The following is a 56,253-nucleotide window of genomic DNA, read 5'->3' as shown; positions in this document are numbered from 1 at the left end:
TTAATTTAGGTGAACATCGGGTCAAAGTCGTTTCGCGTTTTTCCTTGATCCTCATTGTTAGCTGCCACGGTTAAAGTTGACCTTGAAAAAAACTTCTAGAAACCATATAGAGTAATGTATCTCATGAAAGGGGACAGAGAAAGCTGTACACACACGTGTAATTTTTTTCAATACGAAGCCCTACAGTGTTACAATTACAGCAGAAAGCTTTGCAAAATCACATGCTGCATGAATATATCTTAAAATCTGATGTTGTAACAGCTTATAAAAGCCAACGATTTCAGGGAATTCTCCTCCAGTTGTATGTGTAAAGATAAAAAATTACTATGTAATGCTTCAAGGTCATAGGTCATAGGTTTGACATCAGGAAATTGTTATAAAAACAGGCTGACGTCAGCATGTTGTCATAAAAACATCCTAAAACATCAGAGTTTCAGTATAACCCTTGCCGTTAGGGGGGAGTTGCATTCTCTGAGTGCTCTTGTTTATGCTAAGGAAACTATTTTTGAAGTGATGACATAAATTTGCCAACTTCTGGGAAATGTTAATAATCAAAGATTTCAAAACATCCAAAATCTATGGGTAATGTCTGTTACCTCAATGTTTGTATTTTATACAGTCCATGGTGTTTTTCTACATAATTTTGGTAAAAGGAACACGTCAGTTATTCCAGACACGATGACTAACACTTTAACAAATGCGTGTGTTTTATGTTTTATGTATGCGTGTGGGAACAGCTCACACGCGTACACAAAACAGGTGCTGTGCATGTCTCTGTATTGTCACTGCTATCAGCAACTGAGATAGACAGAACCAACCTTCCTTCCTTCCTCTGTATCCTCATAATACTCCCACAATCTGTTGCACTTTTCCTGCCCAACTCCCTTGTGATTCCTTGGAAAATTGTTCTTGTGAGCATGGCTGGTAATGGATGAGCTCACTGAGCATGTTCTGTGTTAGAGGCTAGTCAAGGCTTAGATGGAAGTTCAAATAAACTTTTGCCACATTCTACACAGTAAAGGTAGAACCAAATGAGAAAATTGCCAAATTATAAGGAAGTTTTTAATATATCTATATCAATATCCATCTACATGCAAGTTTCAGGTTTCCGTTCCCTGTCTTGTCACTCAGCTCACACACAGAGACAGCTTCTTTGGCTGGTGCTCTCAAAGGGCATCTCCAAGGCCTGACATCATTCTCTCCACAGTCACACCAATCACATTAATTTCATCCTCTATGGAGTAACTACTGGCCAGGAGCACAAATGGCTCCAGTGATTCTGCACAGCAAATTCTGCTTTACTTAAGTTGGAAGCTTGCACATGTTACTGTCTGTTGAGTCTTGGCAGTCATAGTCATCCTTCAGCGATGTGGAATTCTCCCAGACAGACCACAGCATCCATTCTCCAAAATCTGCTGGATCATGCGGCATACTCAGCAGCACCTGCAGTGTTTACGACTGGAAATGTTTCTCTACTCAGTGTTGTTTTCTTTAAATGATCATAGTTTAAATTCAATTTTTGTTTAAATTACAGTTCAATATAAACTAAATATATATGTATAAAAAATGTTGAAGGTAGACTTTGTTTTCTGAGAGGAAGGATGATAATTATTTTCATACATAAAGTATCACAGGGCTGGGTATTTCATGTTTGGCCTTATATTCTTGGGAACACGAAAAACATTTCTCTTCTAGATGCTTTAGAAGACTCAGTTTTTACTCTTCTATATTTGTTTGCACCATTATAAATTTTCACAATCAAAAAGATTCCTGATGATCTGTTTGCACAGTGTACAGTACAGATGTACTGTATGCATTTTATACTTCTTTGCTATTCACGTGTAATATGGCAACCTTATACAGATCCAATGTTATGACATTTCATATCTCCTCTACTGCCAAATTATGATGTTTATGCTATAAAAGTGAAGACATTTCCTTTTGATGTTTTCTTAATTTATATTTTTCAAGTTCTGGTTTGACTCCTCATTTGTTAAAGATACCACCTGCAAACAATTTACTTTAATGTAGCATATTAGTCTTTGTATGTAATATGCAACAGCAGAAAGAAATCGCATAGTATGATTAGTAGCAGTGACATATTTGGAGTCATTTGTAAATGCTAGATGTCACAGTACATTAATCTTAAAGTGAATCCTGGATGCCACTTTGCTGTTTGTCTCTGCAGACTATCCTTGAGTTCCATAAATTTTAGATCTGCAGCTATGGTCAGCTGGTTTTAATTTAGAGTTGGAGCATCAACAGCAGAGCTGTCTGGCATTGATGGGGAAGAGTGTACGGATCCTTTGGGTCAGAGCCCAGGAGATATAGCGCAGTTTCAGTACATAAAAATTTGGCCAGAATGTGTCTACATGATGGAAGTAAGTGTACAGGGATCAATGCAGGGAGCAGTGCATGTGGCACAATAGTAATAACGATGATATATCTTTGCTAATCAAGCAATTAAAAAAAATACATTTTGGGGCTGATTTATTATGGATGATGAATTAACATAAGAACCAGATTTAAGAGAGCCTCATTAAATTATTAAATTAAATAATCAGTTTTATTACTTTGCAATAATTCAGGGCTGATTTTGTTTTTTGTTAATTTATTATGCTCCTTTGTGTATGCAAAGTTTGATCTTTCTCCATCTAACTTTCAATATTAAATGTGTTACACTGAATCATAACAAATGCAATGAAAAATACTGGAGATATGTTCATTTTGTACAACATAAAAAACTGTAGTTAAGATAGCTGGAGCTCAAAGTTCAATATTTGATTGATAATGTTATCTGTGTACTATATATATATATTTTATATATAAATATCCATCCATCTTCTTCCGCTTAGCCCAGACCTCCCTCTCCCCAACCACTTCCTCCAGCTTGTTCGGGGAAACACCAAGACGTTCTCAAGCCAGCCGAGAGATATAATCTCTCCATGATGTCCTGGGTCTCCCCTGGGGCCTCCGCCCGATGGGACATGCCCGAAAAACCTCACACAGGAAACGCTCAGGAGGCATGCCGGAGCCACCTCAACTGGTTCGATGTGGAGGAGCAGTGGCTCTACTCTGAGCCCCTCCCGGATGGCCTAACTTCTTACCCTATCTAAGGGAGAAGCCAGCCACCCTTTCGAGGTAGCCCATTTCCGCTGCTTGTATCCACGACTTGTTCTTTCAGTCACTACCCACAGCTCGTGACCATAGGTGAGGGTAAGGACGTAGATCGTGTGGTAAATCGATCGTAAACTTTGCTTTTACACTCAGTTCTCTCTTCACCTCAATGGACCAGTACAGCGTCCGCATCACCAATCCATCTGTCAATCTCCCGCTTCTTTCTCCCATCACTTGTGGACAAGACCTCAAGATACTTAAACTTCACCACTTGGGGTAGGAACTCGTCCCTGACCTGGAGTGGGCACTCCACCACCACTCCAGGTGCTGAATCTCATTCCCACCACTTCACACTCAGCTGCGAACTGTTCCAGTGTGAGCTGTAGGCCATCACCTGATGAAGCTACAGAACCACATCATCTGCAAAAAGCAGAGATGAGATTCTGAGACCACCCACCTGAAAGCCTTCCACCACTTGGCTACGGCTAGAAATTCTGTCCATTAAAATTACAAACAGAATCGGTGACAAAGGGCAGCCCTCGCTGAGTCCACCACCCAGCGAACCCACGGAACGAGTCCGATATATTGCCAGCTATTTGGACCAAGCTCTTTCAACGGTTGTATAATGATCGAATGGCCCGTAGCAATGGGCCAGACACCCCATACTCCCAAAGCACCTCCCACAGGACACTCTGAGGGACACGGTCGAATGCCTTCTCCAAGTCCACAAACCACATGTAGACTGGGTGGGGAAACTCCCATGCACCCTCAAGTATCCTTGAGAGGAGAAAGAGCTGGTCCAGTGTTCCACAGCCTGGACAAAAACCGCATTGTTCCTCCTGTATCCGAGGTTCAACTAACGGAGAGACTCTCCTTTCCAGTACCCTGGCATAGACTTTCCCACCACGACAGGCACCAACCACCTTGTGGCCGCAGCTCAGTGCAGCGGCTGCAGCAACAAAGGTGACTCAATGTCCCAAGTCTCCCCTGGAATGCTGTTGAAACTCTTCTGGAGGTGTGCATTGAAGATCTTGCGGGTCGGGGCCTCTGCCAGGCTTTCCAAGCACACCCTCACCATATGTTTAAGTGGGCCAGGTCTGTTTTGTAATAACAACAACAACAACAACAACAACAACAATAATAATAATAGTAATAATGATAATAATAATTATTTAATCCTAAATAATAATGTATTTAGGATTAAATTATCCCCAATTAATTAATTAATTATATATCCTCTGTTACTATCACACGTAATTATCCTCATAATAACACAGATATTCAGTATTTTTCTGTCTGTGAATGAAAGAAGAGAACACAAACATGCTGAAAACACAGAGTGAGCTGCAATGTGTTTTATCAGGGCCTTGTGATGTTAAGCAACCATTCCTTGTGCAAACTTTTCAGAGGCAAGTTGCCACCAGTCATTTAAATGATATTACTAAAGAGCTACACCATGGACAGAGGCTTCTTGCGTAATGTAAAAGTAAGCCAGAAAAACATGAGGTCAATCAGTGCATGTGCATGTGCTGCAGTTAAAATATTTCGCTGTAAAGTTGTGTAATTCCTCAAATCACATTCTAATCAGACACTCCTTGGTTGAAATCCAAAAGTGAAATTGGTCCAAAATTTTGCTTTCAAAATATTTTGAACAATTCAGTCAGATAAAGATTGTAAGATATGACAGCAAAGTCATCAGACCTCAACAGGTAGCTGCCAGGGCTACTGTCAGATTTGCAGATGAAGCGTGCTTGATACTACATTTCTTGAAGATGTTACCTGTACATTAGTAGACACAATCAGGACTAAGTACACAATAATAACTGTGTAAAACTTTCTTTTGTTTTGTTCATTTTAACCTGCATGTTATACTCATATTAACATATTAACAATACACTGTAAGTGATAATACTTTGGGTGATGTAATAATATACATGAGATATAATTGTGAACATTTCTCATTTAAACTATTTAAAAAATAGCAAAAAAGTTATTCAGTGTTACATTTGATTTCAGGTCTATGGATTCTTATGAAAATTAAACTTAGGTTATAGACATCTGTCTGAGGATGTGATTGCTCATCTGATTTAGTGTTAATACTCTCGAAAACATTTTGATTGCTTTATGTTTTTTAGGGGTTTTTTTGACCAGCAGTTTACTTTCAGTATATAGATATACACTATGTAGCTCTACAGACAGATTAGCCATGTTAGATAATGGAAAAGTAGATGAAAGGAATTTCTTAAGTCATAATCTGCATTGTATTTACACATTTATTAGTCACTTGTTTGTGAGATACAAACATAGGATTCTAAAGTCTGATTGTGTATAGACATACACGAGTCAAGTTCCCAATCAAAAGTATGAAACATCTGTCGATCTAACACAGTCATGAGAACTGAAAAAAACCCCATCGTGGCATTTTAAAATGATCATGCCATAATTTACAGAGGTACAGTAGAAGATCTACCGGTTGCAAAACACTATTTAAAACAGCACCATATGACCAAAAAAACAACAAACAACAAACAAAAAGAATACAAAACTCTTTCCAACTAATCTGTTTGCAAAGTGATATTGAAAAAAAAATCCTCGTAGAATATATCTCACCTTTCACCCTATTTTGCCCCACATTAAAAATCACTATTCCTTACACACCAACATTATGGAAATATAGAGTTTAATCGTATGGCTATTACACCAACCGCGCTTCAAATGGAGTAACAAACAAACGTAACGATTCTCTGGATTAAGAAATGGCTAAATTAATTTAATCTCAGTCTGCAGTTTTTCAATCCACCACTGCTCGACCAGGAGCGCTGGAGATGCATACAATCCTTGTGGTGAGCCCTAAGCGTTTATCTTTCTGCAAGATTCACTCCCTTCGCTTATGGTGACGCCTGACCAGCCTTGCCCGCCTCTTCATTCCAGCTGAAAAAGACGAAGCAGAGGGAACAAAGTTTATTAAGAAGATAAAGACTGTGAATCAGCAAGTAATTATACTGTTACCTGGAGCTTTCCTGGCAGCAGCAAATCTACCTCCTTCTGTGAAATTAAGAGATAATATGGTTAGCTGGTATATTTGGGATATACAGACAAGTATGTCACAAAATTAAAGTCAAAACACTTACCTTTGATGATTCTGCTAATTCTCTCAGACTCCTCATCGATCAGACTTGGGTCTCCGTGGATTGTAGTGATCCTGGAAAAGTCTGGGCCTGAACGTTCGAAACAAAACCATTACATCTAAAATCCTAAATCATGTTCTGAGTCAAATCAGTTTTAAAAAGGCTTCATAATTACTTTCCCACCTTGAGGTATCCACTTGCACTGAATATAGATTCATAATCATGATCATTTTAAGGAACAAAGGAAATTAAACGTTTGAAATAAACCTATTTGGTATGAAGTGTTTATGGGAGGACACATTACCCTCAATGATCTGAGGCTCGTTCGCCGTGGTGTGTCTGGCTCCACCTTCAGACCGGCAGTGGAGAAGGGTGTTGAAAGTCATTTAACGACTTAGCAACTGTACAAGTACTGACTGACAAATGGACAGACTGACAGGGACCTACACCCCATGAAACACCTCCTCCGGCACCACCAACACAGAGTCAAGCACACATGGGTAAGCTTATGAACATACACAAATCGCACACAGATGCACAGTACCATTAGCCCAGGAAACAAGCTGCAAGACACCAGAAAAGCAGCTGAAACATCACCTGCCCCTGTACCCAAAAAGACAATGGCCCAGTGGTCTGATAATACAATAATATAATTTGCACACTCCACAATTCTCACACATACATATCACAACATAGAGGATGTGCAACCTCCCCTAAGAAACAATCACATTTATACTAGGATGGAATTCCAATGAACCCATGTTCTCTGCATGCTTGCCAAAGATTGTCGTCATATTCTGTGCAATCCCATGAACCAGGCTGCTAAACAGTGCTCTCCGTGCAGTACATATCTAGCTGTCCCGGACACAAACAAACACAAAAACAATAAAGAGCAGTTTGGTGTATCCAGTCCGAAATGAATACTAAATCATTTTCGGGTAAATCTTGCTCCAATCAACACTAATCCGTCTTTTGGGTACCTCAGTCATGAGCCTCACTGCTGAGAGTGCTTTATCAAGCAGTGCAGTATAATTGCTAACTCCTCTCTCTTTAGTGTTTTGCTTGTATGTTTGATCTCTAGTTCCAACCTCAAATTATGATCCAGCCATCTGAACCTTCATCAAACAACACCTCCCACCTGTCTGTTTACTCTGTTGATTATGTTGATTAGTCTGTTGAAGGATCACATTTCCTTCCACCACTACAAGACACTTTTTGAAAGTGTCTTGTAGAACCTTGCAGCTCAGTTCCTGTGATCTCTGTCAGGATTTGAGTCTGCCATTGTTCACCCCGTCAAACACAGCAGTCGTGGATGCTTTCACAAATCTGACAAACTGAGATGACAGGTTCAAGCAGCAATGGAGGCTTTGGCTGCCACTTAGCCAGCCAGAGAAGGACTGGATGTAAACAATCCACATCACTGGTTTGCTTCTACCGGCAGTCAAAATCCAAACTTTAGGCCTTACAATAAAAGAAATTGATGAAGACCATGGCTGAACAACTGTGCTCAAAAGAGCCAAGTCACTGCATGTGCTTTACAATGCCTTCTCTCTTCTTCTGGTCATCATTATTTCTAAGAAATACTGTATACACCACAGAGGAAGTGAGAGTAGTTACTGAATTGAGCCTGACATGAGTCATTCACAAAAGGATTAACTCAAGACAAAGAATGGTACAAACCAGGAAAACAGTATCTGACTTAGTAGCTGATCACCACATAAAAATGAGATGGAAGGTGAAATTAAATCTGCATTAGATGACAATGGCACACAGTGGCTAATATCATCATGCAGATCTGTTAGAAGGTGCATGAACGCTCTAAGATTAATGCTATTACAGTCTTCAAATCAGTAAACATGCAAAGGAAACTCACCTGTGCTGCCTTCTCCACCAACATTGGCACCTGTGATTCAAGGCAACATCATCAAATCTGTTCCAAAAACTTTGTGAGCTTCAAATTTGATCATCTAGGATGGAAAATGAATGATATAAGCATTTTTGAAGAAAATTACCATCAATAACTCTTGTAACTTTGGTAATGGGAGGCTGTCCTTCAATGACCCTGGTGACTTTGGTCTGTGTAGGCTTCCCTTCAATGACCCTGGTGACTTTGGTCTGTGCAGGCTTCCCTTCAATGACCCTGGTGACTTTGGTCTGTGCAGGCTTCCCTTCAATGACCCTGGTGACTTTGGTCTGTGCAGGCTTCCCTTTGATGACCCTGGTGACTTTGGAAACTGCAGAGTCCTGTTCTATGACTCTGGTGACTTCGGTAAGTGAAGGGTCCCCTTCGATGATCTGGGTAGTAATTGAAAAGTTCCTTTTGATGTCTTCCAAAAGTGAAGGGTCCCCTTCGATGACTCTTTTTACGGTAGTGATAGATGGTTCCACTGAAATAACCCTGGTAACGTTGCGGATCACCGTTGACTGAGGAACTGTAGAGAGGGAAATGTAATTTCAGTATCGCTCAAGAATGTGGGGAATAAGGGTATAACTCCCTCAAATTCTTTATTATGGAGGAGTCTGAAGGCACATTATGTGTAGTTTTCCAAGCAGATAAGAACATGCATTCAAACCAAGACGATGGCATGAGCATGGTAAGTGATTGCAGCACTGAAAGAAAGGAGGCCTTAATCAATCCTGCTCTTACACACTTAGAGAAATAATCTGGTCTGTATGGAAATTTTTCATTTTCTTCTTTAGTTGGTTTTAAGTGCACACTTTTCAGTTTTAAAAACTACTGATTTAAATGTGAGCAACTGGCAAAAGATCCCCATCTAACCCCAGAACCTTTCCCCAGAAACATTTGCCAAAAATATCACTTTACTTTCTTTCTGGTTTCTGCTTCTCAGTAATGATTTTGTCTCTCTCTCTATGTTAGTGTGTGTGTGTGTGACAGTATATGTACAAGAGCCAGCTGAAAGCTGAAAGATTTCCATTTTTATCACAAGGCTGATCTTTGGCCTGAGGTTGCTTGATAAGTGCCCTTTTTAGTAATCAGAGTCAAGATTGTGTCTGTCAAACAAATCAAATCAAGAGATTTTGCTAATTTATGCGTAAAACTCGAGGAGCTTTCCCATGTGGTTTTATAAATACTTCAAGAATGATAAAGTATTTAGTTTATGTAGCTTAGTATGAGGAATAGTAAGTATTCTCTACCCAGATGAGTAATCGCACATCAATTGTGTAACCACTATAAAGTTGTATTTTTAGATTTAGTCATTGTAGCCCTTAAATCTTATGAAAATGGCTTCTTAAAAAGTGTTCGAAAAGCACATTGAGATCTAGAAAACCCTTTGTTTTCTGAAACCCACCCAGCAAAGCAATGGCCTCTACATAAGCATTACCACAAAGGATCCAAACAAAGGCTGAGTTTGCCTTCTTATATTCATTTGTTTGATTAAAAGACATACAAATATAACGACAAATAAAATGTCTTATGACCTACAATGCCTGTCTAATAAACGGGTGAGTGTGTCCAGACTTTTAACTGGTACGTACTTACTCGTCTGAGAAACTTCCTATGAGATAGCCATGAATCAATAATGTGGTTGCAAGACAGATTTCACTTTATGCATATTTGTATTGTTGAGCAAGAATATGCATCTGTTTTAAAGGAATGTCTGTTATTCATGATCAATGCAGATTGTAAATCAAATAAGTGCAGATTCAAGTCCTTTGTGTAGTTAGCCGTAGGTCTTACCTTCAACATAATGAGTAGTTGTTGTGATAGTCCTTTCTGTGAAGTAATAAAATTAGTTTTAGGTTCCTGCTCAGGCAAAAATATCTAAACATCATACAGTGATAGTGATATTATGGGAACTTACTGATGAAGGTGAGTGGGATCTCAGTGTAAGAAAATCCAGAGACAAACTAAAAAACAAAAAGCATAACAGAATGAAAACTTCAAAAGTCAACCAGTGAAACCTCTACACAAATACACAGACAGGGTTTCCCCTTCACTACCTTTATCTGAATGTACTTAATCAGCTTCCTCAGGAGGATCAGGAGGTCCTGACGGCCCACAGGAAGGTCTGTAAGTGATACACATCACATTTAATATATATCAAACAAACAGAATGCAACCAGGCATACAGGTGAACACACAGCATACGTTCTTACCCCCAGGATAAAGAACATTCTTCACTATATGGATCACACCGTTTGTTGCCATCAAGTCACTGTTTGGCACACCCACAGAGTTGACAAGGATAGAGTTGTTTACCTGGTAAAACCAAACACAATTAAACGTTACCTTCACACAAATTTAAGAAGATTTAAGTCATTTAAGAAGAATGCAGTGTGAGAGCTGGGAATTCCATTTATTAACGTTACTAATATCCTACAATTGTCCAACATGCAAAACTGAGGCAAATCACACTTTGAGCTGAGTTTGAAAAGTTTTTCTGCCCTTGGGCTGAATTTTAAACATTAATCTAAGAATAATTTCATGAGTTTCATTAGCTGATACGTCTGAAATTACCGCTCTATGACTGTCCCAGAAGGATTTAGAAACTCGGTGCTGGCTTTTTTATTTAAAAAAAAAAAACTCTAAAAGATGACATACAGATTTAACTTGCAGGTTCTTGCCCTGGAAGGTTTTGAGCAGATTGGTAACTCCTCCCTCTAATCCTCCATTGATGAAGGTACCATTACTGAAGTGGTACAGCAGGATGTTTCTCAGAACAGTTAGATCACCTGTCGATGTCAATACGAAGCAATCATAATTCATATTTTACACAATGTTAAACAATGTTTTTTCTCATTTCTGCATCAAATAGTTCCCTATTAGATGAAGCTACCTTGACAGCATTGCTGGGTTTTTCAAAAGACAAGTGCATGTGTGCTCACTGCAGTGGGGTACTCACTTCTGAGCAGAGCCATGTCTTCCTTGCTGAGGTCGACAAAGGCATCGTCCGTTGGTGCAAAGACGGTGTAAGAGCCTTCCTGCTTTAACAGATCATACAGACCTGCTGTTTCCATTAACGACAGGAATTTCCTACATTTATTCAAATAACAGAAAGAAAAGAAGAAAATCAGGGATGCAGAAATAAAATAGAAATCAGGTGATTTTAATGATCCACTGGAAGTACTTTTTTACCACAGCCTTAGTGTTGTGGTTCAGACAGAAAAAAAAATTCCCCAAAGAAATTTATATTCTATATTTGTATATTTGCACAAGCAAAATGGCTCTAACTGCAATAACACAATGAATATCAGAACAGATTAAAAAAAAAGGTTTTTCTTTTAAGCCGGGAGGATTATAGTGTTAGCAGTGAAGTTCAGACAGAGGGTTTGAATGAGATTTGCATTCTTGTGTGGTCCCACTGAGTCACAGATTTGTTTTCCTCAGTTATTCATCACCAACCTTTACTGGTGCCTTTAATTACACAGTGAGAAATGTTCTGCTGAAAGTGCATCATCAACAGCATTGTTTTATTACACACACAAGCAATGTGCGATCACTGTTTCCATCCCCACTACTGGAGATAAAAATCTCACTTTACTCAAAGAGAAATCATTTTCAGCAACAAGTATTTTAGAATAACACTTTGCTCTTACTTGAAACGTCCGTCAGCAATCAGGAGCTCATAGATAGTTTTCTCAGGTGGTTTGATTAGAGACCTCACAGAATGGAGCATCCCATTGCTCCCCTCCTTACTGCCACGCACCATACATGTGTTTTCTATGCACACAGCCTGTCAAAAGAGGAGCATTCATAAAGTTAAGCCACAGGTTTAAAATTCACTGTACAAATCTGGTAACTATTTGCTTGTGTGGAGGAGGGCTGTAAGCCTTTCTTTTTTGATTGTCATCAATCAGAATAAGACAATGTTTCTGTGGAGAAATTAAACCCAGCTGACTCTAATATGTTATCTAGTGGAGCAGAAACACACTTCATCTGCCAAAAGCTGGAGTAATTAGATGTTTACAGATTTTTAAAGTCAGCAACAATATACCCCACGCTTGGTAAGACTCATATAAATCAGACTTCTAGTTTGAAAGTTACTACATTCTGTGGTTTTTCTCTTTTTCTTTCAGATTTCACTTGGTTAATGTAACAATACACACACACACACACACACACACACACACACACACACACAGAATTCTCACAGTGCGGTAAATGAAGACTCGTAGCAGTTTGCCAGCGATTGTTTCCACCGTCTGTTCGTTGTACAGCTCACTCAGTTTCATTTTTATCTTCAAGATGTGGTTTTCCAAAATGAGTCTCAGCATGTTTGTGTCCATTGACGTCATTTCACCTGACAGAGAGAAATGGCAGAGATTTAAAAAAGATGGATAGTTTTAGATCCTGATCAAATAAGGCAAAATGCCTTGCAATTAAAACGTGTGGCATACGTTGTAATATTTTTGGTTTGTAAAAGACAAAATATTATAACCACAAAAAAGTGCTACTTTTCTATAGATAAGAACATGTTTCAACTCACTAGTGAAGGCACTGTTGAAAGGAGCTAGGAGGGTGTACTCTGTCTTTGGACCCAGGGATTCAGCTAAGCCCAGTTCAGACAACTTCCTGCTGAAAGTGCTCTGGGAGGTTTCTAGTAACGATTTCACTTCCTTGGCTGACATGAACAATACAAAAAAGACATGCCTGTGACCCATTAAAAGGAACACGCCAAACGATTTAAACAACTTCAAAATGTGTTTGTACCTGAGTCTGGGATCAGCATCTGGTCTATCAGGTGGATGACGCCATTGGTCGCTACAATGTCCTTCTTCAGCACCATCTTGATGCCGTTCACAGTCAGACTGTCGCCGTCACAGCCAATCTCTATGTTGCTGCCTTCTGCCGTCTCATAGATCGATCCTACCATGATTGCTTCTGCACACTGGACACTCTTTAACAGGTGGTAGTTCACCAGGGCTGACAAGATTGGTCAAAGTGTGAGAAAGGCAAAATAAATTACATTTAATAGAGTAATTAAATAAACATAAACACAAGTTGAACATAGTTGTGCAACTCAAATATCTAATTCTTATGTGAAGCTTGTGCTGTGATGTGTTATTCAGGAATTACAGGTACGCAGATGAATCAAACACCTATGTTCTCTCTGCTCATTATTCACATTAGGCATTTATTTATGCGATTGCACCCACAGCTGAGCCCGACTATCAAGTTAAGCCAACAAATTTAGCCTGCAAAAGCAATGCATTAGAAACACAAGCAAAATTTCAAATTAAGTCACCTTTATTATGCAGGTCAAATTACTCATTGGCTCTAATATAATCTTGTCTTTGGAAGCTGGCCTTGTGTCATTAGTCTGCAAAGCCTGTTTGTGTCGGAAGTCTCTGATAATTTATTGGAATTTATTCCAAGAAGAAGCCTCTCACTAAGGACTTCATTATATGTGGGACTTGAATAGGTACCTATATTTACACATTATTTTGCAGAAAGGGCCTAAACGATGATTACATTGGTTAACTTTTAACTTGGCAAGCTCAATCAAGATCAAAGTCCACTTCATATCAATTTGTCTGCGGGCCTACTATCAGCTGTGTGAAGCTGCCGCACACAGCTCATAGTAGCTCGTAGTAGTAGTAGTGGTCCTTTTTTAGCATATTAACCAGGCTGCAGGATCAATGCCAATATGTGAAAATGTTAAGGTTGTACTTTATGCTCTCTTTAGTACATCACATTTTTACTGTACCTTTAACAACAGCCGGGTCTTCCATGATATTCTCCAAGTAGTCTGGGTTCATTTTGTCAAAGGCGTCATTAGTTGGAGCAAACAAAGTGTACTGGCCAGGCTCACCCAGCTTGTCCATCACATCGGAAGCTAATGCCATAGCCTGGGGAAAAAGACGTGACGTAAACATTTTTCTAAGAATCAGATGCTAAACTGAGTTGAATAGAAGTTGCTGTTTGTTAATGGCGAACTGTACAACTGTAAACATTTTTGAGAATAGTTACATACACTAAAAGAGGAAAGGTCTTCATTGAACTCCAAGTGATCCTTGATGGTGTTCCCCACGGCCTTGATTACCCGATCGATGACGTGCACCACACCATTTGTGGCCAGCTGGTTAGCATGGAGAATCCTGGCACAGTTCACTGTAACAACCTTAGGAAGTAAATATTTTATGAAGATAAAACAATCAATGGCTTAATTGGCTCTTATAGATATAATTGTAATAATCATGCAGCGTTGCGCTTGTCTACACCGTTCATAAACTGACCCCATTTGGGTAGTGGTTGAAGTGCAGCCCCTCTTCATTGTACATGGAACTGACAGTCATGCCATTCTTCATGTCTTTGGTGAGGACACGGTGGTTTACCATGTGGTAATGCAGAGCGTTGTAGAGTTCAATGTTCACATTGTTCTCTAGTGCAGATCGTTGAGCCTTTAAAAATCACAGTGTTAGTTTCATCAAAGCATAACTGTGTGTGAGCAGACATTATTGTAAATGCATTTCTCTAGTAAGGTTTTAAACACAGGTTTACTCACAGGGTCCAGCTCATCCCAGGCATCATTGCTAGGTGCAAACAAGGTGAAGGCGCCTTTTCCCTCAATTTCATTTCTCAGTTTAGAGACTTCAGCATATTGCTGTGTGGTTGTAGCCTTGACAAAGCCCAGTGTACCATACACATGGTCAATGGGAGCCACTGGTGGTGAGGTTGAGAGTTGTGAGAAACCAGAGGAAATATTCATATTGAATATATTGTAATTTTTAGTTGATTTTGAATGAAGCTGTTGAGCCAGCCACCTACCTGCAGTGCATCCTTTCGTACCCTCCAGTTTCATATAACCTGGACAGCATTCATATACAACCATACTGTCAAAAAAAATTAAAAGAGCAGTGAGTTATTCAATAAGTAGATAATCATTAAAAACATAAATTAATTTCATCCAGATATAAAAATAATAATTTAATTGTTCAGGGTTGTGCATCTTTATCATATAAATTTCAAACAGAGCAAGAGTCTACATGACTCTAACACAAAGTGATGAACCGAAACAAAACTATACCATCTCAACAAACTAAAATAAATGAGTCATTAAAAAAAAACCCAAAAACCCTGTGCAGCTGTGAGATAATGAGGAGCCCTGGGAATGAGGATGTTGAAAACAACAAATGAGGAAGTAACTCTTGACACTGGCTCACCTGAACACCACGTAGTAAACTTATAAAAAAAAGTTTGAAATGAATTAAACATAAAAATACTGTCAAGAAAACAACAAGTTAAGCAGACTGGAAAGGAGAAAAAAAACATTTACATGGTTCATATTTCCACAAGAAACGTGACAAAGAGCTCAAAAATTCCCAACAGGAGATTAATCGAGAAAAACTAGGTGACTGGGAAGATCTCCAGTAACTTATTTTCTGTCTTAAAAAAAGAAGGAAAGAAATTACAGGATCATGTGTGAGCATTATTATCAAAAACAGACCGTTATCTGTTACATTAATATGTAAAACTCTAAGTTGATTAGTTTCTGTGCAGTAGACTGCTATCAGATGTCTCACTTGTCAAGTCGAATCCTGTAGTCTGGAAATTTTCTGGAAAACATTCTTCACAGATTTTCATTCTTTAATTTCATTCCTTTTCATTCTAAAAAAACAGACAGGGGTGTCTGCTGCACTGCTGGCTTTTTCTTGGTCATTTATCTAATTCCCAAGGAAGTCTTCAAAAAAGCAAAAAGCTGATATAAAGCCAATGTCTTGTGTCGACTTCATTTTTTTTTAGGTGGAAATAAAGGCTTATCGAAACTTGTAAAAGTGTAACTCAAAGAAATATGTCATGGACCTGGGTCTGGTAACCCAGTGTTCAGGGGTGTTTGTGGACTGGTTTTTATTTGGTGGGTTTGTCTTATTGTCTTGTTTATGTGTGGTGCTTGCCCGTCAATGCTGGATCGCTGCAAGACTTCCCTTCAGTTTCCCAGCAAGTCAGTTGAATAGGTGAGTCTGCCGCAATTGTGGACTTTCTAACGGCTGCCTCTGTGATTTTTCCAGAAGGATTGCAGAGATGAGAGGGCAGTGAGCACATTTGACAGAAGCACAGAGGGTGCGGAGACACAGAGCACGGGGACTAATTGTCGTGTCATATTACTGCAGTGTAAATAAACGCACTGTCTGCATCAAAGAGTCCTGTGTTTGGGTCCTACTTTCCCCGTTCCATGACAAAATGCAAGATAAGCACCAGATAAGCTGTGGAGCTGACTGGCACTCTTCTGCATTGGCATGAATGAAAGAATGAGGTGTGACAAGGCTAATATAATGAGACACAAGACAGTAGCGTAGCTCTAATGTGAGAAGTTTTACTCGGAGCAAACAAACCATAGACAGTATTTGAGTAGAATTAGTCCCCAGTTAACAAACATCTTCTAAGACAAACTAGGAAGTGAATAACCAGTACTGGGGTTTAATTTGAAACACTTCTTGAGTTTTCAGTCCCAGGAATTAGTAATGAAAGTGTAATGAGCTCAAAGAGTTTTCTTTTGAGCTCATTACACTTTCATTACATTTTGCAGAACTTGAGGTTTTTCTGCCTTTTTCTAATGGAAACATTGTGTTTCCACATGATCACATTAGTTTTTCATGATTTACACTAAATCAGACTATCAATCAATAAAGTTTGATTTCTACTTTTTTTTTTTAAAAAGCATACTGTAAGTACACCAACCTCAACCATAGCTGCTAATTGCATAAAAGTTAATATGTTCTGAGCATAAAAATGTAATTCTTACAAACAAACAAGCAAGAAACACAACCATAGTCAGTATGCAAGTAGATTCAAGTCCCCTCAACTGAAAACCTCATTCACACACACACAAGCACACATGTGCATGTACACACACACTTTCTACAAAGATTCATGCTTGGCAAAGCTAATCCATTTAATTAGTATTTGTGTGTTTATAGAAAAACGTCTCTGTGTGTGTTTGATTCTGCTGAATGTGTTGAATTAGTCATCTTGTGCAAAGAGGCATGTTGCTTATAGAGCAATCCCTCTTTGCTTTGACACTAATTTCGGTAATATAAAATACATAAATACCCCTCCACGACTGGCCGTCAGGAAGGTATGAAGTCATTGCTCCCCAGCTACGCTCTGACAGGATAATAGATTCAACAGAGAACTGAAACAGAATTAGCCAGTGCACTGTAGCCAGGCCCCTGGTTGTATCACAGCATGAAACAAATCAATGTGGCTTCCAGATGAGCAGATGTGCAAATATGGGGCTTTGGTGCACGCACACACGCACGCACACACACAAACACACACTCACTGTACTCACACAAAGACTTAAGGTGGGGTTTTCTGGCACCAGATAAAGACATTGGAGTGTTTCTTTATCCTCTGTAATCACTAATGAACAGTCTCTGTTCCATCCTCATCCGTCTGGTCTTAATATTGTGTAGAAAGGCTTTTTTTGTATAGATGGGTGTGGACTTCCTCTAAATTAATACATCTTTAAGAATCTGACTCTTACAGTGGTTTATTATAAAGTCCACTTAATTTTAATCACTCGTCCTGTGCTTCCTGCAAATAGTTTTCTTTAACAGAAAAAACACTTCTTTCATCCAACAGCTCAATTCAAATGAAACCCTCAAAAGATCCTATGGTACCATTATATCAAGAGAAACATGAGCAATTCCCAAACTATGTTAGGTTAATAGTTAATACTTTTAGGTTGGTATAGTGACCTGAAACTACACATGCATTTAATCAGCAGTGTAAGATCAAAGTTTAGTTTTGGAAACATGTTCAGGATACTCAACAGCAACAAAACCATTTGAAAAAGATTAAACGTGAAAGTGTGTGACTAACCCACCAGCACTGGAAAAGAACAAAACAACTAACCACAGCAAAACAGGGTATCTCTCTGGGTGATCCAATCTATCGCCAGTGGTGTACTGGTGAGGCAGATAAGAGGAGAATATACTGAACACTTCCAGCTGTTTAGCAAAGTGTTTTCTGTGGGAAAAACTTACTTATCTTTGGTGTAGATTTTGCTGTTTGTAGCACTACAAACTTTTCGCATGCACTAAGAAATTAAATTATAAAGTGGAAAAAAGTTAAATGCATTGAAATATATTTTTTCAGTTGCTTTCAGCTAACAAAATCCTATTATAGAAATTGTTTCATTTAAACGTTTTGAATAGGCCATATTCACATTACACAAAGAGCTGACAAAATAATTTGTAAACAGCCTAATGGGACTTGGTAGTGATGTAACGATGAGGCCAAGCAATTGTGTTTCTTATCGTAGAAACCCCTATTAGCTTCTCGTAATCTACATGTTTTGACCAGTAATTCCTGGTTGTTTTCATGTCTACTGCTGTACTGTTTTGGGAGAAAATGACTCACCCCTGAGCTCACATCCCATTTTCAGCCTTATCGATACCACAACAGGTGCTCCAGTTGACTGCATGACTGAAAACAGACGGGTGTATGTCTACATGTGTGTTCTTGTGTGTGCATGTGGGCTAAAGACAGAGAGTAAGTGTGTATATTATTTTCTGCTGCTACTGCACTTAAGTATACCAGAACAGCTCCAACTAAGCCTTACACTCCTTTAGGTGCGTTTCATGTAATATTTTATGAAATCATTCTGCAGGAAATAACCTAAATAAATAAATCCACCACAAGCACCCTAAAGTTTGGTTTCTTATTATTTTCATCCATGCACAAAGACTAAATTAAATTTAAGCATAAATCCTGGGACAAGACAAATAAACAAAAAACTCTTTCAAAATAAAGGAAAAATCATTTAAAAAACTAGTCCAACTCACATATGGACTATGGCACAAATTAAGTACAATTACCCACTCTACAGACTCTCTATGCAGACACTAAAAGCATATGCAATACACTGATTTTTACAAACATCTGAAACATGCTGTAGGGGAAGTCCCATACCAATTATTGCTAAGCTACTACATCAGCAAGTCTACAACTGAGTAAACCACCGGCTACAAAGCATGCCCTGACTTGAGAGTAAGGGAGGGCTGGATGAGAATAAAGACAGCAGTACATGCATATAGAGATTCACTGTGCAGAAAACTGTGTGGTGTTCACTTGCAAAGTCTAAGATAAACATTTTAGTGATGAAAACTGACATTACCAGTTTGAACCATGCGACTTCATTTTAAAGCGAAGGCTAAGAGGAGAAAGCGAGATGCCTATAGGTTCAGATAAACTGAGGTACAAGTCTGAGGGTGCAGAAAGGGTTTGGTCAAACATATTGGGCCTCTGCTGATTGATGGGTGACAAAGCTGGGTGTGGTTTGCACTTTTGATCGGACCAGTCTATTTCAGTGCAAATAATAATAAAAATATGCACTAATTAGATCCATTCAGTCTTTCAGTAAATACTTACGTATTCTTGCCACAGATGCTGCGTTTGTACCAATTCCTGCATGTGCTGAAGTACTTCTTCTTGGTCCCCGTGACTTGCTGCAAAGCACACACATTGGGTCTGTAAGACAGGAGAGGGAGGAGAGGGTGAGGTGGGAGTAACAAAAGAACATAAGAAGCAGGATCAGGAGGAAGGTCAGGATATGGGACTGTACGAGCGTAGCAGGGGGAAGGAAGGCGATAAGGATAGACAAGTTGACAAAAAAGACCATGAGAAGATGTGGGGAGGTGTGTATGTATGAAATGGAAAAGAATGCATGGCAGAAAAAAGCAATTTACACATATCAAATATGCAATATTTATGTTAATAATACATTATTTGGACAAAAGTACTGGATCACCGACAAATGACAAGCACAGGAGCGGCTCACTCATGGAAACTGATAAGCATGAAGCTCCTTGAGTACACTTTCTGTGCTGATGTTAATGTCAGAGGAGGTTTAGAGCTCTGCAGTCATCAGAGTGTTGGCAGCTTTTACACACTAAGAGCTGCAGGTCAGGAACCACATCAACTCTGCCACTTCATGGCTGAGTTGATGTGGTTCCTAATTGCTTCCACTTTACAAATATAGCACTTACAGTTCATTGTGGAATTTCTAGGATGGAAGAAACTTCATGAACTGACTTGTTGCAATGCTGTCATCTTAACACAGTACATGGATTCAGTGAGTTCTTAACAACAACCCATTCCCATTCACAAATGTTTGTGAGGACAGGTTGTCTGAGTAGCTGCTTGATTTTATACCCCCAAAAACAATTGAATTTAAAGATAAAGGGGTGTGGCCCAGCACTTCTGTCCATATAGTGTATTACGTAAAACCAAAATTTGATGCATGTGCATTTTTTGTCTGTTTTGTGGGGTTTTTTTCAAGTTAGCAGACATTTATTTCAGCAAATAATAATGGCGCTTTATTAATCAAGCAGAAAAAACACTAATGTACAGTATCTACTACTGTAATGTGCACTGCAAGTGTACTGTACTTGCAGTATGGTCAAAACCACCCAAGAGACTGAACTACTTATTTGGTTCATTTTCAGTCTTAATCCAAAATATCATTTTAAAGAAGATTCATCTTATTCAATTTAAATGTGAATTTTAAATTACATTAATTACATAATTATTAAATACGTGATTCATAATATTTGGAATATTTCAATAAGAATCACACTAGAAAAACATTAGAAAGTAAGGGTTATTTCTTACAGTATTTGGATTTCTCTGGACTTCAGTTGTTGATTTTTGCATGTTAAATATGTTGACGATCAAGCGCTATTTCCTATTTTTCATCAATATGACTGATCTGTCCATGAAAATGTAATGCTCAGTAACATTTAAAACCACATTAAAAATTGACGCAGTATCAGCTTGTTACAAATGTTACAGTTTATTGCCAGATCATACAATTTATGTTCTTACACCTGCAAACAAGGTGATAAGAAAAATACTAAGTCTACCTACCCTTGATCCCTGGCCCGTATGCGGCTATGGGTGACTATCTTGTCATATGCTGAAAAAGCTGTGGTCTCCAGACTGCAGAAGGCCACCAACAGTAAGGTCACCACCAGAAGCTGATGCATCCTGTGAAGTTATCAGTCCTCAGTGCTGCAAGGGCTCAAACACACACTGCTCTTGTCTTTCAAGTGCACACATACACACACACGCACACACACGCAGGAGTCCCAAGAAACACACAGGATATGTGGGAACACACATGAGAGAGGGAGCTTTTATATCAACAAGCTTCTCTCTAACACACCCACTCCCTTTTTAGTCCCTCACTGTCTGTTCCATACCATTATATCCTTCTCCCACCCGCATACACCCTTCTGTTCAGTCGAAATCCTTCCTCCACCACTAACTCTCCTCCTCCCTCATGTTCTTATGAATTTTGCATGAATTTGCTGACCACCGTCACATCCCAGAGCACCAAGGGCACCCTGTACTTCAAACTTTACGTTGCTGTACAAGCTGCAGTGCCCGCCTGTCTCCAAACTGTGAATTGTGTTTAAAGTATGTAAACCGGTGATGATTTGATCATTGTATGTAAAATATTAGAGGATTAGGTTTTTTCTGAGGCTAACACCCACAGAATTTGCACTGCAATGAAAAAAGATGCCAATAAAGATCCATAAAGAAAAGCAGATTTTAAGATACAGATCAAAACACTTGTAGTTTCACAATAATACCTAAACACGGGCTCTAAGCATACCTCTCATCTCTCTTCATGAGACTTCTGGCAACAAAATGTAAATTAAATTGATATAAAAATGCTATAAAATAAAGGCGTAAATCATGCATGAAGACCCACTGTGGTGAATCTGCACAGTTCGGTATTTTACTCTTGACACGCTTGAAAGAAACCTGACTGTATTTTTATCACACCTCCCCTGGGACCCCACCGTTCTCCCCTTTAACTTTTATCATATTGATTCATCGTTTCCATCAACCTCCCGTGAACTCCCTTTTGCGCTCCTCTTCTCCCATCATCCTCCCTGCTGTCATGTTCATCGATATCAGCTCAACTTTTGCTTACTCCTACCTTTCCCCTTCAGCTGTCTCTGTCTCCAACATTGAAGCCATATCTGATACAGCTTCAAAGAATAAATTAATCATGAATACAGGCTTTCCGGACATCCTCGTGTACAGTCTTGACTTTTCGACAGGTGTGCTTCACACTTTACACATGCAGGTCGAGACAATTCAGACAAGGTTGATTTATTGGACCAAGAGCCATTTCTTTCATCGCTGTTGTTTGAGAACGAATACGCCAAGAGTGCATGTTTTATTCTTTTACAGTAAATATAGTAAAGTAAGAGGTTAGGGGTTAGGGGGTTAGGGTTTGGGATGAGGACTATGTTTTAAAAACAAAGGTTAAGACAGCTTTGCGCTAAACTGAAAATATGTGCTCACTCTTATGAACTCACACGACCTCTGTCTTTCCACAAATGACAGATGAACAGTCTCCAAGAGTCTGACTTTGGAAACATCTTTCTGTCTTTGAGTCCACTGTTTTTGAAATTTTGCTCTAATTGTAACTGTATTTTAATATTAACAAGTTATCCTCTAATCCTCTAAAATCCATGAATAGAGCTTATGTGTATTTATAGCGGTTCTTTATACTGTAAGTATAGTGTCTTGGATTTGTCACTCTACCTTCTTCAGGAATCACAGCAGGAAATTTGTGCTATGTATGACGTCTCCCCCTACTGGGAATTATTTGTCAGTACAGTCATATGTAAGGACAGGGACTTAACACATAAAACCTTTCACAACGTCATACATTTTTATTAGTAAGTTTTGATTAGGTAGTAAATGTTAGGCTTTGAGTGTTGCAGAGCAGGCCGCAATTTACAAGGAGCCAGCACAGCCTTTAATCTAATAAATCTAACACAACCCTGAATGTGTGAACTTTTATAAAGACTAGTAAGCTTTGCAGTTTTGATCCTTGAACACATTTTTTTGTGGGTTAGGTAAATTACTTTTATTATATATATATATTTAATTTTAATTAAATAAAGCGGTCAAAATGTTACTATTTTATGTATTCTATATCAATTATTTCCTTCAGAAAACAAATCACACTCAATTTTAAATGTAAAAGACATTTCAGGTTGTTTTAGTCACATTTAAAAGTCACATCAGTGCTCTTAACCGAGATTATGCTACTGTATAAGACTTCAGCAGTTAAAACACGTAATTGTGAGCATTTAAATATGCAATGTTAGGAGATATCTATTCATGTGTTTCTGTGTCTGTGACAGCCTGGTTCAATCAAGTTGTCATAAGCCCAGGAGCATTTCAGTACAGCCTTTTGATCCCACATGGAGCAGAATTTCATCAGCTGCTGAATATTTCATTTCCTTTTCACTTGCTCGGTCACTTGTTCACTGAAATTAGAAATTAGAGGCCAAGCAGCACAAATAGGAAAGCAACAGAAAGTTCAGAAAAAACAAAAAATATCCAGTCTGTGGGGAAACATATGCGGCAGCTGATGAAATTTTAAACAATTTTATAGTTTTACAGAAATTGTAAAAGTTTTGAACTGTGTTTTTATGATGCAGACAGGACCACAGTGCACACTATAGTTACTGTTACATTGTGTAGATCACAGGTTTTCTATTAATCACAGTGCTTAAACCCCATTTCTCCACTTTTTTGTACTACTGTATAATCACTGTAATACATTTTCACACTCATGATGTTCTTGGGAGCAAAAGAGATGTTAAAGTGGTGCAAAAATGTTGGCAAATTAGCCCTTGCAGTGTGTGGTTTTGGGAAACTGATTGTGAACTAATGGAAATGACATTTCACGACAACTGTTGCTGAGGCAAAAAGAAAAAAGAATGAAAGGAGCTCTGTGCAGTACTTTCACTCACCTTATGTGACATCTGTTCCAGGAAGTCATATGTTTTAACCACCAGTGCATGACAATAACGCAGTAGTGTTTGGTCTGTTCACGCTGTTAACAGGGTGATAAACTTAATAAACGTAATCACATTAAGAATAACTACTACTCTGCAGGTAAACAAGTTAGCTGCCAATGCACTGCCGAGGTGCTATCAGCTTTGAAAATTATTTCAGCGGATATAAGCACAAAAACATCTTAGGTAGTATTTCACTTGGAAACTTTAAGTAAGAGTATAACTTAACAGTTTAGCACTTTAGGTTAACAATACCTAAAGTTGTCTTGTTTTTGTGTGTGCCAGGGAACCACTTCAAATTTGATATTAAGATCACAACCAAGTAAAGAGAGGGCCAGTAGTACTGATATCAATACATTTAACTTCTGTGTGTCACGACTTATGAGATGAATCATCACTAATTTGGAATTTCTGAAGACATTTTAATGGCCACTAAATCACTGTGATTTTTGTTTTCCAAAATAATCAGTTTACACAACAAATTACAACTTTTTACAGCTTTTCATGTATTTTGAAACTAGGTTTTGTTCTTCTTGGAGACCTGTAATGTAAATGTGTGTGTCTCTAAAGAGCCTCTCTTAAGGTTCATCTTCTGCTGTTCAAATGTGTTATAGGCTATAAAATAGACGTGACACCCAACACAAAGAGGCAGATAGACATTTTTCATAGTACATGTTTGAAGTATATTTTTTCATTTCCACAAAAAAAGAAAAAAAATCAATTTAACACAGTGGATTAGATATTCAACTTAGAGGATAGAAACAACATATCAATCCTATCATGCTAGTACTGATCCGATACCAATACCAGCATTGGTATTGATACTAATGATATTTGGATCAATGTGCTCACGCTTACAAAGGAAAAGGCATGGTATTGCTAATACCAGTGATATCACAATAGTTTTATATGAATTTATACTAGTATTATCACTGATGGTATGATATGGCAAAGCACTACTTGAAACCCACCTCTACTCTGCAAACAGTATATGGTCAGCTGAAGGCCCACATGCATTTCTCTGGTCCTGTGTCAGGTCTGCTAAATTTCTTAAGAAACTGATTTTCAGATAGTGTTTATCTGAATGTAGGTAGTAAGGAGATACATGATAAGCAAATTTTTTGGCTAATAGCTCTTTGAAAGTAGCAAAAATACTACTTCATGGCTGCCAAACTATATTATCTTTGCCATTTGTCAAAAATTCTCCACAAAAAATGACAAAAATTATGTTTTTTTTTTAAAAAACAGGCTGCTAGTAACAAAGTAACAAAGCCTAAAGACACGACTCAAAATTGGTTCTCAGCTACGTTGTTTGTTATCTGTAGACACAACACTGGTTCATGCCTTGAAGCTGGTGCATTTTTAAGCTTGACTGAACACTGAAAGCTCAGGGTAAAGCGGCTTAACGAAGAAAAGACATTCTTCTGAAAATAATCAAGCACAAGGCCTGAAAACGAGTGAAAAAGCAGTCATTATCAGAAACAAAGACAAACTTTAAAAGACCTTCAGAAAACCTGGAGAACCACTGTCCCAAATCACTAAAATATACCAGAAAGTCAGGCTCCTTGAAAGCATAGAGAAATGATGGGTAAAACGAGACTTTTACAGAGTACTATAATTCCCCTTCTCCAGTAATTAATCTAGCTGCTCTGTTATGAGCCTCAAGAGTAAAATAGACCATTTGGTGATGCTTGGCTGACTTGTTTAAATAGAAAGGTACTGTGTGACCCAATTAAAAGAATATCAGTTTGCATAACAACTATTAACCATTACATTATTTTTATACATATGCATTAGTTTTTGTGGGTACCTGCATGCATAACCTTATAATCAGGTCATAGTGTTGTGTTGCTGTGGGTTCATGGCTTTTAAATGTGTTTTTCATTAAATAAATAAACAGCTATAAGGAAAGATTGTCTTTCTTTTATTTTTAAAGTAATTTTTAATAACTGTCAAATTTTTCTTTAGATTTAACACATCACTACAAAAGACTCCAAACATCATTAATGTTTAAGTGTAAACATCCATCCATCCATGCAAAAGGTTAACTATTAAGATATACAGTTAACAGTATCAGTTATTGTGTTCATGCCTGTCAGGAATTTGCAATGAACAAAAGAGGAGACAGGAAATTAAGAGTGTATTTCTATATTTATTCTTGATTTATGTTTCAGTTTCTATAATGCCATTCATTCAAACTAACATGACATCTTAAACTAACAGTTAAAAACAGCAGATCTGTTCAGAATAATGAGTTTATTCTTGAGTGACAAAACTTGAATAATACGTTGCTTTAAATAATTTATCGGCTGTGTTCATAATGTATATCTCAGATAGTTTGGCCACGCCCTACTTTACAGAGAATACTTGGGTTGAACTGTCAGCGCTGAATTTACAGTCGGCCTCATCAGTGTGATGAGAATCATGATCCACAGTTCTTGCATAGAAAACTTTGACAGAATTGCTGTTGCAATGATCAGAGTTTGAGCGATCTTTGAAAAAACTGTATGCCATTTTAAAGTGTGTAAAGTGCAGAAACAGACAGAGTAAGGCAGAAAGTCACGTCTAAAACAGAACACATCTATTGCTCTAATAAGATAATGATGGGGAGCGTTAAATGTTTAAGGGTAGAGGGAAAAAAAAGAGGTAGAGAGAGACGGTTATATGGTAACCAACAGGACAATTTCAACTGAAATGCACATATCAGATGGGAGAAAAAGCTTTTTTCTTTCAGGAAATCCTTATTGTCCAATCACCTCTAGGGTCAAAAAACGAAATATACTAATCCTTAAATTTGATTCCTCGTGATGCTTACACGGAGCTTCGAACAATGTTGCTGCATTTCCACTGCTAATATAACAGCGTTTAAAACAGTTAAACCAGAGGCCTCCCTGAGTCTCCAAAGATCAAAGCTGATCATAAGTTTAGTAATAACTGGAAAAGTTCGACTCATGTTCACAATTCTCACTCGAGGCTCACGTTGATTGTCAGTCTCTGTGTGTTCAATCCAGCATTACTGGACCTGTAGTTCTGATCACATCTCATCATATCTTAGGCATCGTCTTTGTATGAGCTAGACATACATTCATCAGCTACTGAGTCAGTACAGGTTAAGTCCTTTTCTCTTTCTTCGGTTTCTCTTTCTTCACACTGGTCCAAGCATTTTTTGCTGTTCGACTCCTCCTTAATTTCCTCGACTTCTTCCTTCTTTTTTGTTTCCAGGAGTTTCCTCTCACTCTTTTCTCCAGCGATATGTTCCTCTAAGTCTGTGTCCCCAGACTCTCCTGCTTCTTCTGACAAAGAGTACATCTCCCTCGAGATTTCTGCTGCACTTGATGAGGCTTCGTTGTTGCCCCTTTGGTGTTTCTGGAACAAACCGAAGTCAGATACATCTTTGGGGTTGCTTCTCCTCTGGCTTGACGTTTCACCAGAGCTCTCATCAGAGACCAGGGACATGAATCCATTAGGTAGACCATTGGAGGCTTCAGGTGGCCTGGGTGCAGCTGTTGAACTGCCCTGCTTGAGGATGGATGTAGTGATTTTGAATCGATTAAATTTGCTTTTCACCTGGGTGCTCTGTGGGCAAGCAGAGACCTTGAGTGAGGAATTAGGGTACGCAAGGCTGGATTCCACTGAGCTGCCACTGGCCTTTGCCACATTTAAAGCTGACTTTCCTGTCTTCATCATTCCCATCACCTCGTAACGGAAACTGGAGATATCTTGTTTCAGCTCCTAAAAAACAAAGAGCAGCTTGACTGTGAAATTTATAACTACTAGCTCCCACTGTTGGTATCAGCAAAACACTGAGCTGTATTGATCTGGCTAAAAAAGATAGCTAGCAAAGGTTAAAATATCAATACTAACTAGCTAGCTTAGTTAGCTAGTTAGCTAGCTAGCTTTGACTCAAAAACAGTTATGAGACAAAGCAACACTATGTCTCTAAATGCCTGTAGTCTAGACTATGAATTTATGTATTATTTATCTCTGTATGATCATGGTTGAATTTTATGTCTGTTAAACTAGGAAAAAAACAGTCACAATGCAAACACCTCTGAGCTATGTTGAAAATCTGGATTAGTCAGCACTTAAACCACCTCCTCATATATCCACTTATATATTATCTCATCATCATTATCTTGTCAGTGGATGACTGTGATTAGTTTGTCTGATGACTTCCAGGCATGTACTTAAAGCATATGCATTAACAGTCAACGCATAACATTAATGGGAAAAAAAAGATTAAATATAACCAAAATGCAAAAAAAGAAAAATATGCAAACATGATGATAAATAACTCTCAAACATAATCATTTCATATTCATTCAAGAAGGAAGACTACCTTGAAGTTGTCTTCAGTCAAGCCTTCCTCTGTCTTGGCATCTCGAATCATGGCGGCCACGTAACGTTTCACCAGGTTCCTCAGTACCTCCTACAACAATTAAAAAAAATCTTGAACACAAAAGATCTGAAAGTTTCTTCAATACAAACTTCAAATGAATGAGACAGGAAACAGACAAATGTGTTCCTCTACAACGAAAAGTGATGTAAATCCTACTGAGTTTTTTTGGCTGATTTTGTGAAACATCATAAAAGCTTTTTATGAAACGTCCGCTTCAGGGTGTCAGCCCTCCGTTGAACCTGCCCTGTGTGTATGCACCTCTCACCCTTTGACCCCCACCTCCCCTCCCCCCCTTTGTAAAAGTAATTAAGAAAATGAATGGATGAAAACTGAGAGCTGGAAACCTAAAGAGGCCAATTTGTGTTTGCCGCACACCCATACACAGACAGTGGTGAGAGACTGTAATTATTTTCAGCTTGCTTTCAAAGAGACTGCACTTACCTGGTACTGATGGTTTATCCTCAGGTTCTCTGCGGCTCGCCTCTACACAGACATCAGATGCCAGAGGTTGGTTAGAGAAAGAGTGGGAGATGAGTTAAAAAAAAACAACCTAAAACATATTTTGTTTTTCTTCACAGTATCACACTTTTCTGTAAACTCTGCTATCTGTGAGGCTCGATATGTGTGTCTCCTGAGTGCTGCGCCATCAAACAGTAAAAAGTTTCCCTCTAAAATTAGGCTGCAATAAAGTGAAAATTCTACTTTCTACAGAAACTAACACTTTTTTCACTGGGTTACTTCGTTCAGTGTCATACAAGACAAAGCAGAGCAGCAAATCGTGACTCTCTCTTATAAGTAAAGTTGCCTGATTATTTTTAAAATAAAATTCAGCTCAAGTGATGGAAATTCAGCTCTCAATCATCGCTATTACTCCAACAAAATGCCTAGTCATATCAGGAAGCACTCTTGAAGCCATTCCTATACAACTCCAAACTTCAACATTATGAGTTCAAACAACTTTGTTTGTATGTAAGTACAAGTTGTTTGGTCTTGGTCTTCTTCCACATCTTTGCCAAGATGTGGAAGAAGACCAAGTCTCCACAGTAAAGCACGTTTCACATCCATGGACTGAGAGGGTCCAAGAAAGATGTCCCTGCTCCAAAACTAACACTTTCACCTTTGCCAGAAATTTGCAGCTGCCCACACGGATAAACCAAAGTTTTATGGTCAGGTGAGACAAATATTGAGCACTGTGACCAAACAGGTCACAGTGACAAGAGGTACAGTATGTCTGGAGGAGTAAAGGTGAGGTAATTGTACAAAGTGGGCGGAACAATGAAGGCGGAGAACCTCCAAATTTTACAATTTCACGTAAAATCAACAACTAGAATGTTGAAACTTGTACAACTGGGTCTTCCAACCAGACAATGATCCCAAACACATCAGAACTGGTTTTGGAGTGGATAAAACCTTGAATGGCCGTTGTAAAGTCATAAACCTCTGACCACAACTAATTTACAAACTATGAATTAGTATGCATTTCTCAGTTAGTAGTTAAAAAGATAACAGCAATAAAATCTTTCAGCCTATTATTCCTTAAGTTCATTCTTCAAACAAACCAACCCCCCTTCTCTCTCTCTGTATGTGAAAACCATACAAACATATTTGACACCAGCCTTACCCCAAGGGTACCAATGGTGTCAGGGCGTTTGGAGCTTGTCCTCCACACCTGCTTCTTGATCCAGCACATGAGGTACCAGAATGATTTGGGGCTTGGGATGATGTTGAAAGGGGCTGGCAGAGTGCCCCCTTCTTCAAAATAACTCATCCACAGTTTTGTCCTTGCAAATTTCCACTCAATGTCTGCATGGTCCTGAAATCAGATTGAGGTATATTTGATAAGAATGAATGTCTTGGTTGAACTGTTACACTTACATGACTGTATGCAGTGTTTTTGTTTTTCTGCTCACAGCAATGTGCTGGTAGGAGTTGTTCATCATGGCTATGAGCATGTTGAGGAGCACCACCAACGAAATGATGTTGTAGGCCCCGAACATGTTGGCACCGACAAATTCAGTGAACTGGTGGTCAGCATCCACATTGGTCACATACAGGCTGATCAAACCAAAGATAGACCAGAAAAGAGACTGCAGGGTCTCAAATAATCTGCAAGAGAACGTATGCGATGTAAGCCAAATTTGCTAAACAGTACAGATACATGCAGTAAATAAAATCTGTCCTTGCTAGTTGAAAATGTATTCAGTTGCAGGATGGTTTAAAAAAACCCTGAAGGAACCTCTTCACTTGGTGTTAATGAGATTCTGCTAATACACCAGCTTTTCTTAGCAACTGAAAATTTGACTGAGTTCCCACATTTTGTAACAAGTAACAGCGATATACACGAACGCACAGCTCTCTCCTTCTTTGACACTCTCTCTCTCTCTCACAAGATCACACATTCACACTACACGAGCAAGCAAGACAGGATTCATGCAAACTCACGTGGAGAAAGCGTTATTCTGATGCACACATCGGATGCCCTTACACTTTCCTTTCTCATCTGAAGCCTTAGTGTCATAGTAAAAGTACAGCTGGTTCAGGCCATTAGCAAAGGCGAGCAGAACCTGAAAAGAAATGCAGAGCGTGGGTGAAATTATATAACTTCATTCACTTCTTCTGTCACATATAATTTACTGTTCCACTTCTTGTCTTTGTTCTGCTCGTGCGCAAACATTTACCAGGCAGTAGATGAAGAGGAACTTCAGGATGTCGAGCAGCATTCGCCCCAGAGAAATCTGCAGTGGCCCCAGGTGAGAGTTGGCCGTGAACAGTGAAATGAGGCGCAGGGAACTGAAAATGTTTGCAATGGCAAACACTGCTTCAGCAACTAGTGTCGGGTGCCACATTTCCCACTGGTTTCTGGGTTTACTTCCACTGTACTGGATGAGCAAAAAAAAAAAAAAAAAAGACAGATAACTTGAGCATACAGAAAGGTCACAGCCTGCATACTCTATTGTCAGCACTAGTGGTTACCTTAGTGTAGGCTACAATCTTCAGGGAGATAGTGGCCAAGTACAGAGAGTTCATGACAAAATCCATCAGGTTCCACCAGTCATGAACATAGTCTTGAAAACCACCATCCCACATTTGCTTGATCTCTGCCCAGATGAATCCTAGAAATTAGATTATAGAAAAAGAGAGCACGTGTCCAGTATTAGCATTTTATATGATTGCGTATTATTTTAAAACATTGAGGACTGTAAAGATAAAAAGACTCCTTATTTTCTCTTCAATCTGCAACTACTGTAGCACCCCTGACTCAGGCTGGCTATTTTATTGACATGCCCTTTGAGGAAATGTGAGCTACTGTACATTAGCAAACAAACATGCCTACCAAATTTCATTATCACAGTTTTCAATGTTCCCATGTTGACATTTACAGGCTGGCACAAATACATGATGAAAGAGAGTTAAGGCTGCAGTAAATGCCATTCAAGTTTGTATTTGATTATAAACCAAAGTACTGAACAGATTAGATAAAAAATCAGAAAAAGCATTTTCACAATTCAACTTGAGGGACACCCACAGTCTCCTGATATTTCAATGGATGCAACTGTCATTATTTTATCTGGATAAATAGAGGATGGAAGTCCCACTGAGATAATCAGTCATAATAATACATTATGCCTGAACTACAAACAGTTGATCAAAAAGCTACGTTCAGCTACTTCCTTATTCAGAAGCGGTTGCCACATGTTTGACTTGGCAGATTTTTTTATGCTGGACACCCTTTCTGATGCAACCCCCATGGGATTTGTTGGCCATTGTTGAAGAGATTATTTTGGACCAAAGGTGATGGAAGGACTAAAGTCAATGCCTGAAGTCACGTTGGTAGCATGGCTAAAAAGTAAATAGTAAAAATTGTGGAGGGCAGAAAAGCATGTCAACAAGAAGCACTTAGTCACTGAGCTTAAAATCTGCTGGGATGCCCGAGGCAGGATGAAAAGATAACACTTTTTATAGGCTTAATGTTCATTCAGCACTTTGATCCAGTTCTACTTTGTGTAGTTTTTGGATTCAATCAGCAACTAAAGCAAAATCACTTGTTCCCATTAACAAGTGTAAAGTTTGGAAAGTTTGGATTTGACTTTTCCATAGGGACATCAGCTGAGGTGTGTGGTTGTCATAGCAAGAGTAATTTAAACCCAATATTTAAAGATTTAGTGACAGTAACTGACCACAAATAAGCTCTCTACTTCAGCAATTCACCAGTACATTCACCATCAGTACACTATCAAAGAGTATAATCATCCTAATGCAGAGTACAAAACCACTCTACTCACCCAGCACCCAGGGCAGGATCATCCACTCCACAGCGGTCGGTGGAGGGCCCTGCCTGTCCTGCCTGTCCTGCTCTGTGATAACAATATGCTGGGAGGCGAGGAGCAGCAGGAACAGAAAGGTCAGGTAGGACGCCGTGTGGCAGATGAACTTGATGAAGGGCTTGCGGATGAAGAGGCCATAGCGACTCTTGGGAGCGATGAGGTAGCAGAGAGCAAACACAGGGTAGAGGAGACCTATGAAGACACAGGTGACGAACTTTCCCGCCCAGTGACGCCGCCTCCAGCCAGGGAACTCATCATACCAGCGTGATGCCAAAAGCTGCTGACAGTTGGGCTGAGCTACAAACTTAAAGGGGGGATATAAGAAGGGAGGGGGAAAGGTTTGATCTATGCTGTTTGATTTTTTTGTTTTTAAATGGCTCAAAATAACTTTCATTACCTTAGCTGTGTATAGCAGGCATATAGGCCTGCTTGGAAAACTCATCCTCAGCCTAAGACTATATAAAGGTTTTACACCGACCATCATGCCCTTGTGTCAGTATCCTGGAATTAGTACCTGCAGCAAGCTTCAGTTAACGGAGTACAAAAGACTGAGTAGGATGTGTTGGTGGTGTAGAAAATTGAAGGGTTATCATGTACACACATGAGTATTTTAGAATGAAAAACATATTGGCTGTCTTACAGAAACAAAGGTGTCTTTAAGCAGGCAGGTGGGCCAGCGCAAATATTTCTACATGTTTAAAAAGGAATGACTGCATAGGATTTTTCTGAGATTTTCTTAAAATCCTGGACTGAATATGATTGGAACTTAATTTAAAGATAAATACCTAACATGACTGTGAATGCATGTAAGTGAGCAGAAATAAAATGTTCAGTAACGCTAAAATAGTGATGCATCAGAAATGCAGATTAGCTTCAGTGCTGCTCGACTGAGTGTAGGTATATGGAGGCATACCCGGTTAAAGCAAAACAAATTCTGCTACAAATGAGGGTTACGTCATAAGCATGCATGCATATGCAAGCAAATTATGCAGGAGCACACAATGCTGTGAAAAATCCTGATGAGCCTCCATATCAGTATATCAAGTGTTGACCAGCACCGGCGGGTGCCAATTCACCAACTCTGCAGCCTCGTTTCCATGGGAACCACAGATCCTTATCTGTGTTGGGGTCTGAAGCAGAATGGCTCATATTTCCATACTTCAACTACAGTATTACCTGAAAATGTGAGAGGAAATGCAGAGCAGATGGACAGGAAGGGCTGAATTTTATGGATGAGAGGAGAAGAAGAAGAAGTGGTATACTCGTTTTTGTTTTTTTTTTCTCTTTTTTTATCCAAATTTGAGAGCGGGAAAAAGAGAAAGGGACGACTGAATGAATGTGTGTGTGAGTGTGAGAGACAACGACACTGTATTTGAAGTATAAAGAGAAGAAAAAGTCCCAACTTTTTCTTTTCAGATGACTTCTTTGAGCATGGGCCTTACTGCAGTGGACCCATGGGTGCAGACTGAAGTAAAAAAAGAAATATTAATAATGATAAAAGTAGAAAGTCTTTAATTCTACTACAGCTATAAATATAATTTACCACTATTTAAAAACAGCTTTAGTCACTTTTTCATCAAACCTGCTTCATTTCAGGTCTTTAAAGTTTTGAGTGTTCCATTTATAAACAGAGGAATTTATTTTTAACTTGCATCTTTAATTAAACATCAGAACCTTAATCCTGATTAAGAACTGTAAACACTATTGGACTTCTTGACGTGTTGCGATAATCAGCACGATACATTAAACACTGGCAGTGATGGCAAGGCAGGAAATTATGCTAATTAACATGATATATAGGAAATCAATGTGAATATTTACTTAACACGTGGGCTGAAATTAGAAAGTAATAAATGCCTGAGATGTAATTAAATTGTCTGCTATAAACTAAAACACTGCGTTCTAAGTAAGATGTTGTTGACTATTTTATTTAATAGCCTGGTCAAAAGAACAGGTTTTATTCTTAACAGAAAATCTCTCTGGCTGTACCTTTGATTGCTCTTAAATAAAAAAGACTATGTTCCCTTTTCTATTGAAAAACTTATCTTCTTGTTAATTTCTCCTGAGACAGAAAGGCCAAACAAACGAAGCCATCAAATATTGTAGAGCCATTTCTCATCTGTCGCAGTCACTTACCAAAGCCAGCAGTGACATATTTGCCTTAAGTGGCTTTTTTGCACAGCTCAAACCATCTCAAGTCCAGTTGAAAAAATGTCCCCCAGCAAACTGCCTATCACTGAGCCTAAAATGCCAGGAAAGTGCCTGTAACTGTGTGAGTGCTGTTGGTGCTTTCTAGCTCGGCAAAGACATGTTCCCCTGCAGCTCTACCGACATAAAAGGACTGCTGAAAGTTTTCTTTGTCGCTTTCACAGACACACGGTGACAAGCAAACAACATTCAGATGGGTGTAGAATTTTTGCTTTGCTAAAAACTGAAATACAGGTGGATATGAAATCCATTGTTTTGCTCCACCACTCTCTCAGGGTTGCAAGACTAATTACATATCTAAAGATGTAAATGTCTAATATCTGTCATTGAGGTTAAAATGTGTGTATTATGGAAGATTTGAGTTTATAGAGGATTTTAGTGCACACTACAGCTACCTATCCATCATCTATACAATACTGTGCAAAAGTCTTGAGCATTTATTTATAATTTGCTGCTAAGTGGCTTTGAGTTCATCAGAAATCTTTGGACATTGGCTCCTTTTTCAGTGCAGTCTTTGTACCTGACCACTTTCAAAGGAACATTTTGTTTGTTAAGCCACTTAACACTGACCTATGAATCATTCAGGAATAAAAAAAAATAGAAGCTTGTGATATTAAATAGTATATTGTGTAAACATAAGAGACAACTTAGCAAAGAAACAAATTTAAGTTGTATCTTTTGCACTTTGTTACTAGCAGTCTGTCAAAAACACATCATTTGTTTCCATTTTTTTCACTAAATCCATAAAAAATGCCAAAGATAAAACAGTTTGAAAAGTATAATAGTTTTCACCAACAAGATGCCAAAGAGATATTGTGTGTAGTGTGCTCTTAAAAAAAATTAGGAACCTGGGAAAATTAAATCCAAAAGAAGGGCCAGGTCTAAAAATCTATAGTAGACACGCAGTATCTGAAATAAAGATCTGACAGAAAACCCAAGAGATCCATCTGGCCCTTCTGTTGATCCCACTACTGCAAACCAAAGACTGCATTTCAGCTAGCGGTGTTGGAGATCTTTTCAAAACTGATGGAAATATAAATGCAGAAAAATACAGACAGAGTTTGATCCCCCAACAAATTGTCTGACTGGCAACAACTTGATTTTTTAGCATGACAATGATCCCAAACACACTGCCAATTGAACACAATCAGTCATGGACTGGCCTCCCCAAAGCCCAGACCTCAGTATTGTTGAAGTAGTGTGGGATCATACTGACAAAAAACAGAACATAAGGCAGCCAACATCCAAAGAAGAGCTTTAAACATTCATGAGGAAGCCTGGAGAACTATTCCTGATTTCTAATTATAAGAAAGTTTCCCAATAAGGGTTCAGGCTGTGCTGAAATACGCAAAATATTGACTTTCAAGCTTGTTACAACTGTACAAACTCTGTTTTTGATTTATATACTTTATTTCCATTTATATTTGAACGTTTCAATAAAAAAACTGCACCTATTTCTTATTTTCTTAGGAAAATATAAAGAAATGAAGGATGACTTCAGACTTTCACAGAATACTATATAATCTGAACTGAGTACATTACACTACCAACAGTCCAACAGAGTGAGGTTGGAAGTTAGAAGAGGTTACAGATGAAAAAGAGATACCTCTATCTATTAAACTAAAGGGATCTTGTTAAAGCTACATATGTGAAATACAATTATTGCTTCCCTTTATTTCTGAATTTTACAAAGCCTGAACACTTTTGGTCACAGCAAACTGACTTGTTAAACCAGATACTTGCTCCAGAATCAACTGAGCACAAATGGTTTTCTCCCTACACAACACTTACTCCTCTTGGTGCAATTTAATTTCTACTTAATGGGGACATTAAGATGGCTTGAAAATCTGAATTGCAGTTTTTATGAGATATCACAAGGGGGCAACGTCAAACTACTGCATGTAAAATTGATGGGTTCCCCTCGGTGCCTCTGACAATTTTAAATATTAAAGAGACAGTCTGTTTACGTTTGTACTGTGATTTTTCAGTCTACTCACCTCACTTACATTTATACCAAGAATATCTGTATAAAATGTAAGTAATCAACATTTGAACGCTCCAGGGAGAGAAGATAATCTGCTCTTTAATGTTTATGTGTTACTGATCACATTTATCTGATTTGACCTCCTGCTGCATCAAAGCGCTGACTCCTCTGTGAGTTCAGCTCTTTAGACAGAAAGCCTATGGAGATTTCTCTTCAAACTGTTATAAATGGCCTTTTTAAACCCTGGGAGCACATCAGCGCACAGAGCCAAAAAACACACACAGATGCGAAGATAAATACACAAATGTAAACAAGCCTATTTGCACTTTACACAAATGAGAAACGTCCTTCATTTTGTTCAGCCGAGGGTCAAAAACAGACTTTTAATGACTCAGATTCATAAACAGAAAGCACTATTTAAAAAAAAAAAAAAGTCTTCCATGCAGACTGAGTGTCGTGATTATTGTGAGAGTTTGAAACACTGGTTTCTGATCTGAAAACCTTTTAAAAGCGCTGAGCAGAGATCACACTGCAGACAATGAACACTCTAACTGCTCTCTGCATGAACAAACAAGCTTTTCCAGCCCCAGTAAGTGTCCATTTAACCCTCAACACTTCACTGGGGGCAAAACTTTACGGATCATCTCTCTCAAACAAAAGGCATTTCCTATAAAGAACTCTGCTTATCTGTGTGTGTGCGCGCGCATAAATGTGCACTATACAGATGTGATTTTCTGTTCTCAGGAAGCAGCAGATGAAAATGTTTTTTTAATAGCCGATTCATGTCATGTTTCCGTTTTCCAAACGAATGAGAAGTTTATTGAAGAAAAATCTCCCCAAATGAGGTTAGGACAATAACCGTTCATTGAATATTTTCTTGCGCCTCAAATTCATATAAAATCCTGTTTCTTGTCTTTGCAAGATGACTCTGCCTCTTCTACACAACAAAAAGCACTGCCTACATAACTGCTGCATATACTCCTCAATCAAACAAGAAATCAGGCATGAAACAGAGTCCAAAATGAGTTAAAAATAAAACAAAACACCTTACTGCTCAGTTTTTCCACATGATAGTTTTTCTATCATAGCAAAATGAAAAGAAATCTGTCAGCACCACTCTTTGGGCTAAAGTTGTAAGAAATAAATGTCTAAAATGACAGAAGAAAAGCTGATAGCTCATTCCCCAGACTGTCCTGTAATTATAAAACACAAAATGTCTTTTTTTTCTGTGAATCCATTGTAAATAAAGAAATTTCTCTAGTAGATAGGAACATTTAATCATTTATCTGTTACTTAATTACTTTGATGTAGCATGAATGACTGTGGGGGTGGTCTTTATTAGCTGGAAAACCTGTAAAATGTATGAAAAGCCAGTTAAAAGTCACATTTTCCAAAGCCACCCAGTCGGCCAAATTGGAGTCGTTGGTGGGTCAATTGTGGCCCCCGGGGCTTATGTTTGACACCCCTGTTCCAAGAGAACAACAAAAAACGAGTGAAAGTAGTAAATTTACTGAAATAGAAACTTTTCAGACAGTTTTACAACAATAAGACTGCAGAGAGACAGCAGCAAACTTCTTAATCAAATTATCACATGCTATAATAATTTCTCACAGACTAAGCATTTCCAGCAGAATGACTTCATCTTTAAGGATTCTTAACAACTCCAGGTGGCGGGGACATTTATCATTTGAAAAGGGCGACTGGGTGGATTGTTACTCTCATCCTTGACACTCTGCTCTCCATCAAAATGCTGGAGCGACTGAAGGCTGCTATAGATAGCCGATCCAAGAGAAGGGCACGTTGGGACTCAATAATTAAAGCGCGAGGCTTGTTTGTTTACAGTGTGTGCAGAGAAAGATTTACTGGCAACAGCAGAGGGGTTCGGTAAGATGACAGGGGACTGTCCATCATCATGTCCACCTGTGCACTCGCACTGCCCCAAACTGTCCTTCTGTGACTCAACATGCTCATCCGCCAGCCTGTTTGTTGATGCGCAACAACTGCATGGATGAAGGAGGAAAGCGCAGTGTCATAAAATGAGACTCCCCCAAAAGTGCATCATCTCTGACAGCCAGGCAGGGCTCACAGCTAAAGACAGCTGAATGAATTATTAGTCGCTCCTGGGAGGGATGCGTCTGCTTCTTCATCATTTCCTACCTCACCTTCATATGCAGCGGAACAATTCTGTTGTATAAAATCGATTTAACCCCTTCCTCTTGCTTTTAGCCATCCCATAACTTAGCAAGTCAACGAAAAATCTCCTTTCCACATTCACCATCCCAACACTGGAAAGCGTGCTCGGCTTTTGCATTAGCTTTCGGGTGTTACGGTAGCTTTTAACACTAACAGGAACATTCATAACAACATGGACCTAACCGAAGGGGAGTGCCACATTAATTAGAGACGAATGTTGAAGATTGAGCAGATGCAAAAATCCACAGATACACTTTACCAGAATTAAATCAACTTATTTGCATGTTTATTGTTTATGGCTCTACCCACTGGGGAAGGTTTTACATCCCAATGGAAATAAAAGGATGAAATCAGCGGACCAGAAAACCGAATATTGTTTTGGAGTTACCACGTTTGGACAATTTCCACCACAATTATTTACATCCATTTGAATTGCAATGCAGCGCCTACAAAGCTGCTAAATAAAAGATCCCAATTTACTCCCTAGGAAATTCAAATCTGGACTGTGAACGTAATCAGTGTTTATATGGCATGTTTACAGCTCCTTCAAAAGCAGTTGCTCTGTATTAAACTTTCCAGATCATACAGGGAAGGTGTGTCTAATTGGATACATGTAATTAACTTTATGCAATAGTTCATTGCCTTTTCCTTTACTTAAAACCGACCATAACTCAAACCTAAACAATGAACATGAATGTTGAGCTAAATTTCTGACATGCTTTTTTAAGGGCATTAGTAAACATCCTCAGTCTACAGCTACAATACAAACATAGATTTATTTATTAGATAGTTGCCTTGCAACTGTAATACTTGGTTATTTAATCCGGGCATCTTCATTCCCATTTGTTATCTGTGTGAGCTGCCAAGGGGAAAACAGTTAAAAACCTTATAAGACCTTTGCACCTCATGTCATTAAACCCGATGCTAATCTAACATAATTATAGGACTTCTCATCAGCTCACAGTGACACAGACGAGACCACGTTCGCTTGGTTCAGCAAAACTCTCACATTTGGCAGGTTCACATTTTATTACAAAAATCTAAAAAACAAAACAGTAGATCAATGTGACAGGAGGAAAAATAATACTAGAGGAAAACCCAAGGGAAAAAAGTAGATCACATGATTTCCTATTTTACACAGTTTGGAAGGCTACAGCTGTAATATTACAGTCTTATCTGACTCTCATTGGCCTTAAGGTAAAAGAGGGCGCACTTGACTGAGATGCAGTGTTTGTGTGTGTGTCTGTGTGTGTGTTTGTGTGTGTGTGTGTGTGTGCAAAAGATCATTTTGTTGATATCTAACAGGATGACATTCTCTGCTTCCTTCCCCTTCCTGCAGCCCCGGCAATAAAAAAAACAAACAAGCAACCCATCTCATTGCCCATCTGGAATTTTACACATTACCATATGTGTGTATTAATGGTATAAATTAAACGTATAAAGGCCTGCCATATATTAAAATATGACACTTCTGTATTAGTATTTATTCAGAGGCTGAATATTACTATACTTTTCCCTGCTCCCTTATTTCCAAAGGGTTGCCACAGCAGACGGATTTTTACAAAAGATGCCCTTCCTGATGCAACCCTCCGAATTATCTGGGCTGGGACCGGCACAGCAAGTTCTCCAGCTTGTGTCTCCTCCTGGTCTCAAACTGAGGCTCTTTCATGTTTAAGGTTAATGTGTTACCCACTACAGCATGGAGCCACATTACACATGCAATACAATGCAACCATTGCTGGATAATAATTTTACTTTGCACATACCTCTTTTTGGTGGTATTTGATAGCTAGCTTGAGTCTTGCCAGATCATTAGTGCCCTCCTCTTCCAATAAGCTGATATCATCTTTATAGTTGAGGATCATCTCCAGCTCTCTGGAGCTCCTTGTTTGGTCCAGGAGGTCTTTTGCAAACTGCTTACACTGCTGAGACAGCTCTTCATACTCAGATTTAAACTCATTCTCCACCTGGAAGCAATAGATGGAGTGGATTTAAAACAAACACTGAAGTGCTGAAGAGCAGGAGTACGTAAAATGTGAGTAAATATGTCAGGAAAAGCCTTGGGGATGTCAAACTCATTTTACATCATGGGATACATACAGCTGATTTTGATCTTAAGTGGGCCAAACCAGCGAACCTCCCCTTTCTGTCAGTGTAAAGTCGTCTAACTTTGTGTTTAATCCCATTTAATAAAAGAAAAAGGAGTGCAAGTTTAGCTGTACGTCTCAGTTTTTCTACATAAAACTAATAGAGCTGTAGTAAATGAAAGAAATCTGTCCCCACAAATAAATAAGTTTTTTAAATTACAGAAAAAGTTTCTTGTAGTTCACTGCCCGGACATACTTCACATTCACTGAAAATGTCCTTTTTTGCTCCTGTGGACCCTTTGTAAAAAAAAATATATAAATTTCTATACTAAATAGAGAAAAAACAGGAACTTTCATGTGTTTAATGGTTATTGTTTATCTATTACTTAATAGTAATAGATAAATTTCTGCATCAGGAAATTTCTTACGTCTTGCTTATACACTTTTGATGGATCACCTCTATTAGCCATGCTCTCTTGGAGGAAAACAGTTGACCTATTTAACTAAAATATCTGTCAATCGTAGAGGACATACATAGATAACAGCATTTTATTATATTTTAGGGGGAGATATCAATGACCTTTTTTCAAATCCTTATTAAATATTAAATTCAACATAAGCCATTCATTTGAATTCTTATCTAATAAATTGAAAGGTCATTTTTTTGTTACACAGTCATATTATAGGAGGGTCAAAAGGTTAATTAATATATATACTGTTGGTATTCCAGCTCCTCAGAATCAAATCTTACCAACTGATGCTCCAGCTCCACTATTAGCTGCCTCTCTTGCCCTCACCTTGCTGAGCTCCTGCAGCTCCCAGCTGAGCCTGAATGCAGTTAGGAAGGGGTCTTCGCTGGAGAGCGCAATTAGTGAGGGACTCGACAGTGCTTTGTAGATGTTGAGTCGTGAGCGCGAGTGCCGCAGGCTGTCCACATCCGAACTAGACACACACTCCACACAGTTGCAGCGCACCTGCAACATCAAACAAAACGTGGACGCTTGGACACATTTTAATGAGGCTTCTCTTTGTTTTGCAATGGCTCATGTTCCAGTCTTGCAAAGCAGCTGCTGTTCTGGGATGTCAAGGTATGATACTCAGACCTTCAAGGGACAACCTGACCTGAAGATGTATCTGCACGTTTACATTTTATAAAAATACACCACCACAGTGGATTTTAAATTAAACAAAGTGCATACGTTCAGCTATAATTCAAGGGGTTTACCAATAGGATCACAGTAATAGTTCAGGAATTACTGCCATCTTTTTACACAGTGCCCCACTTTCACATGCTTTGTCTTTAGTACTGAAAGGCATGCTCTGTTGGGTAATGATCATGCAAATGACTTGGCCTTTGAAGAATCTCCCATTTATTTGTCTTGAGAAATGCTTGTTTTGCGTTTGTAGCACCCTTCAGGTCATTACCCATTTGCACTGTAAAGCATCATCCCATCCTTTTGCAGCATTTGGCTGAATCTGACCAGAGAGTACAGCCCTGTACACTTCATCACAATTCATCCTGCTACTTCTATCAGCAGTCACATCATCAACAAACACTAGTAAACTGGCTCCACTGGCAGCCATACATGGTCATGTCATAAAAATGACTGCACCATGTTTGACAGATGATGTGGTCTGCTTCGGTTCAGGAGCTGCTTCTCTCCTTCTTTATTCTCCTGTCTTCCCATCATTCTGGCGCAAGTTAATCTCAACTTTATCTCCCTTCGAACTGTGCAGGCATTCTTAAATGCTTTAGGAGAAGAAGTCTAACCTGGACTTGTTGTTTTTTTAACATAGACAGTGGTTTGTACCTTGTCTTATAAACTCTCTTTTTATCTCTATCTTGATTGTTGACAATGATTCTTCTGCCTCCTTAAGAGTATTTCTGACTTGGTTTGATGTTTTGAATTTGTTTTTCTTAACCATAATTCTCACTAATCCTGTCTTTTGGTGTTGTTAAGCTGGCCAGTGAACTCTTTCTTTTTAGAATGTAACAGAGTGTTTATTTGGCCACACCAGCTAAAGTTTTACGATGTCTCTAATGGGTTTATTTTGTGTTTTCGGGTTAATGATATCCTCTTTCGCTCACATCAAGATCTCTGTGGACCTCATACTGAGAATTCAAATTAAAACCTAATAAATTTAAGTTAATCTTGTAATCGAATCCATATATTTTATCTACTTAAGTTTTCATGGAATAACCAGGAAACGGGCATCACCTGGTTATAAAACTGTTTATCACCCCAATGACTTCTGAGCCTCTGGAAATGGATTTAATTAACTTTTATTAAACCCTGCACTTCAAGCACATATTAGATGTTTGATTTAGAATCCACTGTGGTGGTATACAGAAGAAAAATTCCACAATTTGTGTCTTTGAACCCAAACTTTTATATGTGTAACTATGGTATCTTGCATAGAGATATTAGAGACAAATGGTTCACTCACCTCATGTGGCTGTGGCATAGACACACCTTTCTGCACCAGAAGCTTGATAATTTCATAGTTGTTGGTGTGTGCAGCAAGAATGATGGGAGTGATGTCAGGGGTGAAGTCAGAGAACTGCTTGTCCAGTAAGATCGGTGGAACCTTTGCAGGGAGATGAGAGAATGACAGCACATGTGAACAAAGCTGTCAAAGAAATACAATAGGTGCTGACCTGCACAGTACCTGGGGCTTTTAGCTCCTGGAGGTAAAGATAGTTCAAATCCAAACAAGAAATTGTCCCCTTGGAAAAAGACAAAATCCATATCAAGGCTTTTGTAAGGGGCACCAGTAACAGCAAAGTGAAATGCATCAGCGTTTAACACATTTCAGAGGGAATTATGCTCAGAGAGAAACTCATTCTACCTATCCCTCTTATCACCCACTCCAGCTAAGTCCTTTTTCAATTCCCATATCATTCAAGAGGGGGGGTAGAGGTGCGGGCAGCAGAGGAGCAAGCTGTGCCTTTTTAATTCTTTTAATTGAAGGCCTATTATCTGATTCTGTGGTGAGGGAGAATGGGAGAAGAGAGCGAAGACAGCTCAAGAATGATTGGAGGATAAACATGCAATAGGTAAGGACCTGCTTAGCAACTCAAGGCAAAATGATGGCAGATGGGACTATGACTTTCTGGTTTTAGTGAAAGAGCTTTGCCAAGAATGTTAAAGAGACACCAAGCTTGAGAAGGCTTGGTCTAAACTTTAACAACACCAGGAAAATAGCAATGTAGTTGATATTTTACACCTTTTGAGTCCACAGACTGAGTTTTGTTTAAGCTGTCTTGGTGGTTCAGTGAAACAAAAACAAAAAAAAAAAGATCTACATATACAGAATTGCATAGGTAATTTAAATGCAGTTCATCCATACCAACTCACAAGTGCTAATTAGCTTAAGATAAGGAGTTTATGCGTAGAAATGGTCTTTGGTGTATGGTAAATGTTAAATGTGGCACTTATATTGTGCCTTTGTGCCTCACTGATTCAGTCACACACATTCATACAGTGCTTTTGTCCATGCCTAAGCTCTTCTAGCCAACATTCAGACACACACTGATACTCCGATGGATACATCAGGGGAAACTTGTGATTCAGTACGTTGTCCAAGGATCGCCTATCTGAGCCACAGCCACCCAGTGACAAAAATGGTAGACCAGCATTATAAAATTTCATTTAATTATGAAATTATAAAACCCACTTAAGTGGTAGTGACATTTAAAGTTATATCAACTTTAAAAAACAGCATGTTACATTATAAACATTTTATATGAGATTAAGGTTTAGGATTTTTCCTTGCTCAGAATGGGCCCATGGAGGGTATCACACTATTTGTAAGATACTAAAAAATTATTCTATGATTGAAGATCCCTGCATTATGCAGTATTAATATAATATCAACCAGCAGTTATAGTGTCTTGGCTTTGCAGGGCAGTCACAGCTACCTCAATTTAATTTATGTAAATTAAAATTACCTCAGAGTTATTACCTGCTCACTGTTTCTGCCAATCTAAACCCTTACTATCATAGTTAATTATATAATCAGAGTGTTTTTCCATTGAAACAGCAAAGGACACTGTATGATAGTCTAGCAAAACTCCTCATTTAAATCGTGCCCTGTAGATATATCTGCATTTTTCCCATTAATTGTGATGTATTTCGATCTGACTGCGCTAACACTGACATACACTCAGTTACCACTTTATTGGAAGCACCTTGCTTGTACTTGCTTGTATCTTTGTGGCACAGACCCAACAAGGTGCTGGAAACATTTCTCAGAGATCTTGGTCCATATTGACAGGATTGCATCACACAGCTGCTGCAGATTTGTCACCTGCACATCCACGATGTGAAAGTCCCGTTCTGCCATATCCCAAAGGTGCTCTGCTGGATTGTAATCTGGCGACAGCGGAGAACAGCGAGTACTTCGAGCACACAGAGCTCACTGTCAGATCCAGGAAACCACTTTGAGATGATTTGAGTTTTACGACCAAGTGTGTTAACGCTGTGGTCATAAAGGGATGGATATGGTCAGCAACAAAACTCAGGTAAACTATTGTGTTTAAACAACGCTCAGGTGGTCCAAAGTGTGCCGAGAAAATATACCCCTCCCACACATTTATACCACCACCACTAACTAAGCCAGGTTGGATCCATGCTTTGATGTCTTTTGCACCAAATTCTGCTTCTATGTGGGTTTAATATTCTATCAAATGTTAAAAAAGTCATTTTCACCCAGAGAAAACCACTCACTGGATATTTTCTTTTTTCAGGCCATTCTCTTTAAACCCTAGAGATGGCAGTGTGGGAAAATCCCAGTAGATCATCGCTTGAAATACCAGCCAGTGTGGCACAAACAACAATGCCATATTCAAAGTCACTTAGATCATTTTTGTCCCATTCTGATGCTCTATTTGAACTTCAGCAGCCTGCACTGACCGTGTCTACATGCCTAAATGCACTGGGCTGCTGCCATGTAGTTGGCTGGTTACATATTCATGTTTAAAAACAGCTGAACACCTATATTATAAAAAGATTTCTTTCTTTAAAAAATACATACACAAAAAGAAAGTTAAAAAAAGACCTAGACTCTTTGATATTTGCGAAGCTAAATAAAGCTATTAAATCCTAAAAGACCAACTATAGGCATGACAGTATAAGTCACAGTTAAGACAAGATCTGAGATGTTTTAACGATATTTCACTTGCAAGCAGTCTATTATGAGCAGAAGCAGAAATAGTAAGCCTTTGTCACCACTGCTCACTGAGGAACAAAGCATGAAGAATTGTTCTCCAGGGGGTTTTGGTTCATTTTCTCCAAAATGTTTCATCATTCATATAGCATCCAAAAAATCATTATATCACACAGGGACACTAATTACTTGGGTAGCTTACTCTCAGAGCAGTCACAGTGCAGCAGGAACTCTAAAGCGTGGCACAGAGCCATGTCTAAGAGTCATCACATTTCGCCGAGGTGGGTGATCTAATAAGCTACAGTATATACATTCTGTTCTCCATGTGGGAGGAGGTGGGACATCAAATAATCTACATCAAACAGCCTTGGCCTGTGCCCAAGCAAACTGATATATGTGAAACTATGGTAATTGCGGAGAAAGGAAAATAAAAAGCCCACTCTTCTGAGTAACACATATTTGTTACTCATAGGGAATCCACCATAAGCATACTGATTAAAAATACAACAGTGGCATCTGCAACAGCAGAGTGTGCGGTTACTTTTGTTTTCACCGTGCTCCATTTTGAGCCTCCCTGCTGGTTTTCTACTGTCATCCGACATCATCACAAATGTTTAGATAGAACTCGCGTGAAAATGGGACACCAGGCGGTTTTTGAATTACACTGTGGAAAATAAGCTCAAGTCTCAGATTCAAGCGAGCATGAATGCATTTACTCCGCATCATGCTCTGTGTTATAGGAAGGAGAAGGATTTCCCTCCATAAGTGCACTTATATGGAAAGGCTGACAGAAAAAGACGTAAAAAAATAAAATAAAATAAAAACAAAACTCAAAATCACCCAAAGGTCATGCAACTGAGAAACTGTGTGAAATCCATTGTTTGCCACTGACAGATGCATATCTGTTCTCAGAGGATAATACATGGAGCTGTTCAAAAAGCTGATATGCATGCGGTCCTCAGCGGAAAACAAATAAGCCAAAACACTTGTGAGATTATTACAAACATGTCATTCAGACGGCCTAAAATAGAAAGACAAATATACACAATTCCAGCCAAGCGCAAAATGAATCTTGGTATTAATAAATCTCAGAGAAGACACTGGCAACAGATAGGATGTGCTTTTTCCAAAGAGTTTTTTAATATAATCAATGAGCTTCTATTGGAGTGATATGGTGGCACTAGAGTGATCTGTTTTCACAGCCTACTCAGTGGATGGGAAAAAGCACTATCTTACAAAGGCATTAAGATAAAGTGTGCCACCTGATTAATGTCACAGCTGAGCGGTTCAGACTGGAAATTTCATCCATTTGACAAACAATCCCAATCTCTCGCTTTGAGCTCACGCTGCCTTTTCCTGCTTATTATTTTCCCCCTTTCCTTCCATTTTTCAACTTTCGTTCAACTTAATTTTAACTTGAGCTTGCTTCATTTATTAAAACTCTTACTGCAACAGGTTGAGAACAGGAGGAGCATCTCTCCATCATTACTGCTCACAGGGAGAGGAAAAGAAGGACGTATGTGTGCATGTGAAAGCACACAGAGCAGTAAGTCGACGGAAACTAAAGCTCTACACATTTTGTTCCTGTTCATTACTATAAGTGGAGTATTAATGAATAGCGGTCCACAAACTAATGTGAAACCTTCCTAGAGTAAATAAGAGCAAAGCTAAATTAAACAGTGTATTTTCTCTGAGTGAACATGCTCATTAAACCTCTCTCTCTGTAAGACTTGTTCCTTTTCCAAAAGACAGAAGGCTTATGAAGCAGCTTTTTGGAGTGTCAGCTTTTGTTGTTGCCAGCAATACTGGGTCAGTTAATCTGGATGGTCTAAAAAGCTCCAGGCAACTGCAATCAGTTTATAAGCTATACAGTGAGTAGCAGTATTTTACTGGGACTGGCAATCACACTTTATCATTCAGTCACGAAGGTCCCTGAGCTGCTGGATGTTGTTTTTAGATTTAAAACTAAAGTATCCAGAAATCCTTTACTGCTATTGGGTAGAAATTCAATAATAACCTTATATGTATCTATATGTAGTGTAATTCAAGCGGTTGGAGAGGAACGTCTGCACATACTCTTTGCTCCACCACTAGTATTTAGAAACTCTCGAGTGTGGTGGGAGACTCTAGCCAATCACAGGGTTTTCAGAGAGAGCGCTTTCCTGATGGCTGTACTGTGTATGCAAATCCATACAGACTTGGGTTACTAAAGTTGGACAAGCTGGTATATAATGATGTGCTACGTGATCGCTAGCAACACAGCTATGTTAGCGTAACATAAACACAGTGAAGCTGGAGGATGATCGCTAACTTTTTTCCACTCGATAAGTTAATGTGAGGATTCCCGATGGTTAGGGACAAATGCAATCGCATGGCAGGATGCTGTAAACGGACCAAACTTCAGTCAGGAGAGCAACTGAAATAATACATCCACAATATGAGGTTAGTCATTAATATACTGCAACAACATGGGAATAGAGCAGGTGCGAGATAATTCAACATTAATGAATCAATAGTACGGAAGTGGAGGAAGAGAGAAGAATGAGTTGAGTAAAGTTTGACTTATCTGATTGTTTTGTTTCACTTAATGTGCCTTATAATCCGGTGCGCCTTATGGTCCAAAAAATAAGGTACCCTACTGAAAACAGGACTGCTAACTTAGTCAGTGATATTAGAATACAAACCCCATTTAGGACCATTATTTGTCTTATTGCTCTACCATGCTGTGCTTAGGAATGATGTCTTGCCAGTGGCAAGACTCTGATTTTATACCTTACCCTTAAACATCTCTATTTGACACTGAAAGAAGAAAACTTTTCAAAATTCTCAGTGTTTGCAGGACGTTTCCCTCTTTTATCTAACCATTTTCATAGTGACTGGATAGGTTTTGTTGATGAAGGCTAAATGTTTGAATTGAATGTTGCAAATATTTAAGCCTTCTGCGAACCGCATCCAAACAATCAGGCACAGCTGTGTCTAATTCAATTTAATGTTGATGCAGCTCACAGCTTCTGCTGAGCACACGTATCAAATGTGCTCTTTTAGTGGGAGGGCCTGAGGGTGGAGAGAGTAGAGGGCAGAAGGAGGGTGAGAGCTGCACCTTCATATTCCGGCTCTTTTTGTCATTTGCAGCTTTAAGGTGGGAATACTTTGGAAGTAACACTCTAAACATAAAGAGTAAAGGATTTTTAAAAAATTCTAATCATTCATTAATGCGGGCATTCGATTAATTCAGCTTACGATAAATGATAAAGGCGGTGCATTTGTTAAATGGTACACTGTACTAGTTAGAAGAATGTTATTATGTTGGCTACAAATGAAACTGGCACAGGTCCTGGCACACAAATGGATTAAACACTGCACTTAAAAACAGCACAAAAAAAAATCCAACCCCAAATTAAAAAATGCAATTAACTGCTAAAAGCAGAGAAACAAAAAAATTCGCTGGAAAAGCTAAAAAAAAAAAAAAATGATAATAACTTGGAGAGAAAATAAATGTCAACTATTGTTTCCCTGCTACTATGACTCCAACCTGGACAGCCGAGAACAGTCTCGGCAGAGAGGCGCTTGTGGCTCTTGTAAATTTATGTTAATATGCAACTCTTTCCACTTTCCTCAGTCCCTTCCTCACCTGCATGCCACCACTCGGCTTCTTGTGATTTAGCAGCAGCTCCACTGCTCCGACCACTTCCTTGCGAATTGCGTGCAGCAGGGCGTCGCCGACATACACGTTGAAGCTCAGCAAGAGTTCGATGATTTCCAGGTTCTCGTTCTCAATGGCAATCAGCAGAGCTGTGCGGCCGAGAGGGTCGATGCAATTGATGTTGATCTTGAAGTAGATCTCAGCCTCCTGCCAAAATAAAGTGATTGAAAGCCAGAGTTTGTTTCAAGACCTACTCTGGGACTCTGGGGTTCATTGATTATGGAGGAAGACACACAGGGAATGAACATTTTTGAAAGGAACTGTAAACTCTTCGCACCTTTTGTAACTGAACAAGCTACTAAAAGTTTGTAGTTTTTCCTCTGAATCTGGAGGAGTGGAGTGGGAGTGAGTTTACCAGATCTCTGTAGCTCACTTCTCTTTTGTATCTGCATTTGAAGCTAGCAGCACAAGACTAAGCTCGCCACTACTGCTGGCATAACACAACTCAATATCCAGTTGAACTGTTGGCAGTCAGGTTGAATTGTGGGGAATGTAGGAATCAGAGTACCCCATGTTTCTGCTGCATTGATTTTACACTTTATACTTTTCTTTTTTAACTTACTGTTGTCTTGTAAGTAGCTTTCTGTCATTAGCTGCCTACACACACAATATTTTAAGAAAAATCACAACAAAAAGGAAGTTGTGAGAATCGGCATATAACATTTTTAAACAGATATTTTTGTTTTCAGAATAGATTTAAAGCAAATGCATTTCTCCAAGTTTATGAAAACAACAACCTTTTTAAATGTTAAAGAAAGGAAAAAAAGACGTTGATTAATGCAGATGTCCCTTCTTAATCTCTATATGGACAAGCCAAGTGGGCAAACTATCACAAATTGTTATTGTGGATCGTGATGTCATTTGTCACTATATTGCTAGATGACATGTCCTGATATATTACAATTTTCAGCCTCTCCGTTGCTACGGGACTACAAAGCAGCTGCTCCCTGCCAACACTTTGTCTCTGCTACTGGTTTCTATAAAGAGCCTGCGTATTATTTGAAATGCATAGCAATTATTATGACTTTGCATCCTGCCCATGAATCTTCCAATCTCTTCCATGTCAATCAAATTAGATTAACGCTTTAATATTGAGCCATTCCCTCATCCATAATTTTGAGCTTGATGCATCTGCGTTAATTCATCCCTTTATCAGTCAGTTTCTCCATTCCTCCACATAAACACACACACCTCAAGCGCTTGCTTGACACTCGCATAGTCCCCTTTCTCGACGGCTCCAAGGTAGGCTTTCTCTAAAGGCGACAGCTCCGACTCGGCCCGCACAATTCTCAACGGGATTCGGTCCCGGTATGAGGAGCTGTCAGTCCGCCGGTAGTAGAGCTGTGACATCTCTCTAAGCTTCAGCTGACCAGCACCCTGTTAACACTGCTACAGCTGCTGCCGGGCTGGCGGGGTTCACACTAGAGAGGATAGAGACAAAGCTGTAGAATAAGCTTGTTGTTGGTTTTTGCATAACAAGTAAGGAAAGAAGGAAAAGAGAGGACAGTGAATACACATGCAGAGCAGAAAGGGCTGTAATACTGAGATGAAGCTACAGTAGTAGTTGACCCCTCTCCATTTATTACATGAGCTACATGATCTAATTAAGAACTGCCTGATTATAAGTGTTTTCCTACAAACTGTGCAAGAATTACAGTTGAATAAAAGCTCATTTTAAATGTAATATAACTAATGAAGAAATTTAATATAAGATGACAAGTAGACAAGTGGAATAAGACAGTCAGGAGTCACCTGTCATGCGGTGAGAGGTGGAGAACAGCCTAGACAGATGTCGAGCTCAACACATGATAAACCATTATTTAAATATTATGGTTTTATTTGGAAATAAAGAAAAAAAAGTGCCTTTTAGTGTTCTTGTAGCATTTAGTAAGTTTCAAGCGCTCAGAATCTAACGTCAGGCAATGTTTACATGCTGGCAAAAATCAAAGGATAAAAATGTTTAAGTTGTGAGGTAGGAAAGAAATAAAAAACGACTCCACTGCATTGTTTTCCTCTGGTGTCCTGTTAGAGAGCTCTAAACTAAAGCAGAAAGATCAAGCGTAGACATGACAGCGGCTGCTCCTGCTGAACATGTTTCACAAACAGCCATCACGATACACAGCACACACTGCAGGAAGGACTTTGCAGCTGCACTGGATGGTACGATTCATTAAATCTCAAGTTTCTAACTGCTTTATGTAATGTGTTTAATCATTACTAGTTGACTGACATCTTCTCAAATAATATGCACTTTGTTTTATTTCCTCTGGCAACAGTCCCTGGTTTCTCTGCAATCTAAAACATCTCTAAATATATTGTAACATTGAAATACTGAATGTAGATAAAAAGATAAGATATTAGTGTTTAAATCATGTAAAAAGCAGCATTAGTACAATGCTTCTGTCACAAACCCATTTTAAAATTCAAAACTGGAGCAACCATAATAATGACTCCAAACCAGCATCTGTGCGGATGTGTCGACTGTCACCTCTGAACATATTTGCAAAATATTCTGACGGCCCTCAGAGAATTTAAAACCAAAAGGAGCAAAGCAGACAAGAACACAGACAGTGCCGGAGATGAGGGCGAAATATAAACCAGGTGAGTCAAAAACAACATTAAGTGGAAAACACTGCACAGTAGTAAACATAACAAAAAGCAAGAAGTTCAAGTAGTTAGTGCCTAAAGGCTCCCCTCTCTCTCTTCCCACCGTCTCAGGACAACTCATTACTGCATCTATCCGAAAAATAATGATTGGACCCGCAGCAGCCTAATTAGTTTATGAGAACAAGCCGAAATGCGGCGATTTCTTTAATAAATATGAGTAAAAATATTCATGCTGTGCCCAGAGTCCCACATCCTAAAATAGCGCATTTAAAGGCACAGTTCAAAACTTTTGATGCTATCATTATTGGCTCTTTTACTGATATGAGAACATGGTAGGTTTGGATATAGTTTGTTTCCCCTGTGTTTCCTGTCTTTCTAAGTTAATTTGCTTCAAGTGGTCAAGTGCTTCTTTCATAATCATCAGTGTGATATCAAACTTCTAGCATTAGCCACAGTTAAAAGGAGGATTAAGGTACTTTCACTGAAGGCTTTGTTACACTGTAACAAAGCCTTCATTTAAATAAACAAGCTGTGTGATTGGTTATGCTTTCAGTTTTAGGTGGGAGAACTTTTTTTTCAGTCTGGTGTTAAGAATTCAGATGTTGAACATGATTGATCATCTATAGGAGCAGAGAATGTCTAAAATTGAGGGTAAAAGTCCTAAAAGTGGATAATATTAAAGGAAAACAATACTTTCCCTTGATCCTGTCTGGACCTGCATTTTGATGGCAGCATTTCATCATACCTCATCTGAGATCCTGAGTTTGATTTTACAGAGACCAGTTTACCTGTATAAGTAATTGCATGTAACTGTCAACATAAGGAGCCTGTTTAGCAGAAACTCTGCTTTCAGTACAACAAGTGGTTTATGATAAAAGTAGCAAAGCACAAGCCAAACAAAACAATATGTATCTGTGTTCAAAAAAACAAAATTATAATTTAATTTTGCTCAAAAACACACAGTAAGTTACGTCATCAGTGTTCTCTGTGATATTGGTTTTCATTTGTTTGCTAAAATGCTATAATGTTTTAGACAAGAGTGTGTTTTAGTGTTTATCTGACACAGATTAGATCAGGCTACATATTGCAGTGTGAGGGTTATGTTATATTTTCTGGTGCTTGCTTGAACCTGCGACAGAAATTGCCTCAAAAGACAGCCGCTATTAAGGGAAGCTGCCAACCAAGCAGAAACACTACAAAAGGTACGGCCTGCTGATACCTCTGTGTGCAAATACCGAAACGCACACGCAGGCGCCCACGCTCAGTAGCGCACAAGCCAATACACACAGCCACGCACACGCGCGCGCACATACAGAGGTAGCCTTTCTGTGCACTGGCTCTCTTCCCCTAATGAGTTTGCCGAATTCAATGCATTACTTGGAAATGGGAAATCTCAGCTGTTTGATTACACGGTGCAGCAGCGCACCAACGCCACGGCAGGGAATCTTTTATTCTGAAAGTTGTAGTTCTCAAGCAGCATCGAATGGATTTCCAACAGACCATGCAGCATATTTAAAGCCCACCCCGCGCTTACAGTACGGGTGAAAACAATCATTAAACTGCCACGGTTTAATTTTGTATCAGAAATCTTCCGAGGGTAACATGCCTAACTCTTGTCTGCTACAGAGCCTTTTATAGTCAAAGATTAGTAGTAGTACACAGACGCAAATGACTAACCTTTGGGATGATGGACATTGGAACTTCGCTCAGGGAGCTCAGTGGTTTTCCTGTGGAAAACAGCATGAAAATAATTCGCCTCAACTTCTTGGAATTTGTATCCCCATAAATGTAGAAACAGCAGTGTGAAAATCCCGCTTGTTAGTGTTAGAGATGTCAGCGCGTCTTTTCCCTGTTTTTTTTTTTTTTTTTAGTGTAGTACGCATTCTTCCCTCTCGTTTTTTGGAGACTTCTTAGCACTCCTCCTGAGAATCCACATTTGGTCAGGTTTAATCACGATTTCCATTCGGTCTTTTACGGAGGGGGTGCGGGAAAAAACGCAGACCGGCTCACACCGCATTAAACTCACCGCGCAACAAATCCTGGAGACGAAAATAGGCAACAACAACCAAGTTCCCTCGGTGGATTACACCTGTTTTTTCAACGCCTCCAGTTTTCCCCAGGGTGTACATCCACCAGTGTTCTTATCCACCTGTTGGAGGTGATTGAGCGAAAAGCAGCGCCTCCAGAAATAAACGCAGAGCAGCCAGATGCCTGGCAGGCGGTCTGCGGAATAATGCTGCTGCAGACGGGTTGTGCGCACTTGGAGACGCATCGAACACAGTGGCACTGCAAGAGGAAAGGGAGAAAAAAAAAAAACATCTTAGCAGGCAAGTCAGCCAGGCGTTTAGTCTCACTTCCACTGAATTAAAGTTACACTTGACAAACTACACGATTCCACCTTCACATTCAGCTGCTCATCCAATGAGTTGTGGGAATTTGATTAGCATCAGAAGCCAGTAAAATTCACTAAAAATCACATAAACATCAATCCGGATTAGTTATTTTTGATTAAAGGCGTTTAAAACTGATATACAATTCGGAATTCAACTCAAATTGATGTGGAGAAAAGAGACATATGTAGGATATTCACCAGACTCACTTACTATTTGAATGTTTAAGAATTGGAATGACTAGAAGGCAACTTTGAGATTTATCACCTAATCAGGCTCAAACCAGGTTCACTGTGTTTTACTGATTTGCTTATGTCAGTTATACTATGGATGCCTATAGGAAGAGAATTGACTGAGGCAGCTCACATCCCTTCTGTCTTAGTTATCAGTGACTTGGACAAACTTCAGGTCCTTGGATTTGGCACTAAACAGTTCACCAGGCCTTCTTCAAACACAGTTCCTCTCTCCCTCCCTGATTTATACATCTGGCTGTGTTATAAATTCTTTTTAAAAGTGTGTAATGCTGTTGAAAGTTTAAACAGTCATGTTCAAAGAGTCTCCCGGCCAGACTCAGTCTTTGTGTTTTGCTGTGTGAGAGTTTATGTTGGCAGAAAATGCATTTAAACTGCAGGTCCGGTCACAATGAAATGTCACCGGGGATACTCATTTGGCTACAGAGAGCGTTTGATTATTCACTGTTTGCTTCTGCCAGGACGGATACACTGGATCCACACATTGTTTGTGCGGACTGGATACAAGAAAGATATATGGGCTTTGACCGCTTATCCATCTTCCTTTGTACTCTGCTCTTGCTCATTCACAGCTAGTCAACGTAATCATTCAGAACTACTGTACGGTATATTCACTGGAACAACACACAGTGGATCACCAGTAATAGCTTGATAGGGTCTTTGTTTCATGCATGCTTATAAATACATGTCAACTTAGTCTTCAAAGAAAAAAAAGAAAGAATCCCCCCTTCTCTATTTGCACTTTCGGCATCCTCTTGAGAAATTTCTTAATTAAAAATAATTTAATGCGTCATGTCTCTGCTGCTAATTTCTTTGATGTACTCTGTGGAGTCAGATTAAATGACTACACCCGTGAGACTGCAGGGTTCCCTGCTCTCACCCTGAATCCCACA

The 56,253-nt window shown here is 39.0% G+C and overlaps 2 protein-coding genes across 6 annotated transcripts; both read right to left on the bottom strand.

Annotated features, from left to right (window-relative positions):
* Nucleotides 1–5,372: 5,372 nt before the first annotated feature.
* Nucleotides 5,373–21,392, bottom strand: postna (periostin, osteoblast specific factor a). 3 transcript variants are annotated; one of them, XM_013272376.3, is made up of 24 exons: nucleotides 21,082–21,392; nucleotides 19,585–19,683; nucleotides 14,977–15,041; nucleotides 14,714–14,871; nucleotides 14,445–14,609; nucleotides 14,183–14,329; nucleotides 13,916–14,057; nucleotides 12,919–13,131; nucleotides 12,695–12,829; nucleotides 12,360–12,508; nucleotides 11,805–11,941; nucleotides 11,111–11,241; nucleotides 10,810–10,940; nucleotides 10,365–10,467; nucleotides 10,209–10,276; nucleotides 10,070–10,115; nucleotides 9,946–9,981; nucleotides 8,424–8,677; nucleotides 8,258–8,384; nucleotides 8,119–8,148; nucleotides 6,550–6,594; nucleotides 6,249–6,335; nucleotides 6,127–6,162; nucleotides 5,373–6,048 (listed from the first exon to the last, which is right to left on the bottom strand). In XM_013272376.3, exons 1-24 carry the CDS (start codon nucleotides 21,198–21,200, stop codon nucleotides 5,993–5,995), a joined length of 2,679 nt encoding a protein of 892 aa, XP_013127830.1. In that variant the 5' UTR covers nucleotides 21,201–21,392; the 3' UTR covers nucleotides 5,373–5,992. The 3 variants fall into 3 exon arrangements, with proteins under 3 accessions (XP_013127830.1, XP_005472341.1, XP_003446920.1); XM_005472284.4 differs by having other exon boundaries at nucleotides 8,258–8,677; nucleotides 21,082–21,391; XM_003446872.5 differs by lacking the exon at nucleotides 6,550–6,594 and having other exon boundaries at nucleotides 8,258–8,677; nucleotides 21,082–21,390.
* Nucleotides 21,393–26,176: 4,784 nt separating this feature from the next.
* On the bottom strand, nucleotides 26,177–55,047 carry trpc4a (transient receptor potential cation channel, subfamily C, member 4a). Of its 3 annotated transcripts, XM_005472283.4 has the most exons (16): nucleotides 54,746–55,047; nucleotides 54,397–54,446; nucleotides 51,304–51,533; nucleotides 50,041–50,259; nucleotides 43,689–43,829; nucleotides 42,038–42,214; nucleotides 40,920–41,120; nucleotides 32,727–33,072; nucleotides 31,417–31,556; nucleotides 31,122–31,322; nucleotides 30,886–31,007; nucleotides 30,354–30,549; nucleotides 30,065–30,256; nucleotides 28,885–28,926; nucleotides 28,384–28,473; nucleotides 26,177–27,776 (listed from the first exon to the last, which is right to left on the bottom strand). In XM_005472283.4, exons 3-16 carry the CDS (start codon nucleotides 51,460–51,462, stop codon nucleotides 27,096–27,098), a joined length of 2,907 nt encoding a protein of 968 aa, XP_005472340.1. In that variant the 5' UTR covers nucleotides 51,463–51,533; nucleotides 54,397–54,446; nucleotides 54,746–55,047; the 3' UTR covers nucleotides 26,177–27,095. The 3 variants fall into 3 exon arrangements, with proteins under 3 accessions (XP_005472340.1, XP_025766598.1, XP_003446921.1); XM_025910813.1 differs by lacking the exon at nucleotides 54,397–54,446; XM_003446873.5 differs by having other exon boundaries at nucleotides 54,397–55,046.
* Nucleotides 55,048–56,253: the final 1,206 nt, after the last annotated feature.

Source organism: Oreochromis niloticus, linkage group LG10, assembly GCF_001858045.2.
Source record: "Oreochromis niloticus isolate F11D_XX linkage group LG10, O_niloticus_UMD_NMBU, whole genome shotgun sequence".
Classification (NCBI taxonomy): domain Eukaryota; kingdom Metazoa; phylum Chordata; class Actinopteri; order Cichliformes; family Cichlidae; genus Oreochromis; species Oreochromis niloticus.
This window is presented reverse-complemented; position numbering and strand designations above follow the sequence as displayed.

What these genes read in the sequence shown, in the direction of transcription:
- trpc4a (XM_005472283.4), bottom strand. Translation starts at nt 51,462, where the DNA reads ATGTCACAGCTCTACTACCGGCGGACTGACAGCTCCTCATACCGGGAC. An exon ending in AGCCGAGTGGTGGCATGCAG is followed by an intron (nt 43,830 to 50,040) that starts GTGAGGAAGGGA and finishes CTCCCTGCAAAG; the next exon opens with GTTCCACCGATCTTACTGGA. An exon ending in GATCCTGCCCTGGGTGCTGG is followed by an intron (nt 31,557 to 32,726) that starts GTGAGTAGAGTG and finishes TCTAATTTCTAG; the next exon opens with GATTCATCTGGGCAGAGATC.
- postna (XM_005472284.4), bottom strand. Translation starts at nt 21,200, where the DNA reads ATGCATCAGCTTCTGGTGGTGACCTTACTGTTGGTGGCCTTCTGCAGT. An exon ending in TCAACCACTACCCAAATGGG is followed by an intron (nt 14,330 to 14,444) that starts GTCAGTTTATGA and finishes TTACTTCCTAAG; the next exon opens with GTTGTTACAGTGAACTGTGC. An exon ending in GAGTCTTCATTTACCGCACT is followed by an intron (nt 11,942 to 12,359) that starts GTGAGAATTCTG and finishes CTCTTTTGACAG; the next exon opens with GCTGTGTGCATAGAAAACAC.